Consider the following 72,089-nt stretch of genomic DNA (forward strand, 5'->3'; position numbering starts at 1 on the left):
GAAAAGAGCAATAAGGACAATAAACAAAACAGGATACAGAGATCACACAAACCCACTATTCATAAAATCACACATGTTGAAATTTATGGATCTGGTCAAATTCAGAACAGCACAAATAATGTACAAAGCAAGAAATAATCTATTGCCAAAAAATATACAAGGAATGTTTAGTGAGAGAGAGGGGGGATATAATCTAAGGGGAGACCTAAATTTTAAAAAACCAAAGGTTCGAACAAATATGAAAAGCATGTGCGTATCGAGCTGTGGGGTGACTTTATGGAACAGACTGGAGACAGAAATAAAACAAAGTGCAAATATAATTCTGTTTAAAAAAAGGTACAAAAAAATATTTTTAAACAAGTATATTGCAGAGGAAATATGTTAATGGAGGATGATGAGGGATAAATAGAATAGGGTTGATTGTTATATTAGAACTAGCTTAGTATATGGTATATATTTATTTATGGGGATAGATATCTTCATATTTACAGGGATAAGTATGTAGTAGATTTTTTTTTTTTTTTTTTTGTAATTATATATTTATATAGATAGTTATGTGTATATGTATATATATGTATATGGATATGGTATGTAGTATATATTTATTTTTGTAATTATATATTTATATGGATAATCATGAAGTGTATATGTGGTATATATTTTTATAAGTGTATTAATGTAGTTTGGATTTCGGGGTAGTTAAAAAGGGGTGGGAAATTAAAAAAAAGTATTGTACTTCTTCCCACTCCTTTTTCGAACAATGTGCGGTGTATTGTAATGTATTAGCTCTTTATATTATTTTATTTATTCTTTTTTTGTCACTTTTTTCATTTTCTTTCTTTTGTATGTATAAATAGTTACATACATTTTTATACATGTTCGAAATAAATAAATTCATTCATTCATTTTGATGAACTGGGTACACTGCTTGTCGCGACAGAGTTGGGCTGGAAAAAGAGAGTGTAGCCATTGGCAGCAGTCTCTGCAGACTATTAGGGAAATCCATGCAGGGGGGAGATGGAGATGGTACAATAAAATCAGAAGAGCAAGACTTTGGTGAGGTCTTTGTAAGTGTCTCCATGACTGTCTCTGTGGTGACTGTCTCCCTGATAGTCTCTGTGATACTTGCATGGGGTCGAGATGTGGATGATACAGCCTTGAAATGATTATCTTTAGTCAGGTCCTCAATCTGGATAGAATCGCATGATAAAATCGCATGCTCACATTCTCTGTCTGATTGTTGATGTCCTTGGCAGTCTGCCCCAAATGGTTCTTGGCAGTCTGCCCCAGATGGTTCTTGGCAGTCTGCACCAGATGGCTGTGTGTCCTTGGTGAAGACTTGCATAGATGATTGTTTTGGCTTTGCAGAGGTAACTAGGTCAGTCTGCGACATCTTATCAACTGTTTTCCTCAATGTTGGCTGAGAGAAAATTGCAAGTCTATAATGATCTGCTAAGACTTTGGTCCCAATCCAGCTGAGTTCAGTGCTATTTGGCTTGAAGAATTCTCTGCAATTCCAGAAAAAGTTAAAATTGTCTATGAAGTTCATACCAGATGAAAAACAAGTTTTTCCAAGCCAGGTGTTAAGACTGAAGAGTCGAGTAAATGCAAAGCTTCCCCTTGCAGGAAGTGGGCCACTGATAAAAGATTGTATTCCAGTCTTATAGAGATCAGAAAAAAGTTTTCTGAAATCATCTTGGACAAACAGCTGTTCTCTGAAAACATCATTTGCTCCCACATGCACAACAATACGTTTGATAGTTTTATGCTTGGACATGAGCTTCAAAATGCTGTCTTTGGTGTCAGAGATGGATGCATTTGGAAGGCAGCAAATAATCATCCCATGTCCTTTTAAATGTCTTACAGTGGAATCACCAAGAACAAGGGTTGTGGGATCCGGTGGTGTTATGAGCTGCTTTTTGCCTCTTCCCACAGCTCTTCGGTTTTGGTGCGATCTCTTTTTATGATGTGTTTGTCCGCCTGAAAATTCCACTTCCACATCCCTGAGGCATTCAAATTTGTTCTGAAGCCTTATGGGCGGTGGATTTTCCATAGGATCGTAAATCCTATTGTAATTTGTAGACCTAGCTCTATTTCTAATAGCATGGCTGTGGAGCATGGGTTGCATAGTATCAGAACGAGCTGGTGTTGAGGTAATTACTCTTTTGTTTTTATTTTTGGGCCTGCCACCCATCATGTGCCAGTTTTCTGTACTCACATTTTGCACAGTTAGATCGATGAATTCATCCACTCAATCTGCAATGCCATCGGCCTGTCGGGGTGCATTCTCTGCATTCTCAGCCACTGTTTCTGTACTCCTTTCCTGAGATATCGCTCTTAATTCGTCCGTCTTTAGCAGAGCATCAATCTTTGATTCCAGGATAGAAATCCTCTGTTCTAGTTCTGTGCATTTTCTGCAGGATCTCCTGGATTTTTTGCCCCCTGGCATTTTGTTTTAAAAGCTAACTTATAAAGATGAAAAATAAAATGAAAAATATAGTGGAAATTAAATTAAAATTAAATTAAAAGCTTATAAAGATGAAAAATAAAATGAAAAAATAGTGGAAATTAAATGAGAAGGTAAAATAAAGATCAAGCAGGAGCAAAGCAGGAGCAAAGCAAAGAAGCGTCATGCAACAAAACCTACATTGGGGAGACAGGAAGGAGCTTTAGCACACGAAAAAAGGAACATAAAAAGGAATGTGAAAAAGAAACAGAACAGAGACAAACAAGAGCAATAAAAGATAAAGCCATGCAAGAGAACCTCAAATCAGCAATAACAGACCACTGCAGAAGGGAAAATCATATAATGGACTGGGACAATGCTCAAATCATACAACAAGAGAACAACAGATACCACCATTGGATTAAGGAGTCTAAAGAAATCAGAAAGCATAGCCCAAGAACAATAAACAGGGATGAGGGGGCATACATGCTCTCCCACACCTGGAGCGCCATCCTGAGGGGGCAACACTGACAGCGGGAGGTGTGACTGACCTGTCAATATTGACAGGGAGGTCACACCTCCGTAACATCAGCTGATTATAAAGGCACGTCACACACCAACATCCGGGTGACCCTCTGATGAAGACGGAAGTTACACCATTGACACATGTCAGGTAAAGGAAAAAACTTTTACATGTCTGAAACAAAAGAAAACTAATGATTTGAGCCATCGAGTTGGTGGAGGACCATCTGGAGGCAGTTCTGATGGCAGGCAGACGAGGCATCTCTGCTCGTTTCCTTTCTCACTCTCTGTTTTCTCCTTCTCTCTCTTTCCCTTCCCCACCCTGTTCCCCCACCACGGAGATGGTTTCCGGCCCCTCCCCAGCCGGCCCATTGCACCTGTGGTGTCCTCCCATCTCCCTCTTCCGTGTCTGTGTCTTCTCCCCCTTAGATGAGTGACGCCCGTAACGCCGGTCCAGAGGGAAAGCCTGGGCCAGTGTGCTGGTGCGATGGGGAGCCGGAGCATCTCCAGAGTCAGCACTCCATGATGGAGGTGAGAGCTGTGATCTGGATCCCTGACGCATCAGAGACCACCCCAATCAGGCCAGAATGTATCACATACCAGTAAATGTTCAAGGGGGTACATATCATGCATTGGTGGATTCTGGTTGTAATCAGACCTCAATTCACCAATGCCTGGTGCAAGGTGTGAGGCATGGGGAGAGCACAAGCGGTGAAGGTGTTGTGTGTGCATGGGGATTTTCACATTTATCCTCTAGTGTCTGTCCATATTCTATTCTGGGGCCAAAAGCATAGAATAAAGGCAGCGGTTAATCCTCGTCTCACCCACTCACTGATTTTTGGAACTGATTGGCTGGGGTTTCAAACCTTAATGGAATACGTAGTAGGGAGTGGGTCCTGCAGTAAAATGTCACAGGGGGATACCAGTGTGGCATTGACTGGAGAAGCTGTCACAGAGCCATCCATGTCATCACCACGTCAGGGTGATCCGAGGAGTGAGGAGCACCTCACCCCTCCTCCCACTCTCAGGAATTCCCTAAAGGATTTCTCTTTAGAGCAGTCATGAGACAAGACTCTGTGGCATGCGTTTGACCAAGTGAAAGTAATTGATGGTCAAACTCTCCAGCCAAATGCGGCACCTGTCTTCCTGTACTTTGTGATTATTAAACATAGACTGTATCAAGTGACGCAGGACACTCAAACCGGTGAACAAATAACAGTTCTTAATCCCTAAGAGCCATAGGGAACTCGTATTCCATGAGGCTCACTTTAATCCCATGGCCAGACACTTGGGGCAGGATAAAACACTAGCCCAAATAATGGTCCGGTTCTATTGGCCAGAGATTCTTGGGGATGTCTGTCAGTGGTGTGCGGTGTGCCGTGAATGCCAATTAGTAAATCCCATAGCCACGCCAAAAGCACCTTTGAGCCCTGTCCCTCTAATTGAGATCCCCCTTCAAGAGAATTGGTGTGGATCTCGTCAGGCCATTAGATCGGTCAGCACGAGGATATTGCTTATTTTAGTTCTGGTGGACTATGCAATGCGATATCCGGAAGTGGTGCCTCTCTGCAATATCTCAGCATGCAGTATTGCAGAAGCGTTCTTCTGTATTATCTCCTGGGTTGGGACTCCTAAAGAAATCCTGACAGACCAAGGCGCTTAATTTATGTCACGCACACTGTGCGAACTGTGTGAGTTGTTGGGAATTAAATCTATCCACACCAGTGTTTATCACCCACAAACAGATGGTTTGGTAGAGAGGTTTAATCAAACACTTAAAAATTTAATTCGAAAGTTTGTAAGTGAGGATGCACGTAATTGGGACAGATGTCTCAAGCTCCTGTTATTTGCAGTACAAAAGGTCCCGCAAGCCTCCATGGGATTTTCCCCGTTTGAATTATTATATGGGCAAAAGCCGCATGGCATCTTGGACATGCTGTGGGAAAATTGGGAGGAGGGACCTTCACTTAGTAATAATAATTCAATACATTCTCGACTTGCGCACAAAGCTCCACACCCTCATGCACTTAACCCAGGAGACTTTGTGGCAGGCACAAGAACATCAAGCCTGGCTGTATGACAGAGGCACATGCCTTAGAGAGTTCAGTCTGGGAGACAAAGTACGCATGTTATTGCTGCCCACATCAAGTTCCAAGTTAGTTGCCAAGTGGCAAGGGGCCTTCGAGGTCATATGGCGAGTTGGGGATGTTGACTATGAGGTGAGGTGAACAGATAAGGGTGGGGCTCTACAAATATACCACATCAACATATTAAAGTGTTGGAATGAGGTAGTCCCTGTGGCATTGGCATCGGTAGTTCTGGAGAAGGCGGAGCTGGGGCTGGAGGTAAAAACAACCAAAACCACAACCCGATCCACTCCGGTCCCTTGTGGAGACCACTTCTCACCAGCCCAACTCACAGAGGTGGCCTAGTTGCAGAAGCAATTTTCTGATGTGTTCTTGCCCCTTCCCAGCCACACCCACCTCATAGAACTCCACATTGAAATGCCCTCAGTGGTGGTGGTGCATACCATAGCTGTCCTTACCGCTTACCTGAACACAAAAAAAAGGTGGTTCAGGATGAACTCAAGGCCATGCTTGGCATGGGCAAAATTGAGGAGTCACACAACAATTGGACCAGCCCTGCAGTCCTGGTACCCAAGGCCAATGGGTCAGTCCGGTTCTGTGTGGACTATAGAAAACTCAATGCAGTGTCTAAATTCGATGCGTACCCAATGCCTCGCAGTGATGAGTTGCTTGATCGGTTCAGTGCAGCTAATTTGACACTGGATTTGATGAAGGGATATTGGCAGACAGATTTACAGAAATTCCTGGCAAGATGGTGGCGCATGTAGTTGTAGTGGCTCAGTGCTTTCCTTTTTGGTGCTTTGGATGGCTGTTTCTGTGCATGTTGGTTTTTGTTTTGTTTACATTCTGTTGGGTGAACAACATTTATAGCCGACATGATCTCCTGAAGATTGGAGTTGTCAGTGAGCAGGGTGTTGCAGCTGAGTTTCTCCACTCACATGACATTCCGGCGGACATAGCAAGGAGCCCCGGCTCTCCCTGGATTACCATCCCTGTAGGCAGGAGGCGGAGGCTGCGCAGGGAGAGGAAGCAGAAGCAAGGCTGCAGGGTCAGCATGCTAGGGAGGCTACAGAGGCAGCCACACAAACCACCTCTTCCCAGCATATTCCTCACCAACACCAGATCCCTCGTAAACAAACTGGATGAACTAAGGCTTCAGGTTGCAACAAACAACATCGTCAAGGACAGTTGCATCCTGTTGATTACAGAAACCTGCCTTTGTTCATCCGTTCTGGACTCTGCCATCCAGCTTGCAGGTTACAGAGCACAACATCATGACAGAACCAGTGACTCCGGTAAGAGCAGAGGAGGGGGGCTGTGTGTGTACATAAACAACACCTGGTGCACTAACACAGTGACTGTAGACAGTCATTGCTCCCCAGACTTGGAGTATGTGAATATCAAATGCAGACCCATTTACCTTCCCATGGAGTTTACTGTGGTCATGATCACTGCTGTTGACATCCCACCAGATGCTAATGCTAACTTGGCTCTTCGACATTTGTATGGCAGCATTTGCAGTCAGCAAAGCATTTATCCTGATGCTGTGTGCATCATAGCAAGGGACTTTAACCACATGGACTTAAAAGCAGTGCTCCTCAAATTCCATCAGCATGTTTAGTGTGCTACTAAGGGAGCCAACACTCTGGACAAAGTCTATACTAATATCAAGCTGGGCTACCGGGGTAGACCATTATCACACCTGGGCCAGTCGGATCATATGTCTCTGCTTTTACTCCCCACATACACCCCCATCAGGAAAACTGTTCCCACCACCATTAAGACTGTTAAAACTTGGCCTGATGAAGCCTCTCAGCAGCTGCAGGACTGCTTTGACAGAACCAACTGGGCTATCTTCAAACATGTAGACCTGGAAGTGTTCACTGACCATGTTCTGTGTTACATCAAATACTGCACAGACATTGTCACAGGGGACAAACGCATCCCGGTCTATCCCAGGAAGAAGCCCTGGATGACCAGGGAGGTCCAGCAGCTGCTGAAGGAAAGGGACATCACCTTCAGGACTGGTGATACGGCTCTCTTCAGCACAGCCCATGCCAACCTGAAGAGAAGCATCCGGAAGGCCAAGTCGGACTATAGGAGGAGGATTGAGGACCATCTGGACAGCAGCAACAGCAGGCAGGTGTGGCAGGGAATCCAGCACCTCACCAACAACAGGACCAATATTGGAACAGCTGATGGGGACGCTTCACTGGCGGAGGAACTGAACATCTTCACCCGCTTTGAGGAGGAACCACCAGAGGCAGCCACACCAGACACAGTAGCCCACAGCAACTTCACCCTCACAGTGGAGGAGGGTAAGGTGAGGAGCACACTATGAGCTGTCAACCTGAGGAAGGCTGCTGGACCTGATGGCATCACTGGACGCATTCTGAAGGACTGTGCAGGCCAGCTGGCTGGGGTCCTCACCAGGATCTACAACCAGTCCCTGTCCCAGTCCATTGTCCCACCTTGCCTGAAGGCCTCCACCATAGTCCCCCTACCCAAAAAAACAACCATCTCCAGCCTTAATGACTACTGGCCAGTAGCACTCACTTCTGTGGTGATGAAGTGCTTCGAGAAACTGGTCCGCAGTCATATCATGTCATTTGTCCCTCCCAGCTTTGACGCACACCAGTTTGCATACAGGGCTAATAGATCTACTGAGGGTGCCATAGTCACAGCCCTCCATGCTGCACTGACCCACCTGGAGCAGCAGAGGAGCTACGCACAGTTGCTCTTTGTGGACTTTAGCTCTGTTTTCAACACCATCCTTCCTCACAAACTGGTGTCTAAACTGTCAGCCTGGGGAGTTCCACACCTCACCTGCCTTTGGATAAAGGACTTCCTAACTGACTGCACTCAGAGGGTTAGAGCAGGCCTCCACACCTTCATGGCTATCATTCTCAGCACTGGCTGCCCACAAAGCTGCGTGCTGAGCCCCCTGCTCTATACCCTTTACACTAATGACTGCACCCCCACCCACCACAGCAACATCTTTGTCAAATTTGCAGACGACACCACAGTGGTGGAGCTCATCTCTGGAGGGGATGAGTCCACCTACAGAGACAAAGTGGGGTGGCAGGTGACATTGTGCAGTGACAACAACTTGCTCCTAAACACAACAAAGACCAAGGAGCTAATTGTGGACTTTAGGAAGAAGAAAACAACAATTCAGCCTTTATTCATCAACAGGGACATCTTGGAGGACCTGACTTGGGGCGCCATGACAATGGTACTGGTAAAGAAGGCCCAACAGAGACTTTACTTCCTGAGGATCCTCAGGAAAAACAGCATCTCCCAAATACTGCTGGCGTCTTTCTACCACTGCTCCACTGAGAGCATTCTAACTTACTGTCTCTGTGTGTGGTACACCAACTGCATGATGGCACAGAGAAAGGCGCTCCAGGGGGTCATAAAGGACACCCAGAAAATAGTAGTCTGTCCTCTCCCCCCACTGTAAGAACTACTTCCAAACTATGTGGCAGCCTACTTCAATGATATAATCATATATAGCAGTGACTGGCCACAGCACATAGAACACCTTAAGGCCATCCTGCAGGCCTCACAGCTAACCCGAAAAAGTGTGCGATTGGGCGGGTGGAAGTATGGTATCTGATTTTCCACTTGGGTCATGGGCAGGTGTGTCCCCAAATTGACAAAACAGCAGCGATTGCAGTCTGCCTGCACTGTAAAAAATGTAACTTGCAAAATTGTTGAGTGAAAAAAGGATTCTAAGTTGAATGAACAAATTTCCCTTCTAATTGTTCAAGTAACTAAAAAAAAAAGTTGAGATGCCTTTCCTTCACCACAAGTTCATAGGAATTGGAAAATTAAGTTAAGTGAACTTATATATTCAAGTGCTGATTGACGCCCCTTAACCAATGCCACTGCGCATGTGCACTTAACAAGTTCGAAAGTTTCAATGGTTGGGTGGAGTGAGAAGTCCGTGGAAACTGACACGAGACGTTGTATAGGAGTATAGACTAAGCTTTCCTCAACAGAGGCCAGGGAATTCCCTCCTTGTATGTCGGTATTTGTTTCTGTTTGTGTAATAATAGGCAAAGTGAAGTAGAACTTAAGTGTTGAGATGTTTGTGTTAACTAAAAAATGTAATGCACACTAAATCACTGTAAAAAAAATAGTCAAGCCAACTTAAAAATGTAACGCAACCTGCTGCCAAAGGATTTTGAGTAAACTCAACTTAGAACCATGATGTGCCAACTTGCTCTTCTAAGTTAATTGGCATTATTATTTCAATTTATTTCAACTAAACAATTTGTTGGACTGAACTTCTAAAGGCAAGTCAAGTCAACTCAACATAAAATACTCTTCTATGTGAACTTAAAATAATGCTTTGGGGTGTCGTGGCTCATGTGGATAAGGTGCCATACCATAAATCCGGGGACCTGGGTTTGATTCTGACCTAAGGTCATTTCCCAATCCCTCCCTGTCTCTACACTGTCCTATCCAATAAAGGTGGAAAAGTCCCCTCCAAAAAAGAATAATTTAGGATAACTTTGTGCCAACTTGCTTTTCCAAGTTAATTGGAATGATTATTTCAATTTATTTCAACATCACAATTTGAATGCACTGAACTTGCTAAATAAAGTAAGGTCAACATAAAATACTCATCTGTGTCGACTTAAAAGAGCAAGTCAGCACAGCTATTTGGCCCGGAGTTGTTTACTCAAAATCCTTTGGCAGCAGGTTGCGTTACATTTTTAAGTTGGCTTGGCTAATTTTTTTTTTTTTACAGTGTGAGGCCTAAGACCAAAAAGGGGGTGAGACAGTTCCTGGGGCTGGCTGGCTACTATTGTAGGTTCATGCCTAATTATTCGGATGTCACCAGCCCACTGACTGATCTCACTAAAAAGGGAGCACCAGATCCGGTCCAGTGGACGGAGCAGTGCCAACAGGCTTTCACCAGGGTAAAACCTGCATTGTGTGGGGGGGCACTCTTACACTCCCCTGACTTCTCTCTCCCCTTTATTTTGCAGACAAACACATCGGACAGAGGGTTGGGGCTGTTTGGTCCCAGAAGGTGGAGGGCAAGGAATGCCCCATGCTGTACATAAGCCACAAGCTCTCGATGCGGGAGAGTAAGTACAGCACCATTGAGAAAGAGTGCTTGGCCATTTAGTGGGTGGTCCTCACCCTCCAGTAATACCTGCTGGGGTGCCCTTTTACCCTCTGTTTGGACCACATACCCCTCCAGTGGCTCCACTGCATGAAGGATGCCAGTGCGTGGATCACCTGTTGGTATCTAGCCCTCCAGCCATTTAAATTTGAGGTGGTCCACAGGGCGCAGAAGGTAGTGGCGGACTTCCTGTCCCATCGGGGGGGTCTGCTGCAGGCCAGACGGCTCCCCAGCCTAAGCTGGGTGGTGGGGGCATGTAGCAGTGGGGGCATGGCCTAGCATCAGTTTGTGAATGGAGGGCGGGGCCAGGGAAGGTGAGTGGCAAAGTCAATGCACCTGTAGTTAATTAATGTTGCGTGTCCGTGTTGTTGAAGTGACAGAGGATAGAAAAGGAGGGAGAGAGCAGAGAGAGGGGTCTCTCCCAACCAGAACACATGTTTGTGTTGCGTGTGTGACAGTGTGTGAGCAGCAAAGCTGAAAAGCAAGAAAATAAGTAAAATAAAATGTGTGTGAACATCAACTCCCACTTGCTATGCTTCTGTACTCCACCCACATCAGGGACGCACAAAAATAAACACCTTTGTGTTTAATTCAATTCGGAATGATGGCACTGCTAAATACCGTACATCCCTCAGACATGGCAGCTTCAACAGTTTTCCAACAAATGACCCGAAGATGTCACTGTGGCAATATATGTCTGTCTAATTCATACATTTCACCCCATTATACAACCCTGATTCCAAAAAAGTTGGGACAAAGTACAAATCGTAAATAAAAACGGAATGAAATTATGTGGAAGTTTCAAAATTCCATATTTTATTCAGAATAGAACATAGATTACATATCAAATGTTTAAACTGAGAAATTGTATCATTTAAAGAGAAAAATTAGGTGATTTTAAATTTCATGACAACAACACATCTCATAAAAGTTGGGACAAGGCCATGTTCATCACTGTGAGACATTTCCTTTTCTCTTTACAACAGTCTGTAAACGTCTGGGGACTGAGGAGACAAGTTGCTCAAGTTTAGGGATAGGAATGTTAACCCATTCTTGTCTAATGTAGGATTCTAGTTGCTCAACTGACTTAGGTCTTTTTTGTTGTATCTTCCATTTTATGATACACCAAATGTTTTCTATGGGTGAAAGATCTGGACTTCAGGCTGGCCAGTTCAGTACCCGGACCTGTCTTCTACGCAGCCATGATGCTGTAATTGATGCAATATGTGGTTTGGCATTGTCATGTTGGAAAATGCAAGGTCTTCCCTGAAAGAAACGTCGTCTGGATGGGAGCATATGTTGCTCTAGAACCTGGATATACCTTTCAGCATTGATGGTGTCTTTCCAGATGTGTAAGCTACTCATGTCACACGCACTAATGCAACCCCATACCATCAGAGATGCAGTCTTCTGAACTGAGCACTGATAACAACTTGGGTCGTCCTTCTCCTCTTTAGTCCAAATGACACGGTGTCCCTGATTTCCATAAAGAACTTCAAATTTTGATTCGTCTGACCACAGAACAGTTTTCCACTTTGCCACAGTCCATTTTAAATGAGCCTTGGCCCAGAGAAGACGTCTGCACTTCTGGATCATGTTTAGATACAGCTTCTTCTTTGAACTATAGAGTTTTAGCTGGCAACAGCAGATGGCACGGTGAATTGTGTTCAAAGATAATGTTCTCTGGAAATATTCCTGAGCCCATTTTGTGATTTCCAATACAGAAGCATGCCTGTATGTGATGCAGTGCCGTCTAAGGGCCCGAAGCTCACAGGCACCCAGTATGGTTTTCCGGTCTTGACCTTAAAGCACAGAGATTCTTCCAGATTCTCTGAATCTTTTGATGATATTATGCACTGTAGATGATGATATGTTCAAACTCTTTGCAATTTTACACTGTCAAACTCCTTTCTGATATTCCGCCACTATTTGTCGGCGCAGAATTAGGGGATTGGTGATCCCCTTCCCATCTTTACTTGTGAGAGCCGCTGCCACTCCAAGATGCTCTTTTAATGCCCAGTCATGTTAATGACCTATTGCCAATTGACCTAATGAGTTGCAATTTGGTCCTCCAGCTGTTCCTTTTTTGTACCTTTAACTTTTCCAGCCTCTTATTGCCCCGTCCCAACTTTTTTGAGATGTGTTGCTGTCATGAAATTTCAAATGAGCCAATATTTGGCATGAAATTTCAAAATGTCTCACTTTCGACATTTGATATGTTGTCTATGTTCTATTGTGAATACAATATCAGTTTTTGAGATTTGTAAATTATTGCATTCCATTTTTATTTACAATTTGTAGTTTGTCCCAACTTTTTTGGAATTGGGGTTGTATACCGAAGTGCTCCTTTTTGATGTAATTTATCTATAGAATCATGAATGTAATGAACTTTGAACTATATAAAATATTGACAAATTGAATATAACTTGCATACAAAAACATTGCCTTGTTAAATGAACTTTATACACACAAAACAGTATGTCCAATACATATGTAAAGTAGAGACGGAGTGTGGGAATTATATTTTCTCTCATGTATACCTTTCAGTTGTGTAAGTAGTTTGTTGTTGCTGTGTGATGTATGTATGTTAACATGGGCTGGCAAGGTATATACATCATATACAAGTGTGTACATAACTGATAGTTAAGTGTGTATAAGCAAGTTGTTAGTTTTGTAAATAAGACGATGCAGTGGGGGCGGCACGGTGGTGTAGTGGTTAGCGCTGTCGCCTCACAGCAAGAAGGTCCTGGGTTCGAGCCCCAGGGCTGGCGAGGGCCTTTCTGTGTGGAGTTTGCATGTTCTCCCCGTGTCCGCGTGGGTTTTCTCCGGGTGCTCCGGTTTCCCCCACAGTCCAAAGACATGCAGGTTAGGTTAACTGGCAACTCTAAATTGACCGTAGGTGTGAATGTGAGTGTGAATGGTTGTCTGTGTCTATGTGTCAGCCCTGTGATGACCTGGCGACTTGTCCAGGGTGTACCCCGCCTTTCGCCTGTAGTCAGCTGGGATAGGCTCCAGCTTGCCTGCGACCCTGTAGAAGGATAAAGCGGCTAGAGATAATGAGATGAGAGATGAGACTATGCAGTGTGTAATGTCTAGAACAAGATTTAAAAGAAGTTAAGTTAATGTTGTGTTTAGTCCTTTTTTTAATTTGAAAAGAAGTGTAAATCAGGCACTCTAAAGTGGGAAGTACCTAATCATTTGTTTCATGTCACTGTGACAAGAGGCACCATCTATGTATTATGTCAAGGTTCAACTAGGCTATTTTCATGTTGCTGTGGATAAAACAATATATATTTATATGTAGGACAAGATTTAAAAAAAATCAACTTAATGGTGTAGTTAGTAGGATTTTTTTATGTCACTGCTATAAGAGGCACAATTTATGTATTATGTCAAGGTTCAATGAGGCTATTTTCATGTTGCTGTGGACAGAACACCAAGCAACTGTTAATGTCTATCAATGGTTTAACAAGGATCCAGGTACATAATGAAGATACATGCCATGATCCTTGCCTTAATCACCAACTTGATAGACCTGATTACATGCAACACAAAAACACTGTCTCATTCTAAAAGTACAGAAACTAACAGAGGCAGACTACATTGTTTATTCTAGGTGGAAAGGCTGTACAATATTAAAAATACAGAAATAATCAGATGTGGATGTAAGACTTTGAGTGGGTGGGTGGAACACAGAAGTATGGCAGGACAGAACTGAGTTGTCAAAACTCTTTATTGTGTTACTTTTCAGTCTAACGCACACACACCCCCAGTCACCCAGACACACCCACACATTAGTCCTCTGGTTCGGGAGAGAGCTCCCTTCCTCCTCTCTCTCCCTCCTTATATAGGGCGCAATCACTGGGGAAGACACACAAACACAGTTTAATTGACCTCAGGTGTAGTGATTCTGCCACTTACCTTCCCTGACTCCGTCCTCCGGTCACAGACCGACGCTTGACCACACCCCCGCTGCCACATACCCCCACCGGCTGACTCAGGCCGGGCAGCTGTCCGGCCTGCAGCAGACTCCCCCCCCCGCCTTGATGGAAGAGGAAGTCTGCCACAACCATCTGCACCCCCGGCCTGTGGATCACCTTGAAGTTAAAGGGCTGGAGTGCCAGATACCAACGGGTGATCCATGCATTGGCATCCTTCATGCGGTGGAGCCACTGGAGGGGCGCGTGGTCTGAACAGAGGGTGAAAGGGTGTCCCAGCAGGTAGTAGCGGAGGGCAAGGACTGCCCACCTGATGGTGAGGCACTCCTTCTCTATTGTGCTGTAGCGCCCCTCACACACTGACAGCTTCCTGCTGATGTACAGCACAGGGCGATCCTCCCCCTCCACCTCCTGGGACAAAACAGCCCCCAGTCCTCTGTCCGACGTGTCCGTCTGCAACATAAAGGGGAGAGAAAAGTCAGGGGAGTGTAACAGTGGCCCCCCACACAGTGCAGCCTTTACCTCAGAGAAAGCCCACTGGCATTGCTCCATCCACTGGACCAGATCTGATGCCCCCTTTTTAGTGAGATCAGTCAGCGAGCTGGAGACGTCCGAATAATTAGGTATAAACCTACGATAATAGCCAGCCAGCCCCAGGAACTGTCTCACCCCCTTTTTGGTCTTGGGCCTTGGGCAGGCCGCAATCGCTGCCGTCTTATTAATTTGGGGACACACCTGCCCATTGCCCAAGTGGAAGCCCAGATACCGTACTTCCACCCGCCCAATCGCACACTTCTTTGGGTTGGCCGTGAGACCCACTCACCTCAGCGACCCAAGGACGGCCGTCAGGAGTTGTCGATGCCGCGGACAGTCATTACTATAGATCATAATATCGTCCAAGTACGCAGCCGCATAGGTGGCGTGGGGGCGGAGGACCCTGTCCATAAGCCGCTGAAACGTAGCAGGCGCCCCAAACAGCCCAAAAGGAAGTGTGACGAATTGGTGTAAGCCAAACAGTGTGGAAAAGGCCATTTTTTTCTCGGGATAGTGGAGTCAAGGGGATCTGCCAATAACCCTTTGTCAAATCCAGTGTCGAATAAAAGCGAACCATGCCTAGTTGATCCAGCAACTCGTCAATACAAGGCATTGGTTACACATGGAATTTAGACACCGCGTTGACTTTTCTATAGTCCACACAGAACCGGACCGACCCGTCGGCCTTGGGAACCAAAACCACCGGGCTGCTCCAGTCACTGTGGGACTCCTCAATGATGCCCATTTCGAGCATGGCCTCGAGTTCTTCCCGAACCACCTTTTTTTTGTGTTCGGGTAGCCTGTAAGGGAGGCTGCACACTACCACCCCCAGGGGCATCTCAATGTGGTGTTCTATGAGGCAGGTGCGGCTGGGCAGGGGTGAGAACACATCCAAAAATTCGGTCTGCAACTGGGCAACCTCCGTGAGTTGGGTCAGGGAGAGGTGGTCTCCACAGGGGACCGGAGAGGTACGCGATGTCAATGTTCCCTTTTGAACCTCTGGCCCCAGCTCTGCCTTCTCCGGAACCAACGACACCAACACCACGGGGACCTCCTCATTCCAGAGTTTGAGCAGATTGAGGTGGTAAATCTGTAGCACCCCACCTCTGTCTGTTTGCCTCACCTCATAGTCAATGTCCCCGACTCGCCGTGTGACCTCAAAGGGTCCTTGCCACTTGGCGATCAATTTGGAGCTCGACATGGGCAACAGTACGAGTACTCTATCTCCCAGTGCAAATTCCCTAAGGAGCGTACCCCTGTTGTACAGGTGGATTTGTCATTCTTGGGCCTGCCGCAAATTATCCTGGGTAAGGTGTGTGAGTGTGTGGAGTTTTGTGCGCAGGTCAATAACGTATTGGATTTCATTTTTGCTTGGTGAAGGTCCCTCCTCCCAATTTTCCCACAGTACATCTAGGATGCCGTGTGGCTTATGCCCATATAATAATTCGAACAGGGAGAACCCCGTGGAGGCTTGGGGGACCTCTCGCACTGCGAATAACAGGGGATCGAGCCATTTATCCCAATTATGTGCGTCCTCGCTTACGAATTTTTAAATTATATTCTTGAGCGTGCGGTTGAACCTTTCAACTAAACTGTTTGTTTGTGGGTGATAAACGCTGGTACGGATCGGCTTAATTCCCAATAACCCATACAGTTCGCTCAGTGTGCGTGACATAAACTAAGTGCCTTGATCAGTCAGAATCTCTTTGGGGATTCCGACTCGGGAGATGATGTGGAAGAGTATTTCCACAATACTGCGTGCTGAGATATTGTGAAGAGGCACTGCTTCCGGGTATCACATTGCATAGTCCACCAGGACTAAAATAAAGCGATACCCTCGTGTTGACCACTCTAATGGCCCAACGAGATCCATCCCAATTCTTTCAAACAGGGTCTCGATTAATGGTAGGGGGCGCAAAGGCACTTTTGGAATGGCTGCTGGATTTACTAACTGGCATTCGCGGCATGCCGTACACCACCTACGGACATCGCCGCGAATCCCTGGCCAATAGAACCGGGCCATTATTCGGGCTAGTGTCTTTTCCTGCCCCAAGTGTCCAGTCATGGAATTTAAGTGAGCCACCTGAAATACCAATTCCCAGTGGCTCTTTGGGATCAAAAGCTGTGTGATCTGCTCTTTAGTCTGAGTGTCCTGCATCACTCGGTATAAACTATCTTTCATAATAGAGAAATAGGGGAAGGATGGTGTGGCGTTTGGCTGGAGCATTTGACCATCGATTACTCTCACTTGGTCAAACGCATGCTGCAGAGTCTCGTCTCACGACTGTTCTAACAGGAAATCCACAAGGGATTCCCCGAGAGAGGGAGCCTGCTGCTCCTCACTCTGATGCAGAGATGACGTAGACAGCTCTGTGACAGCTGCTCCCACCAATGCCACATCAGGACCTCCCCCTCCTGAACTACGGCAGGACCCACTATTCACTAAATGAGTCATTAACTCCCCAAATCCCGGCCAATCAGTCCCCAAAATTATCGAGTGGGTAAGGCGAGGATTAACCACCGCCTTTACACTAAATTTCTCCCCTCGAAATAGAATGTGGACCGACACTAAAGGGTAGTTGTGAACATCCCTGTGCACACACAACACCTTCACCAATTGTGCTCTCCCCAATGCCTTGTCTTGCACCAGGCTTTGGTGGATTGAGGTCTGATTACAGCCAGAGTCCACCAAAGCCTGATACGTATCCTCTTGGACACTCACCGGTATGCGATATGCTCCGGCCCGATCGAGGGCGGTTCCTGGTGCATCAGGGATCCGGACCATCGCACCCACCTCCTTCGCCGAGCACTGATGCCGGAGGTGCCCCGGCTCCCCGCAGCGCCAGCAAACCGGCCCGGGCTCTCTCTCTGCACCAGTGCTCTGGGGCTCACTCACCTGAGGGGGGAGAGAGACAGACACAGAAGTGGGAAACAGAAGGGCACCATGGGTGCGGCGGGCCGGCTGTGAGGGAGCCAGCCCCCGCCTCCACGGTGGGGGAACGGGGCAAGGACGAGACGCAGAAGGGGGGGAAGAGAGAGAGGAGAGAAGCGAAGAGGGGATCTGTGATCCTGCCGTGGGAACAGCCACCAAATGATCCTCCACCAACTCGATGGCCTGATCCAGCGAGGCTAGGCGATGGCACTGGACCCACTCCGCGGTCCCTTTGGGAAGTTGTGCGATGAACTGCTCCAGTAACACCAGATCGACGACTCCCTTGGCATCGTGGTTGTCAGCCCTCAGCCACCACCGGCAGGTGTCCTGGAGTTGCTGGCCAAATGCGAATGGGCGGCCGACCTCCTCTACGCGCAGAGCGCGGAAGCTCTGTTGATGTTGTTTGGGGGTGCACCCCACACGCTGGAGGATGACCCGGCGCAGGTCTGCGTAGACCAGCCAGCTGTCGGCGGGGAGCTGTAGCATGGCCAGCTGCACCTCTCCCATTAGCAGGGGGAGGAGGCGCGCCATGCGCTGTTCCACCGGTCAGCCCGAGGCCTCTGGTGCTTGTTCGAATAGCGCAAGGAAGGCCTCGGGGTCATCGTGCAGGCCCATCTTCGTTAGGGTGAGGTGGGGAGGGCCCGCGGCGGTGGAGGTGGTGGACCCCCTGACATGAGGAGGTGCCAGAATGCCTGACGATCTTCCTATTGCACCAGCACCAGGTCCTCAAACCTTTGCTCTAGCTCCTTTTGGAGGGCGACCAACACCTGGTGCTGGCTCTGTTGGGCCATGGCGAGGGCGTGGACCAGATCTGCGAAGGGGGGGGACTCCATGGGGCTGTTCTCCTCTGTGCTCCGTCCCGGGTTTCAGCACCACTATAAGACTTTGAGCAGGTGGGTGGAGCACAGAAGTACGGCAGGCCAGAACTGAGTCCTCAAAACTCTTTGTGTTACTTTTCAGTCTAACACACAGTCACCCAGACACACCCACACATTAGTCGTCTGGTTCGGGAGAGAGCTCCCTTCCTCCTCTCTCTCCATCCTTATATAGGGCGCGGTCACTGGGGAAGACACACAAGCACAGGTTAATTGACCTCAGGTGTAGTGATTCTGCCACTTACCTTCCCTAACTCCGCCCTCCGGTCACAGACTGATGGTTGACCATGCCCCCACTGCCACAGTGTATTACAGGAACTGTCCAATGACATGAAACAAAATGAACAGCAAGTTGATAAATTCAAGCCCTTAAACTGATGTGTAGCAGTGAACAATGCAATCAAGACATACTGTAAACATGCAGAGTATGGCCTCATGGGTCCTGAAGTACACTAGCAAGACTGTTGCCTGTAAACAGTCGCAGCATGTTGTTTTCACATGTACATGATCAATTAATGTTCCTGCTTCTATAGTGGACTTTGAAACTTCTTGTTCATAACCCTCTGGTATAGTGCCACCATTCGGACCTGGACAGTAATAACTCCATTGCCTAAAAACTCATCACTGGTGGTGCACACATCAGATACACAGGCTTTTGTCACATATGCAAATTATGTCACTGAAGTGCCCAAGAGTGGCGGCACACATGTATACAGTGGCTTTGCTCTTCTATGATGAACTAAATTTTGTTGTACATTTGTGAAGTGACAATAAAGGCATTCTATTCTATATATATCTCAGATGCATGTGCATTGTATGATGACCACATGTGAAGGGTCGTGGCACCAGAGGTGCAAGGGCCCCTCATTGCCGCTTGCAGCTATATTTATTTTTATGCCTCCGCCACCGTAAGGTGCAGGAGGCATTATGTTTTGGGGTTATCCATCTGTCCATGCTTCCGTCCGTCCATCCATGCGTGCGTCCGTCCATCCTTAAACCTTGTGAACGCGATATCTCAAAGGCTGATGAAAGGAATTTCACCAAACTTTCAACATTTGTGCGCTTTGGGACAAACATGAACTGATTAGATTTTGAGATCAAAAGGTCTAAGGTCAAGGTCACTGTGAGGTCAAATGTCTGTCCGAGAACCTTGTGAACACAAGATCTCCAAGGCAAATCAAAGGAATTTCACCAAACTTTCACCATTTGTGCATTTGGAGACAAAGATAAACTGATTAGATTTTGAGATCAAAAGGTCTAAGGTGAAGGTCACTGTGAGGTCAAATGTCTGTCTGAAAACCTTGTGAACACAGTATCTTCAAGGCTAATACAAGTAATTTCACCAGGTCATGATTATTATTATTACTATTATTGACAATTATTTTGTGTGCATTTGTATCTTGCTCACTGTTATGTGATTTATTTCATGCTTCAGTTAACTAAATAACTAACTCTAATCATTAAGCAATTCTACCATCCAGTCAGCCACATCATGACCAATTAAGCTTGTATGATGGTTGTTTAAAAAAATCAATATGGGTAGACAGATGATGATGATGATGATGATGATGACGACAATACACCAGTAGTGGAGATGGGGCTTATCTATTGACTACAGTGCTCATGGGGTGTATAAAATGGAGCCATTTGTCTTCATGCTACTGCTCCACTAAACCCTCTCAGTGATGGTGTGTTTAGCAATAGCATGTTCATCTTTTGAATCATGATGTAGTGAAGGGGTATGCAGCAGGAGCACTGTAAAGGATGGTATCATCCCATGGCATCATGGCAAGGGATTGCAAGAAGCTACATCATACAAAGTCATCTTATACAATTATGTGCTTCCAACTTTGTGGCAATAGTTTAGGAAATAACCACAAATGTGTCCACATGCTACTGTGTATATTTCATTAAGATTGTAAACATTTTACTGGGCTAAAGAACTTCATACACAACCACATCAACCCTACCTCCACCAGTTGATATATGCAAAGCAGGTCATGAGCAGTTTGAACCACCTTCTTCCCTATCCCCCTACTCTCATTCTACATCAAACTCTGTGATATTACTTTTAACCTGGAATGTTGTGCTTTTCTGCTCCCAGTCTCTGATAGCATTGCTCTACTGACATTAATGAGTTCTTCACAGGGAAAGATTAATTAAGATGAACTCTTCCCTGCCCACCCTTTCACCATCTGCTTCTTTTAAGCAGCATGTCCTCAGCCAATTCAGTGCTACTATCAAGTCACAGAATTTCAATGTATTATTACAGGTTATTTTAGGTGTTTCTATATGGGATCAGGGAGAAAGAATTGAGGGTATAATCACATGGAATAGCACATATGGTCCATCCATTATCCATAACTGCTTATCCTGTGCAGGGTCGTGGACAAGCTGGATCCTATCCCAGCTGACTATGGACGAGAGACAGGGTACACCCTGGACAAGTTGCCAGATCATCACAGGGCTGACACATAGAGACAAACAACCATTCACACTCACACCTATGGTCAATTTAGAGCCAACAATTAGCCTAACCTGCATGTCTTTGGGGTAAACTGGAGAACCTAGGGGGAATGTGCAAACTCCACATAGAAAGGACCCTGTTGGCCACTGGGCTCAAACACAGAACCTTCTTGCTGTGAGGCAACAGTGCTAACCACTACAGCACCATGCAACCCCAGCGCATGTGGTTCTCAAGAGTAACTTTTATTTACATCCAGGTGTGGACACATTATTAATTCATTAGGTAGCCTTCCTAGTGGGTTTATTTTCCCCCATATTTTTTTCCACGTCAAGGTGACTACATGTTTGGCTAAATCACAGCACTGCACTGTATTTTGCTCAACTTCATCAATATTTTGTGATTGCATTAAAAATTGGGCCTCCCCTAAAATGTAATTAAAATGTGGCAGTGAAATGTCTGTATTATGCATTACTCTTGCAGAAATTCAATATTTTAACAAGTCAAATTATCAAATATCTAACTGCAGTATTGTACTGTTTCTTCAAGAAATGCAACTTTTTTAAAGCCCTGATACACAGCCAAAAGGAATCTATTTAAGCATGGGCTTCTATAGCAGATTCAAATAGACTGTGTTTTGATGGGAGGAAAGATAAATACTCATTGGTCAATGAGTTATTAATACATTTTGAGTCCTGCCTAGATGCTGTGTATTTCTGGGGGTGTATAGGAATGTGTGAAGATGGGTTTTGCATAGAAAAATATCTTAATGTTTATTGGACAGTGTGTCCCACCTTTATGTATACATTGTAGCTTCTCTATATGATAATTAGGAGGACTCTCCAAGGGGCCAAACCATGAAAGAAAATCCTAGTCATTGAAAACACTAATGCCCTTAGCAAAAAGAAGTTTATTCAAGTGTATTATGAGTATACTTATTTTTTATTAAAACTGAGGAAGTATACTTGAAGTTGACTTTTCATAAACTATATTTTATATACTTAAGAATAGTATAGTGAAGTATACTTGGCTTATACTGAAAAGTATAAACAAAAGTCTAAGACTAAGTGCATTCATACTTAGACTTACACTTGTACTTTAATACTAAAACTTATACTTTAGTATACTTATGTCTTTCTACCACAAAGTACTAATACTTAGTATATCTTGCTGCAAGTGCATAATAAGGTCAAGTCATTGACTCATGATTAACATTTAATTTATATATTAATATAATATAATACTGGAGTTTAAAACTTTACAGTATATAGTATGTGTGCTCAATTGCATTATCTTTATGTACCTTAAAATCATACACAAAAACAGAAAAAAACTTTTGACTTGACTTTATTGATCAAGAGACCATTATGTTTACATTTTTACATGCAAATGTGCACTTTTTCATTAAATTTTCTCCACTAAGGAAGGACTTGATTTCATTGGTCTTTGTTTTTGAAATGTTTGAAAATATATCAAACTTGTTTTCAACATTCTGTCTTGTGATTTTGTAAATGTATCACACTCTTGTGTACATACAGTATGAGTAAACTTTAAGAATACTTTAAGGAGTATATTTCCAGTATATAAATAGTAAGCTACAAGTAATATGCCAAGCAAACTTAAAGTATAACAAGTAAACTAGTGAAATAATCAACGTTTATAACAGTATACTTAAAGCATACAATAATAAACTAAAAATAGGGACTCGAAGTATATAACTAGTACAATGGCAGTATATCGATAAGTGTACTTGTGGTATACTTTCAGCATACGAGAGGGATATATAGTATTGCCACCTGTCCCGGTTTTTCCTGATTGTCCTGGATTTTCATGGTCTGTCCCGGAAAAAAAAAATAAAAATCCGGGACACTGAATGTCCCGTTTTTTTGTACATGATGGGCAAAATGTGTATTTCAACTTGCGAGCCAGCTGAGAACCAGTTTGCTTTTCCATGGCTCGCCGTGCTAAGCGGAGCCACATCATTACGTCGCTGAATACGTCTTTACGTCGCTGTATATGTCACTTATGTAGCTGTATACGTCAGTTACGGCGCTATGTTTACATAAACCTTGGCGCGAATATCAAAGCAAAAACAACACAGAAGAAGCAGCAGCAGCTGCAACAACAACAATAATAATAATGTATGACTTCGCGTTTGTACAGCTGCTGCTTCTCGTCACTTAAAAATGGCGACCTTTCGTGGTCTTGTTATTGTTGTTGGTCTTAACAACTCCGCCCCCCCGCTGACATAAGTGATTCTTTCCTCTGGCCCAGCAGAGAGTTGGTGCTAGCCTGGAACCGTTTTTTCTGGCCCCAGAGCCAGTTCTTTGTGAGTGGAAACAGAAAACCCGGTTCCAAACTAAGCACTGGCCCCGAACCAGCCCTGGAACTGCTTTGGTGGAAAAGGGGCAATGGAGGATGCTTGGACTGATAAAAGAAACAGACTCTCTGTTGCAATGGTGAAGGCTGAGCTTCAAGTCAGGCTAAACTTTCAGTTGTCCTGTACTGAGTTCAAGACATTCATTGAAAATCAGCCAGGACTCATAGCAGCAGCAAAGAAAAACACCAAATATAAATGGAAGATTAGGTAAGGTTTTGGTGAATTAAATGAAATAGTGTAGTGTAGTACATGCTCCTGTATGTACTGTATGTGCCCAGTTATATCAGTTACATGTCCTCCTATGTATTTGTTTAGCCAAGAGCAGCAAGCAGCAGAGGCACAGGCAAGCACAAGCAAAGCACACACCACACTCTAAGCAATCAGGTAAGCTGTTTGACACTACACCTTAGATTGTTACATTCAGGTATTCTTAGATACAATGAAAAATTAGATTATTTATTTTTATTCCACATAAGCAAACAAACAGAACTTAATTATTTATTCCCCTTTTACCTGTGCCCACTACTGCCCCCAGGTGTCCACAACCAAAAACTGTTGGAAATTAATGAAGACCTGCTATATTATGTAAAGCAATTAACTAAACAAATAACTAGCAAAAGTGTTATTTTTACTAATTAGAGCAATACAATTTCAGCATAGAAGGGCGATTTTTGTCTTGGGTTAGATGTACGAAGGGCACCGTTGCTTACAAGCAAAAAGGTCGATTGGATGGTCGAAATGTCCAGGATTTTTGTCAGACACAGGTGGCAACCCTAGGGATATATCAAGTACATTGATAGTATATACATGAGTGTACTTGTTGTATACTTTAAAGTGTACTTTTGCAAACTTAAAATGCACTTTAAAGTATACTTTTATAAACTTGAAATGTTCCGATTTAGTCCGAAAAAGTATTAAATTTGTATACTTTCTAGTACACTAAAAGTACATGGTCTGTAGTATATTTGCTATACTTACTGTATACTTATACTGAAGCATACTTAATAAAATGAACTTTAAGTATACTACTTTTTGCTAAGGGTGCTGTTGACCTTAGCTGATTTTTGGCACGACATGGCAGACATTGCTACTTTTGTTGAGCTGATTTTTTTTTTTTTAAACTCATGAGGAGAGACTCATCTCCTCAATCCCACCGTCATGTCTTCCACTGAGGAGACTGAGGCTGATGACTCAGAGGTGGACTCGTCCATTACCCAAGCCGAAGTCACTGAGGTAGTTTGCAAGCTCCTCGGTGGCAAGGCACCGGGGGTGGATGAGATCCGCCCTGAGTATCTCAAGTCTCTGGATGTTGTGGGGCTGTCTTGGTTGACACGCCTCTGCAACATCGCGTGGCGGTCGGGGACAGTGCCTCTGGAGTGGCAGACTGGGGTGGTGGTCCCTCTTTTTAAGAAAGGGGACCGGAGAGTGTGCTCCAATTACAGGGGAATCACACTTCTCAGCCTCCCAGGGAAAGTTTACTCCAGGGTACTGGAGAGGAGAATTCGACCAATAGTCGAACCTCAGATCCAGGAGGAACAATGCGGTTTTCGTCCTGGTCGCGGAACACTGGACCAGCTCTATACCCTTCATAGGGTGCTCGAGGGTTCATGGGAGTTTGCCCAACCAGTCCACATGTGCTTTGTGGATCTGGAGAAGGCATTCGACCGTGTCCCCCGTGGTATTCTGTGGGGGGTGCTTCGGGAGTATGGGGTTCGGGGCTCTTTGCTAAGGGCTGTCCGGTCCCTGTATGAACAGAGCAGGAGTCTGGTTCGCATTGCCGGCAGTAAGTCAGACCTGTTCCCAGTGCATGTTGGACTCCGTCAGGGCTGCCCGTTGTCACCGGTTCTGTTCATAATTTTTATGGACAGAATTTCTAGGCGCAGCCAGGGGCCGGAAGGAATCCTGTTTGGGAACCACAGGATTTCATCTCTGCTTTTTGCGGATGATGTTGTCCTGTTGGCTTCTTCAAACCAGGACCTTCAGCATGCACTGGGGCGGTTTGCAGTCGAGTGTGAAGCGGCTGGGATGAGAATCAGCACCTCCAAGTCCGAGGCCATGGTTCTCGACCGGAAAAGGGTGGCTTGCCCTCTCCAGGTTGGTGGAGAAGTCCTGCCTCAAGTGGAGGAGTTTAAGTATCTTGGGATCTTGTTCACGAGTGAGGGAAGGATGGAGCGTGAGATCGACAGGCGGATCGGTGCAGCCTCCGCAGTGATGCGGTCGCTTTACCGGTCCGTCGTGGTGAAGAAGGAGCTGAGCCAAAAGGCGAAGCTCTCAATTTACCAGTCGATCTACGTTCCGACTCTCACCTATGGTCATGAGCTTTGGGTAATGACAGAAAGAACAAGATCGCGGATACAAGCGGCTGAAATGAGTTTCCTTCGCAGGGTGGCTGGGCGCTCCCTTAGAGATAGGGTGAGAAGCACAGTCACTCGGGAGGAGCTCAGAGTAGAGCCGCTGCTCCTCCACATCGAGAGGAACCAGCTGAGGTGGCTCGGGCATCTTTTTCGGATGCCTCCTGGACGCCTCCCTGGGGAGGTGTTCCAGGCATGTCCCCCCGGGAGGAGGCCCCGGGGAAGACCCAGGACACGCTGGAGGGACTATGTCTCTCGGCTGGCCTGGGAACGCCTCGGTGTTCTTCCCGAGGAGCTGGCCGAGGTGTCTGGGGAAAGGGAAGTTTGGGCTTCCATGCTTAGACTGCTGCCTCCGCGACCCGGTCCTGGATAAGCGGAAGAAGACGAGACGAGACGAGATGAGGAGAGACTGAGTGCCATGGACATGGTGCCTGATGGACAGGTAAAGCAGATAAAACAGAAACACACACACACATATGAATAGATGTATATTTAAATGAAACATTGGTGCTTGCCCTGTATTAAAAATCAGCCACCACTTGTTTCCACATACCTACATGGTGCTGATTCTGAGAAGATTGTGCTGAGGCAGATTGTGCCTCAGCCATTGCAGGAAGTGGGATTCAGAATGAGTAGTGCATGCTATGGTTACAATATTTATGTGTATCACACTACCATAAATTCAATTACTGCCATAAATTATTATTAATAAAAACATAGCAACACAGCTTCCTTCCTTATCTTCCTTAATTATCTAAATTACTCCTTGTTGGCTGGCATTGCTGACACAGAACTATGTAGAGTAGAGTGGGGGAAAAAGCCCCCCTTAAGGAACATTCAGTTTTTCTCCAAGTTGAAATGAACCATGTGTTTAGTTTTATCATAGTTTTTGACAACAGTGACATGAACAATAATGCCACCTAAAGTTTGCCTAAAGTTAATACTTAATTTTTTTTTTAACAAAAACAAACATTGTGCCAAGGGGGCCTTTTACCCCCCCCCCCCCCCCCCAGTGGGGTAAAAGGCCCCCTGAGGTGGGGCAATAGGCCCCCTCACTCAAAAAAAGCTGTTTGGATAGCAAAAGTGTTTACTTAAGCCTATAAAGTGAAAGAAACAAGAAAATATCTCTGAATTAATGAATAGATGCATTATTTTATTATATTTCACATTTTAATTTAAATATAATTTTGTGTGGATTGAACATGAATTAACAAAGAACAAGTGCATCAATAAATAATGCTAATATTATTTTTTTTAATATTAAGTTCAAATTACTTGCTTTACTCAATCAGGTAAGCAAGATGTTATTAAAAACTATGTATCTGCTATTCAGAAATGTATGAAATACAGTAATTATGATAAAAGGAAACGATGCCCCCTGGGGGCCATTTACCTCGCCATTAAGGGGGCGTTTTACCCCACAGACTACACTTTTACAAAAAAGGGTCTTACTTTCAAAATGTGATTCAACTTTTTATACCTAATGTATTTTTTTAACGTACTGACTTGTCTACTCATACCACATACACAGCTGTGATATCTGACGAAATAGCAGCTATCTAAATACAGTTTTACTGATATCTGAAAATTATATCACTTACCATGAAATTTGATCTCTCTCCCCTGCGTTGCTGATATGCGATCCACAGTGGATATTTGTATATCCCCGTTGTCAAGCCAGTCCATATCAACAATAGAAATGTAACTTTGCGCCATCTGGTGGTTATTTTGGGTAAAACAGGCCGGGGGCGTATTACCCCACGGGGGCTTTTCCCCCCACTCTACTCTATATGTGTGATTAGCAGCTTGGTTAATTGTTAGTTCAATTCAAAACATACACTTTTATCATGAAATGAATCAGTTGTATTGTTGGAAGGGAGAAGCCATATAAGAACTGTCATAGCTTCACAAACACTACAAATAGTGATGGTTATTGAGTGACTGAACAATTGTGAGTACAAATCCCAGGGCTAGCAGATAGATACTGTACTCCTGGATCATGAGTCAGGTCAGTTTATTTGTATAGTGCTTTTAACAACAGACATTTTCACAAAGCAGCTTTACAGAAAAATAAAGAATTGAAACATATGAACTAATTTTATCCCTAAAAAATGATTTATCCCCAGTGAGCAAGCCTGAGGCAGTGGTGGCAAGGAAAAACTCACTCAGCCAGCATGAGGAAGAAACTTTAGAGGAACCAGATTCAAAAGGGAACCCATGCTCATTTGGGTGATAACAGATAGCATGTTTATAAATAACTTGCTTCAATAATTGTGTCCTATATGGTCAAACGGTACAACTGTGTAACCAAGAAATTCACTATCATCCCAACATGAAGTCTATTTTATTAAAGCCACAAACTGTTCATTGATGGAAACCCAAGCACACAACCATTTATGACAACCACAGTCCCAAAATCATCATGACAATTGCAGTCCCAAACCATTGTAGCAAAACTGTAAGTGTGCAGAGCCATCTTCTAAGTGTATCTTTTGACTGTCCATATGGGGCTATCCTCCACAGGAGCAATGTGATCAGGACTCCAGCCAGAAGAAGGGCATCAGGATGGTCAAGCAGGTCTGAAGAACAGGAGAGGCCAGCATCAGTGGTATCTCAGGATTGATGTGTAACTTGACAGAGCGAGAGAGAGAGAGAGAGAGAGAGAACACAGGTTGTTAGGTATGCCCATTGTCACTTAATGGCTAAGAATGGTTAAGTATATATTGTGTGTTGAGTGCAAGCAGGGACTCCGGCAAGACAGCATAACTAAAAGGGAGAGCCAGAAGGTAACACAGACCTGAGGGAGCATTGGGACGTAGCAGCCAGTCACTCCACCATTAACACACCTGAGTGAACATGTGTATGTGTGTGGGGGGGGGGGGCAAGAGGAAGATCTTCATAATTTACCTTTGAAAAACAATTTGCAATAGAGGATACAAGGTTTAAAATCTATTAATATTGTATTTCCTTTTCATCTCATCTCATTATCTCTAGCCGCTTTATCCTTCTACAGGGTCGCAGGCAAGCTGGAGCCTATCCCAGCTGACTACGGGCGAAAGGCGGGGTACACCCTGGACAAGTCGCCAGGTCATCACAGGGCTGACACATAGACACAGACAACCATTCACACTCACATTCACACCTACGGTCAATTTAGAGTCACCAGTTAACCTAACCTGCATGTCTTTGGACTGTGGGGGAAACCGGAGCACCTGGAGGAAACCCACGTGGACATGGGGAGAACATGCAAACTCCGCACAGAAAGGCCCTCGCCGGCCATGGGGCTCGAACCCAGGACCTTCTTGCTGTGAGGCAACAGCGCTAACCACTACACCACCGTGCCGCCCGTATTTCCTTTTGTTATTATTAATTTATTCTTCAGAGGGGTGGCACAGTGGTGTAATGGTTAGCACTGTTGCCTCACAGCAAGAAGGCCCGGGTTCGAGCCCCGTGGCCAGCAAGGGCCTTTCTGTGCGGAGTTTGCATGTTCTCCCCGTGGGTTTCCTCAGGGTGCTCCGGTTTCCCCACAGTCCAAAAACATGCAGGTTAGGCTAAATGGTGGCTCTAAATTGACTGTAGGTGTGAATGTGAGTGTGAATGGTTGTCTGTGTCTATGTGTCAGCCCTGTGATGACCTGGTGACTTGTCCAGGGTGTACCCCGCCTCTCACCCATAGTCAGCTGGGATAGGCTCCAGCTTGCCTGCGACCCTGTAGAACAGGATAAAGCAGCTAGAGAAAATGAGATAAGACAATGTAAATTTATGGGTTATTATTTTGAGATTCATAGTTATTCATGGTTGTAGACAGTAGTTAGAACATTTTGTGGGGATATTTACATTTTTTTTCTCTGTGCTTTCACGGAGGGTGGTCGCATTTCTCTGCTCTCCTTTCCCTTATTTTCCCTGCTTGTGCTCCTCTGTCTCGTCTTGTCTGTCTATACTTTTGAGAAACTCTCTCCGCACTGCTCTCCAAACTTAAAAATCATGGAATTGATAAACTGGTCTCCTAACGAAATTGACACAGTTTTCTTGATGAGAAGCCTGGGTTCGGGGGAACCCACCTGTCCTGCCGGAACGTTCGTGGCTGGCTACACAATGGATGTGTGGGAGCAGTGGCGGGTCGTGTGCCTGGCGATTCTTTCTGTGGAGGACATTGAAGACATCTACCTATTCAGAACCATGATTACAGGACTTTTGCTGATTGGATTAGGCATTACTCTGGTTTATCGAGGAAATCAGAAAACGGTGACAGCTGTTCAAAGCCCCATAAAGCTGCCCAACATGATTGAAGTGGTGGGCAGAGCTGTCGGCACTCAGACTGTGGCTATTCAGAACTTAAACTGCAACATGGATGACGACATCATGGAGACGCTTTCGGCTTTGCAAAGGAAATGGATTGATTCAGAGACCAGGATGGACAGACAGAGTGGTCGTGTAAAAGTATGCGTCTACTCACCCCAAGACCAAACAATCCCAATCTTATCTGCTTTTGGCTCCCTCAGACAGCACTGGCCTCGGCCAAGGCCATTGCTGGGACAACATCTCCCCCTGAAGGTCACTGCTGTGAGACACTCTTGCATTCCTTCCCCCACTTCCCACGGTTGCTGTTTTTACCCCCAGTGTGACAAGCGGGTGCGTGGCCAGTGCCATCATGGCTGCAGGAGCAGATGGCTGCTTGCTTGCACTGGGTTACCTCTACCTCCCCCCACCCCTGATCGCCCCCCTCCCACCTCAAGTCCCATGTTTTCATATTGTAAAGTGTACTTGTGTTATTTTGTGCTTATGTGCTGAGGTGTTTTTTTTTTTTTTTTAATGTTCCCACACTGTACTCCTCACAGGAGCATAGTGTGGGGGTTGCTTTTTTTCTCCTCCCCTCTCCTCATGTTACTCTGTATTTTTTCTTTTCATCCCTGTCTTCCTGTCCTGTATACTCCCCCTCTGTCAATTGTGTGTATGTGTGTATGTAAGGACAGGTTGATGGTCAATTTCACTGGTACTTGTGACTAGTGATAATAAAGGGTTCATTCATTCATTCAAAATACTAAGAAGAATAATTAGAGTCAAATACTTAGTTCCTGAACTCAGTCCAAGAGATCATGGCAGTAAAACCTGCTAGGGATAAGCTGTTTTGAGTGAATACTGAGCTGAGTACTTCAAAGGCAGGTTATACCACTTACCCTATGTGGCAGCAAAGGTTTTGCAAAGGTCAAGCATTGGCTGTGAACAGTGAGGAGTCAGGTTGAACCAGCAGGTAACATGGGATGAGTTACACCTGTGTCTAATTACTGGCTGTCTATGAATATGTTTCTCTGTATGTATTTCAGGCAGCCAGTTACTAGAGAGAGGTGAACTTTGCAGTGCTTTGTTTGTGTTTGTGTGCTTGAGGCAGTGGTCACCAAAAAGTGAAAGTTAAAAATTAAAACACACCTGTTCTTGAAGCCTGCCTCCCAGTTCCTCATTGTCCCAATAATGAAAGTTGATACACTGGGGCTGAAACCTGGGACTGAGGAACAAACGCTGGCATGGAGTCCAAACCAGGTGAAGAGCTCCTTCAAGCACTTTTCAGCAATCTCCAAAGTCAGCATCAAGACCTCTTTGCACCATGCATGGACCAGGGGCAGCTCTTCCAGGCTCTGCTCAAAACCCAGGCACAGGACCAACAGGTGATCAGTAGCCTGGTCCAGTCAGTCCACTCCAGCGGTCATTCCTGCAGCCAACTTCCCCATCCAGCCAGTCAAGATGGGGTTGCAGGATGACCCAGAAGCATTCACTGAGCTGTTTGAGTGTGTTATGGAGGCATGCTCATGGCCAAACTCGCAGTGGGAGGCCTGCCTATTGCCGCTCCTGTTGGGGGAAATCCAACTCATGGCTCAGCAGCTCCCTGTCACCAGCATGCTGGAGTACCCAGACCTGAAGTGGCTATACTGCACTGGAGGAACTTTGCCAGCATTTCTGTGCCCTAACATATGGTAAAACTGGCCAGCCATTTGCTTTTGCCCAATGGCTCTGAGACACCTGCTGACAGTGATTGCTGACTAGTGCGTCTGCCACTGAGGACATCCTAGATCGAGTTGCACTGGAGTAGTTCATCACACAACTGCAGAGTGAGATATTGGAGTGGGTCCAGTGTCACCATGCAGCATCACTGGAGGAAATGGTCCAGCTGGCAGAGGATCACCTGATGGCATTTCCAGGAACAGGTGCTCCTGCAACATCTCTCTCTCTCTCTCTCTCTCTCTCTCCTCAGCCCTCCCCTACTCTGGCCCCATGGAAGTGAGTGCCACCTCCCCCAAAACCCGCTCCCAAACTGTCCATGTGTCTCCTCAACCCCTTCTCCTTCTGTGTCTGTGCTGCCACTAACCCCCTCTCTCTCCACAGGTGGACTTATTTGTGCCCACCAAAATTGGAAGTAAGTCTGGGCAGGTCTGTTGGTGTGATATGTAGCCTGGGATTTCCTGGAATCAACACTTCCACAAAGAAGCGGGGATTCTGATTCACATTCCTCATGTGCCATGGGCTTCCTCTGATTGAGCAATAATGTACCATGTCTCTCTGAGTATTCAAGGGGGTACACATTGGGCTTTGATGGATTCTGGTTGTAATCAGACCATGTATCAAAGCTGGATTCGATGAGAGGCACTTGGAAATGCACAATTGGTTCATACATGGGAATGCTCACAAAAATCTGCCAATACCTGTCACTATTTGGTACTGTAGTGGTTAGCACTGTCGCCTCAGTGCAAGAAGGTTCTGGGTTCAAACCCAGTGGCCAACAGGCACCTTTCTATGTGAAGTTAGCATGTTCTCCCTACGCCTGCATGGGTTTCCTGTAGGTGCTCCAGTTTCCCCTACAGTTCAAAGACATGTAGTTAGGTTAACGTGGGGTGGCCTTGGGCTGAAATTCATTTAATTTGTTTATTATATAGGAAATGATTAAAAGTAATATTTCAGTTGCAGTTAAACAAGCCTGACTCAATTAAAACTGGTTTATAGCAGGCTCCTGTTCTGCAGCACATATAGTAAAAATCACATCACAATACAATCATGACAAAAATCACATTGACAATACAAACAAAACAAAATTAAGGATGTCAACAAAAATAAAAACAATGCAAACAGCTACATACATAGAAATTGAAAAGGAGAGGATTGAAGCAATGTTTATATATATATATATATATATATATATATATATATATATATATATATATATATATATATAAAGTTACTTTAAGCAAGGCATCTAACCCTCAACTGCTCCCTGGGCACTTTGGCCACTGCTCTGGGTATGTGTGTGTGCTCATTGCTCACTTGTGTGTGTGTGCATGCATGTGTTCATTGCTTCAGATGGGTTAAATGCAGAGGACAAATTTCACTGTACTTGAGTGTGCATGTGACAAATAAAGGCTTCTACTTCTATTCATTTCCAGGGTGAAAACGATAGTGTGGAGGTGGCAGTTAGGCTGAGCCTCACCCATCCACTTATCCTGGGGACAGACTGGCCAGGATTTAGAACTTAAATAACACAGTTAGTAGTGGATTGTTCCTGCAGTAGCACGTCACAGGGTAATCCTGTGGCAATGTTGGCTGGGGAGGCAGTCCCAGGGCCATTCTGTATCAGCTCTGTGTCATGATGACATGGTGAGGGGGGGAAGGCACTGCCCCTCCTCACACTTTGGGAAATCCTTCATGTGATTATCCACTGGAGCAGAATTGAGATGAGACTCTGAGTCACTTTTGACCAACTGAGAGTAATAAACGGTCAAACCCTCCAGCCTAATGTTGCATTATCTTACCCATATTTCTCCATTATTAAGAAAAGATGATATCAAGTGATGCAGGATACTCAGACCAAAGAAGAGACAACACAATTGTTAGTCCCAAAGAGCCACAGGGAGCTTTTATTCCACGTGGCATATCAAAATTCTGTGGCTGGGCATTTAGGTCAGGATAAGACACAAAATCGTCTCATGGCCTGCTTTGATTGCCCAAGGATTCTCACAGATGTCTGCAGGTGGTGTGGCTTCTTGTGAATGCCAGCTGGTAACTCCAGCAGCCACTCCAAAAGCGCCTTTGGGCCCATTACCATTAATTGAGATCCCCATCAAAAGAATTGGGACTGATCTTGTTAATAGGGTAACCACACTAGAGGCGGAATGAGCCGGAATGCCGTCGGAATGAAAATTCTTCGTATATTCCGGGATATTAGAAGTGCATTCTAAAAATTCTGACTGTTTTCTGAGTGCATTCCAAACATTCGGGCCCATTCTTGTGGCTGGCCCGAATGTTTTGCTCATGCTCAAAACATTTGCGGTGCATTTGAAGAGGAGAAATATCGAACGGCATTCGAAGTGTATTCTAACTGCATTCTGAATGTATTCTAAATATTCTTATGGCATTCCAACAGCATTCAAAACATTCTGATCATGTTCAAGGAAAAAATCAAAATGGCAAGCCACTTCAAATCCTGCCAGAATGTCCCGAATGTGCCTCGAATGAGCCGGAATGCCGCCGGAATGCCATCAGAATGAAAATTCTTCATATATTCTGGGATATTCAAAGTACATTCTAAGTATTCAAGCTGCATTCTCTTTGAATTCTTAGACATTCAAAACATATTCGGCGGCTATTCCGGGAGCATTCTGACTGCATTTGAGGTGAATTCATACAGCATTCGAGGCACCTTCTGACCAGACTTCGGGTGATATTCGGGCAGCAATCGAACCACACTTGTATGGCATTCGAAGTGCATTCTTAATATTCTTACTGCATTCTAACAGCATTCTAGGTATTCCTACTGTGTTCCAACTACATTTGAACTGCATTCAAAAGCTAATACACCCGGAATGTGCAAGAATCATTCGAGGCGGGTTCGAAGCGCATTCTAAGTATTCGAACGGCATTCTGACAAATCTGTAAGAATGTTGGTAAGTTTGAAATTCCAGCCCGAATGTGGCATGAATTTTGAAAAATTTTTCATTCCGTCTGGTTCTGCTTGATTCCTGCTAATTCTGAATGAGTGTGATGGGGGCCTAAGCCATTAGACCAATCTGCATGAGGGTATCACTTTATGTTAGTCATCATGGATAATACAATGCAATAACCAGAAGCAGTACCTCTTCACAGTATCTCTGCATGTAGTCTTGCAGAGGCACTCTTTTGCATTATCTTCAGAGTTAGGATTCCAAAAGAAATCCTTCTTGATTAAGGCACTACTTTCATGTCACATACACTGAGTGAACTGTATGGATTAGTCAAGTCAAGTTTATTTGTATAGTAGTTTTAACAATAGACGTTGCTGCAAAGCAGCTTTACAGAATTTGAATGACTTAAAACATGAGCTAATTTTATCCCTAATCTATCCCCAATGAGCAAGCCTGTAGCGGCAGTGGCAAGGAAAAACTCCCTCAGATGACATGATGAAGAAACCTCGAGAGGAACCAGACTCAAAAGGGAACCCATCCTCATTTGGGCAACAACAGACAACATGACTATAACATTAACAGTTTTAACATGAAGTTAGTTTCGTTGATGTTATAACTCTTCATTGATGGAAACTTGAGTGAAAAACTGTTCATGACAACTGCAGTCCTAAAGTTAGCAAGTCAACCGTAGTTCTCAGCCATAAAAGCATTCCTGTAAGTGTCCAGAGCATCTTCCAAGTGTGACTTTCAACTGTCCATATGGGGTCATCCTCCACAGGAGCGATGTGATGAGACTCCAACCAGACATTGGGCATCAGGATGGATCAAGCAGGTCTGAGGAGCAGAAGAGGTCAGCATCTCAATCTCAGGATTGACATGTAACTCAGAGGGACAGACTGGGGGGGGGGGAGAAAACACAGGTTGTTAGGTATGCCCAGTGTCACCTGAATAAGTAGGAACAGTACACATTTTGCACTGAGTACAAGCTGGGACTCGGGCACAACTAATTATGACAGCATAACTAAAAGGGGAGAGCCAGAAGGTAACACAGGCATGAGGGAGCCCCAGGACATAAAGCAGCCAGTCACTATACCGTCAACAAACTCGAGTGAGCAAGCAAGTGGGGGACTGACAGCATCCATATATCCCAGTTTACCAAAACACTCTATGTCTGAGGACCCTCCAGATCTACTCCTTTACCTCATAAACAACATTAACAAAAAGCTTGACTAAACAGATATGTTTTCAGCCTGGACTTAAACGCTGAGACTGTGCCTGATTCCCAAACAGTACTTGGAAGGCTGTTCCATAACTGTGGGGCTTTGTAAGAAAAGGCTCTGCCCCCTGATGTAGCCTTCACTATACGAGGTACCAGCAGATAGCCTGCCCTTTTTACCATCTACTGTACAACCAGACAGGCTAGTTGAATGATTTAATCAAACACTAAAAAACAATTTGTAAGTTCATCCATTGTAAGTTCATCATTCTCAAAACAAAAATGAAATTCAGTATAGTCTTGACATGGGAGTAAAACTCCATGCACCAAGTCACATAATTTGCTTCAGGTGCAAGAATGTCAATCCCACCTGTACCTTACATTACATTACATGGCATTTAGCAGGTGCTTTTTTCCACAGCAATGTACAACAAATGCAAAAGTCAGGAACATGAAGGGCTGAACTTCTAGACAAGAAAGTTCTAGTGCCAAATGAACAACTGACAACATTAACTAGTGTAATATGCTGTTGACAGAGCCGGCCCCTGGCATAAGCAATATAGGCAAATGCTAAGGGTGCTGCGTCCATCCAGGGGCGCAGAAACGGGGGGAGAAAAATTATGACTTCCACTATTCTGAAAACGAGTCAGCATTTTAATGTCTTAGCCTAATTTAATTGTACAGCAAAGCATGTAGTCAGGGTGCGATTTGTCAAAAAAAGTGGGGCGGGGTGGGGTGTGGTGGTGGTTGTTAATCATGAAACAATAAGCACTCAACAGTGGTTCGCCCTGTCTATAGTGTGTCTTCGGGCGCACAAGTGTGCATCCGCGGCTATTCTCTGTTTTGGCCTAAGTGTTGTTGGCTAAGGAGTGTTTTTGCATAATGTAGATAACTGGCATAGATCTGTTGCTTGTTTTGAATATGGCTGCACTTGGAGCAGTCTGTCGGTGTCGTTGAGCAGTCTGGGCTGAAGTAAAGGTCTTTTATGCACCGAACATGTTTCTCAGCGAGATATTCCAATGGTGCCTGGCACGTTTTTTTTTTAATAAAACAAAGTTGCTTTGTTGATCTGTGTTCTCATTAAAATGACAGTTTAGCAGCTCATTCAAGCAACCATGTTGCGAAGAGCTTCCTGGAGGAAAATATAATAAACGCGTTGAAAACAAGAAACAATCTCAGTGCGTCAAGACTACAGGGAAACGAAACAAGCACTCAGATGTGTTCTCTTTACAAATAGCATAAATGGCACACTTTCTCTCCTGTAAAGGAAGAAGACACAAAAGCAACTCACCGAGCGGGTGGTGAGGAATTCAGTAAATAATAATAATAATAATAATAATAATAATAATTATTATTATTATTATTAATAGACCTGTTACTTTCCCAAGGCGCCCCCTCTCGTCCGACCAGGCTTTACATATGCTAGACATCAAAGTGCTGAGAAAAAAAAATAGGAAAGCAGCACAACATATCAACATATAGTAAACTAGTATTTCCCTTGTACTATATTCAATATCAACATATACACATATAGTTACATATCAACAGTTTTTTTTCCCCCGTTCTACATTTAGGTTTTCAATAGTTGAAGTTGAAGGCAGTACCAAAAAACACCACTAGAGGTCTTTTTAATATCACAATTTTATATATTTTTATTTTTATTTAAATCCTTGTATTTTTCATGCACACTGGTTTCTTTAATATCTTATTTTGTGCAATGCCTTATTTATATTGCATTTACAAATTACAACACTTGTTTACATTTTTTTTATTTTGGGAGTACTGTAAATGTAATACTTTATGTAAGCCATTTATATTATGTTTCATATATTCAGTTCATATGTTGTATTTGTTTCTTTAATTCAGTATTAAATATTTTGAATGTGCAATTTCTTTATTTAATGCCTTTAAGTATTTTGAACGTGCAATTTTTTTTGTTTAAATAAAAGAATGTTTTAAGACAAAGCTATTCCATTTCTTGTTAGTATAGATACACTATCAGTGGCTTTAACTGGTGTTGGGGAGGGGGCACCACCTAAAATCTTGCCTAGGGTGTCAAATTGGTAAGGGCCGGACCTGGCTGTTGAAATACCAATGCTCAACCAGCCAAGTGAACAAACCAATCATATAAAGTATAAGAAAATAGAGAACTCAAAACAGACCATACACAGCCTGGGTTGGTCAAGATTGAAATGCAGTTATACACTGGGCAGGGAACAAGGGGAGAGATGCAGCCTGAAGAGGATTGTCTTCAGTCTATGCTTGAAGGTGATCAGGGAGTCAGCAGTTCTGACCTCAATGGGAAGATCATTCCACCAACGGGGAACCAGGACAAACAGTAGTCTTGATCAGGCTAGGCAGGAGCGGAGAGGAGGAGGGGCCAGGTGACCAGTATTTGCAGAGCATAGGGATCTGGCTGGTGTGTCGGAGGGGATCAGACTCTGGAGGTATGCTGGCCCTAACCCCTTAAGATCCTGGTAAGCTTGCACCAATGTCTTAAATTTGATGCGAGCTGCAATAGGTGGCCAGTGCAGGTCGGCAAGCAGGGGGTGACATGGGAAGAACAAGGGAATTTATAGACCAGGCAAGCTGCAGCATTCTGGATGAGCTGCAGGGGTCTGATGGCAGAAGCTGGAAGGCCAGAAAGGAGGGAGTTGCAATAGTCCATGCAGGAGAGGCTCAGCACTTGGACCAGGAGCTGAGTAGAGTAGATGGTAAGAAAAGGGTAGATCCTTTGGATGTTGTAGACCGGGTCATTGTCCGGGTTATTGCAGCGATGTTTGGTGAGGAGGAGAGTTTGTCATCGAATTCAACCCCTAGGTTCTTCACACTGGATGAGCTGATAAGGATGACAGGAGGATAGAGTGATCAATAATGTCAAATGCAGCAGAAAGATCAAGGAGAATACAGCTAAGGGCATTTGCACTGGGAGATAAAGTGCTCATTTTACTGCCCATGTCAAGCTCAAAGTTACTCACCAAGTGGCAAGGGCCATTTGAGGTCACACAGTGAATTGGGGAAGTCAACTATGAGGTCAGGCACACAGATAGAGGCAATCTGTGGTTGGTAGAAGAGAGCAACTGGACTTGCTTGAAAAGAACGTCTTCAAGACTTTTCAAGCAAGTCCAGTTGCTCTCTTCTACCAACCACAGATTACTATGTACCTGGATGACTGAGTATCTTCACAGATATGTTTCTACGCACTTTGGGATGAGTTCCCTTCGACTGGTGCGGGAGTATGAGAAGACTTCCAGAAAACTGGCAGACATCTTAGCCAGAGAGGATCGTTCATTTTTGTCAACCTGGAACGACCATCACTGAACAGAGGTGGGTGTCTATGACATCTATCAGCCACCTACAATGCAGCCATCAGCATTCTGATTTGGATTCTATGATGATCCATGAGAGGATAAATACTTGATACTCCCTATTAGACAGACAGAACTGAGGATGCCTTTCGGATGAGAGGCGAAACGTCTTCAAGACTTTTCAAGCAAGTCCAGTTGCTCTCTTCTACCAACCACAGATTACTATGTACCTGGATGACTGAGTATCTTCACAGATAAGATAGAGGCAATGCATGTCAAATTTACCATTTAAATCTCCTGAAACCGTGAAGAGAGGAGCTTTCTGTGGCTCTGGCCCTGGCAGTTCCTGAGATGGCGGTACTGGGACCAGAGGTAAGTCCAAAAAGTGTGGTCCAATTCACCCCAGTCCCCTGTGGAGACCACCGCTCAGCGATATGTTTCTGTGATACATTTTGGTCCCTTCCCAGTCACACCAACCTCATAGAGCACCAAGTAGAGACTCACCCAGGGATGGTGGTGCACAGCCGCCCATATCGGCTCCCCAAACACAAGAAAAATTTGTCTCAGGATGAACTCAAGGCAATTCTTGACATGGGCATAATTGAGGAGTCGCAAAGCAACTGGAGCAGCCAGTGGTCTTAGTTTCCAAGGCCAATGAGCCAGTCCAGTTCTGTGTAGAGTATAAAAAAGTAAACATGGTGTTTGAATTTGGCACATATCTGATGCCTCGGTGGTGTAGTGGTTAGTGCTGTCGCCTCACAGCAAGAAGGTCTGGGTTCAAGCCCCGTGGCCGGTGAGGGCCTTTCTGTGCAGAGTTTGCATGTTCTCCCCATGTCCACGTGGGTTTCCTCCAGGCGCTCTGGTTTCCCCCACAGTCGAAAGACATGCAGGTTAGGTTAACTGGTGACTCTAAATTGACCGTAGGCGTGAATGTGAGTGTGAATGGTTGTCTGTGTCTATGCGTCAGCCCTGTGATGACCTGGCAACTTGTCCAGGGTGTACCCCGCCTTTCGCCCGTAGTCAGCTGGGATAGGCTTCAGCTTGCCTGCGAACCTGTAGAACAGGATAAAGCGGCTAGAGATAATGAGATGAGATGAGATCTGATGCCTTGCATTGATGAACTGCTCAATCATTTAGGTGTGGCTTGCTTTTATTCACCACTGGATCTAACAAAGGGATATTGGCAGATTCCCTGGACTCCTATTATCCTGTGGAAAAAAAGGTATTTTCCACTCTGTTTGGGAAGCACCAATTTATCACCCTTTTGTTTGGGTTGTTTGGGGCCCCAGTGATGTTTCAGCACCTCATGGACAGAATCGTCCATGACTACAGTGCATATGCCACTGTCTATTTAGATGACATCATTATTTATAGTAATGACTGGCAGCAGCATTTAGAACATCTAAGGGCTGTCCTGAGAGGCATGCAGGACTCATGGCAAACCCAATGAAGTGTGTAATTGGGACTTTTCTCTCCCTTTTGTTTTGCAGACCGATGATTTGGACAGAATGCTAGGGGTACTTTTGTCCCAGGTGGGGGAGGGGAAGGAGCGCCCAGTACTGTACATTAACTGCAAGCTCTCAATGTGAGAGAGTAAGTCCATCACCATCGAGAAGGAGTGTCTGGCCATCAAGTGAGTGGTCCTCACTCTCTAGTACTATCTGTTAGGATTCCCTTTCACCCTCTGTTCCAACCATGCCCCACTCCAGTGGCTCCACCACATGAAGGATGCCAATGCATTGCTCACCCATTGGTATCTGGCCCTTTAGCCCTTCAAGTTTGAGGTGGTCCACAGGCCAGGGGCACAGATGGTGGTGGTGGTGGATTACTTCTCCTACTGGGGGAGGGGGGGGAGTCAGCTGCAGGCTGGATGGCTCCCTGGCTTGAGTTGGGCAGTGGGGGTATGTGGTAGCAAGGGCATGGTTGAGCGTCGGCTGTGAATGGTGAGGAGTCAGGTTGAACCAGTAGATAACATGGGATGAGTTACAACTGTATCTAATTATGAGCTGTCTATGAATGTGTGTCTCTGTGTGCCTTTCAGACAACCAGTTACCAGAGATGGAGAGCTTCCCTTCACAGTGCCTTGTTTGTGTTTGTATGTGCCTGAGTCGGTTGTCATGTATTGTTAAAATGAATGTGTGTGTGTGTGTGCGAATATGTTTCTTGTTATGGTGTATGTTCTGTATCTTGTTATGTGAGTGTATCTTCCTGACAAAATTAAGTTTTGAAGTCATTCATCCATCCATTTTCTATACTGCTTATTCATCAGGGTCACATGGGAAGCTGGAGCTGACTTTCAACAAGAGGTGGGGTACACCCTGGGCAGGTTACCAATCTATCATGGGGCTAATACAGACGTGAACAACCATTCACACTTGCAGGCAATTTAGAGTGGCTAGTTGACCAAATCCATGTCTTTGGGCTGTGATAGAAAACTGGATCACCCAGAAGAAACCCACACAGACACTGAGAAAACATGCAGACTCCACACAGAAAGGCCTCAGTCAGCCACAAGGTTCAAACCCAGAACCTTCTTGCTGTCAAGTGACAGTGCTAATGACTGCACCACCATGCCACCCAACCCAATACTCAAAGAGCAAAAATTGCTTTTATTGTGAGTTAGTTTATAATTTAATACCATTTTAATGAATATGTTTTTTTTTATGAGATGGCATGGTGGTGTAGTGGTTAGCACTTTCACCTCACAGCAAGCAGGTTCTGGGTTCGAACCCAGTGGCTGATGGGGGCCTTTCTGTTTGGAGTTTGCATGTTCTCCCTGTGTCTGCATGGGTTTCTTCCAGGTACTCTGGTTTCTGCCACAGTCCAAAGACATGCAGGTTAGGCTAATTGGTGGCTTTAAATTGGCCATGGTTGTTTGTCTCTATATGTCAGCCCTGCAATGATTTGGTGACTTATCCAGGGTGTACCCTGCCTCTTGCCCATAGTCAGCTGGGATAGACTCCAGCTTGCCTGTGACCCTGCACAGGATAAGCGGTAATGGATGGATGAATGTTTTGTAAATGTCTTCTGTACTCAATCATTGATTTTGTCTTTTAGAATGTCTATCATTTCGATTTCTAACTGTTCTACGAAAAGTTCTTTATAGTCAAGAGTGAGATCATCAGGCTGTACACAATGTATTTACTTCCTTTTTTCAACTTCTGATTTCTTTTAACTGATGTGTTCTAACATTTTTAATCAATTTGAGTCTATACTGTAGCTATAATCTACTGTAGCCTTGCAACACTGTTACTCCACACCTGTGAAAAGAAAGGGTTCCCATAACAGGTCCTATTGTGATGTTGATATTAAATGCTTGTTTATTCTCTTGTTGATTAAAGAGGTACCTTCTTGTTTTATGCACACACTTGTGAAAGTGCTTCTTAAAAATAATGAGAGAGTTTCAGAGATTTCAACTTTTGGACGATTTCAAAACTGCAATTTTCTGAGTACTCACCTGATTAAAATGACATTCAAGGAAAATTCTGGGATTTTCCAAGAATAACACAGCACCCCAATCAGTGCCTGTTGTTGATTATTGTGCAGGGACTGTTTTCTCATGTTTACAAAAGGGATCCTTTTCATGTTGTCAGACACTCATTCCTATTGTCGTAATCAAATTAATATTCAGACATTACTTTGGAAATAGATTTCCACCATCACAATGGATTTGAAATATAACAGTCAAGATTTAATGTGATTGAAAAATAGTCTTTCAGTTAGAGGTTTAACAAAAATACTGCATTTGCCATTTACAACCCCGATTCCAAAAAAGTTGGGACAAAGTACAAATTGTACATAAAAACGGAATGCAATGATGTGGAAGTTTCAAAATTCCATATTTTATTCAGAATAGAACATAGATGACATATCAAATGTTTAAACTGAGAAAATGTATCATTTAAAGAGAAAAATTAGGTGATTTTAAATTTCATGACGACAACACGTCTCAAAAAAGTTGGGACAAGGCCATGTTTACCACTGTGAGACATCCCCTTTTCTCTTTACAACAGTCTGTAAACATCTGGGGACTGAGGAGACAAGTTGCTCAAGTTTAGGGATAGGAATGTTAACCCATTCTTGTCTAATGTAGGATTCTAGTTGCTCAACTGTCTTAGGTCTTTTTTGTCGTATCTTCCGTTTTATGATGCACCAGATGTTTTCTATGGGTGAAAGATCTGGACTGCAGGCTGGCCAGTTCAGTACCCGGACCCTTCTTCTACACAGCCATGATGCTGTAATTGATGCAGTATGTGGTTTGGCATTGTCATGTTGGAAAATGCAAGGTCTTTCCTGAAAGAGATGTCATCTGGATGGGAGCATATGTTGCTCTAGAACCTGGATATACCTTTCAGCATTGATGGTGTCTTTCCAGATGTGTAAGCTGCCCATGCCACACGCACTAATGCAACCCCATACCATCAGAGATGCAGGCTTCTGAACTGAGCGCTGATAACTACTTGGGTCGTCATTCTCCTCTTTAGTCCGAATGACACGGCGTCCCTGATTTCCATAAAGAACTTCAAATTTTGATTCGTCTGACCACAGAACAGTCTTCCACTTTGCCACAGTCCATTTTAAATGAGCCTTGGCCCAGAGAAGACGCCTGCGCTTCTGGATCGTGTTTAGATACGGCTTCTTCTTTGAACTATAGAGTTTTAGCTGGCAACGGCAGATGGCACGGTGAATTGTGTTCACAGATAATGTTCTCTGGAAATATTCCTGAGCCCATTTTGTGATTTCCAATACAGAAGCATGCCTGTATGTGATGCAGTGCCGTCTAAGGGCCCAAAGATCACGGGCACCCAGTATGGTTTTCCGGCCTTGACCCTTACGCACAGAGATTCTTCCAGATTCTCTGAATCTTTTGATGATATTATGCACTGTAGATGATGAGATGTTCAAACTCTTTGCAATTTTACACTGTCGAACTCCTTTCTGATATTGCTCCACTATTTGTCGGCGCAGAATTAGGGGGATTGGTGATCCTCTTCCCATCTTTACTTCTGAGAGCCGCTGCCACTCCAAGATGCTCTTTTTATACCCAGTCATGTTAATGACCTATTGCCAATTGATCTAATGAGTTGCAATTTGGTCCTCCAGCTGTTCCTTTTTTGTACCTTTAACTTTTCCAGCCTCTTATTGCCCCTGTCCCAACTTTTTTGAGATGTGTTGCTGTCATGAAATTTCAAATGAGCCAATATTTGGCATGAAATTTCAAAATGTCTCACTTTCGACATTTGATATGTTGTCTATGTTCTATTGTGAATACAATATCAGTTTTTGAGATTTGTAAATTATTGCATTCCGTTTTTATTTACAATTTGTACTTTGTCCCAACTTTTTTGGAATCGGGGTTGTAAAATAATTATAAAGTTAAAGCATCATTTTTAATACAACCCCAAATTTGGGACAGTAGAGAAAATGTAAATTGAAGCACTCTTGTTAGGGAATGAGAAATGGGGAGACAGGCTTGACAACTCAAGGTGTGTTTTTATTTTCCTGGACGTTCACTTTTCAGTGATTTTAGTTTATGCACACACACACACACACACACACACACACACACACACACACACACAACATGGTGCTGGGGAGCTCATCTCTCTCTCTCTCTCTCTCTCTCTGATTCTCTGCTTCTCCCTGAAAGAAAACAGAAAACACACAAAAGTAAATTGCCAATAATCAAACACAGGTGAAACTCGTCACGGTACCTACCATTTCTACCTGACTCCTCAATGCTGACAGCTGATGATTGACCATGCCCCCACTGGCACACAAATTAAAAAAGAAAGCAGTGATTTCTAAATCTACTTTGACTTGTATTTCTTTGCAGATCGTTTGAACCCAATATTTCATATTTTGTTTGGTCAACTTCATTTCATTTTTTAAAAAAATATACATCCATTTCTGCATTTCAGGCCTGCAACACATTCCAAAAAAGCTGGGATGGGCAATTTAGGGGTAGTAATGAAGTAAATCAGTTAAATAATAATGTGATTTGAAACAGGTGATGTCAGCAGATGATGGTAAACATGATTTGGTACAAAAGCAGAAAGGCAAAGTCTTTGTGGAGCATAGATGGGCTGAGGATCTCCAGATTGTCAACAAATGGCAAAGGGAATTATTGAATTGTTTATAACCAATGTTCTTCAAAGAAAGATAGGAAGGAATTTGGATATCACCTACTCTGGTGCATAGAATCATTAAAAAAATCAAGTGTATCATGCTCAGATGAATTAGTATTCCAGGTCTTTTTTTTGAAAAAAAAAAAAAAACACCATATGCTCTGGACCAAAGACCCAAAGGACCATCCAAACTGTTACCAGCAACATCTCCAAAAGCCAGGGTCTGTCATAGGAATTACAATATCACTGATCGCAAGTCCTTGCAGAGGATTGTGAGAATGGCTGAGAGGATCCCTCAGGGTCCCTCTCCCATCACTTATAGAACTGTACAATAACACTATGCTGTGCAACCAGCATTGTGGCAGACTGCTCCCACCTCTCCCATGGATTCTTCACCCTTCTGTTGTCTGACAAAAGGTTTTGGAGCATCCAAACCACCACTAATACTACAACCACCACTGATACTACAAGATACTACAACAGCTTCTTCCACCAGGCAGTGAGGCTCCTCAACACCTCAGTGCCCCCTTCCTGCACCAAGAGCCTGAAAACAGACTGACTTACTTCTGGACTGTTTACATTGCAATGATACTTTAAGCTAGCACAAAATCACATTACAGTCTCCATGGCATAATTTGAAGAAGAAGCCTATATTTGTCACATGCACACTTCAAGCACAGTGAAATTCATCCTCTGCATTTAACCCATTTGAAACAGTGAACACATGCACACACACTCAGAGCAGTGGGCAGCCACACCAGAGCACCCGGGGAGCAGTCAGGGGTCAGGTACCTTGCTCAAGGGCACCTCAGCCCAAGGCCACCCCACATCAACCTAACTGCATGTCTTTGGATTGTGGGGGAAACTGGAGCATCCGGAGGAAACCCACGCAGACATGGGGAGAACATGCAAACTCCACACAGAAAGGCCCTCGCTGGCTGCTGGGTTCGAACCCGGAAACTTCTTGCTGTGAGGTGACCGTGCTAACCACTACACTACCATACCATGCAATGGCAATGTACATTGCCATTGCATTAATCATTGCTCAGTTTTTAATATTTGTTTGTCCTTTTGACTTGTACCAGTTTGTTTGTTTTTTGTCTTGTATTTTGTCTTTTATGTAACACCATGTGTCTTAAAGTGCTGATGACACGTTTTTGACATCTTTGGCGATGTTTTATAACATAAAAAGTAATTCCTGATGATCCATATATTAATTCACGAAGGCACCTATTTTACAAGTTATGATAAAAAACACGGCTATTTGGGCAAATTTGATGGGGCTGCAGCACCCAGGAGACGAAAGAGGAGGAGGAGGAGCTATATGACGTCAGCGAAAGAACCTTCCTCCTAACTTACCAGTTTGTTGTTGATGCGGCAGGTGTTCAGTTTATCATTATTAGTATTTTTATTATACATTATTATACATTATTATATATAGTTATTATGCCTTCGCGTTGTGTTGCCGGCTTTTGCTCCAAAACCCACAAGGATGGGGTAAGTTTATTCAAGTTTCCCAGAGATCCCGAGCTGCATGCGAAGTGGGTGAAGCAAGTCAGGTGCACTCGTGACAAGTGGGAGCCCTCACCAACATCCGTCCTGTGCTCTGAACACTTCGATTTGGATTGTTTTGACACCCTTCCCAGCTTAAAAGAATCTCTTGGGTGTTCAGTTCAGCACAAACGTGTGCTGCTACCATCAGCAGTGCCTACAGTATTCCGGAGGGGGTCTACTAGTAGCTATGCCAGATCCAGCAGTCGCCTGGGACAAGGCGACTCCTCCAAAGACAGTCCAACTGTCAGAACATGTGTTGAGAAATGACATAAGATAAAGGTACATAGAGCTATAGAGTGTTCCGTCATGATGCTAAAAATAGTAACCTTGCGGTCTGCATGGCCATCTTGGAAGTGACTCGCTCCAGAGCACTCATAGAGTACACATCATAGAGTACACATTCATCTCATCTCATCTCATTATCTCTAGCCGCTTTATCCTTCTACAGGGTCGCAGGCAAGCTGGAGCCTATCCCAGCTGACTACGGGCGAAAGGCGGGGTACACCCCAGACAAGTTGCCAGGTCATCACAGGACTGACACATAGACACAGACAACCATTCACACTCACATTCACACCTACGGTCAATTTAGAGTCACCAGTTAACCTAACCTGCATGTCTTTGGACTGTGGGGGAAACCGGAGCACCCGGAGGAAACCCACGCGGACACGGGGAGAACATGCAAACTCCGCACAGAAAGGCCCTCACCGGCCACGGGGCTCGAACCCAGGACCTTCTTGCTGTGAGGCGACAGCGCTAACCACTACACCACCGTGCCGCCGAGTACACATTCATGATAATCATAAATGTAATCATAAAGTCGGCATGATATCAGTCATGTATTTGCTTGTGAAAGCTTGCGGCTTTCATGTAACTGCCGCCTAGCAACGAGAGGCAAAGGGTAAAGAGGGTAGGCTATCATAGATTCTATTCGGAAGAGATCAATACATGATTGCTTAAAAATTAGGCATTTTAACAATTTGCATCTGTTTTGTGATTATCGTGACACTTGTGTGTTATATAGAACTGTATGTCTTATCAGCACATCGAGGATCTTCCACCGGAGGCTTTAGCAGGTACTCGTAGCAACACTACACTTTACCCTTTGCCATGCGTTGTTAGGGAACGGTAGCAAGTACCCCCATGACCGACTTCAAGAATATGTAGAAAAAATTTAGAAATTATACTTTCCAAAAGTCATTTGAGCTTAGTGTATTGCAATTCCATTTATATTGTAGGTTCTTGCTGATGTTTCTGCGGAGTATGACGCAGCTGCTGAATCAGAAGCTGCAGAGTTTGTATGTACTAGTTGTGAACATTCACATTATTATCAATCTCATTTATTTAAAATCAGATAAAATCATGCCATCATGATCACTGCTTAAAGTACCAGTATTTGGTTGTTGAAAAGCTACAAACGCTCACCGGCGTTTTCATGCGCCATTTCCATTGAGTAGAACAGCCAGTGAACCACAGCGTGTTCTTCCACTGACGTCACAGCATGGCCGCGAGCCACGGACCCAGTTTTCTTGCACTGTGCAATTAAAAGTTGGATATTCGAGTAACAACAGCTTCTTTTCACGTAATTATAACAGAAATCTAACATGTTTGCCATGTTGTATAGTTTATTTAAGAAATTGCATAGAGTCATGTTCGTGTCATCAGCACTTTAAAGAAGCATTATTTCAACCTCACTATGTACTTGTATATGGACAGCTGCCAATAAACATCTCTTGAATATTAAATCATGTATTGGATTGTCTCATTGCCCTTGGCAAAGGTATATCACACCCCTATTATGGCAGCATTAATGCAGAAAGGTACAATGAGATTTTGGAGCAACATATTCTGCCTTCAAGATGACATCTTTTTCCAGGGATATTTCAACAGTATGCCAGTGAAGTCAAGAGGAGGAGGGATGTCATCTGAAACAGCAGGGAGCAGAGCAATGACTTTGCTGAAGCCAGGTGGTGGAGCAATATCCTCAGCAAAGCCAGAGGGGAGAGCAACATCCTCAGTGTTGGCCTCATGCAGGGTTCAAGAGCCTTCTGCGTTGGCCTTGTACAGAGCTGGAGAGGCCTTGCTGCTGGATTTGAGGAGAATAGCCTCACCCCCTCCCACACATGCACAGAATATTTTTAGGGGAGGCTCCATTTAGCTAGTGGAAATTTTGCTCTCAGGAGGATGGAGAACCCCTGAAATGTAGTCAGGTTTGAGTGTTCTTGCACAACTGGACATTTCCCCCATACATGAGCTTGACTGGTAAGCTATGAGTGCATCCTCTCTCATCAGGCTTGGGATCCTCCAGGATTTGAAAGTATATATCATCTTGCAGAATTAGTCCATTTGGGAGAAGTTGATGCATTGTAAGGAGCCTCCCCTAGAATGTATCATGCACATGATGAAACAGGGGTGGAGACAGGATGAGGAAGTGAAAAACAATGTCACCAAATGAATCTAATGGCTTGTCATGTTGAAGGGTATTTGTGAAATCTATACATATGTAACGGTTATTATGTGATTGAGTGGAGGATAGCCAGGGTGGTTTCCTTTAGAATTAGTAGGACAGAGGGTTTATTTTAGGAGTTTGTGGCAGTGGGGGCGTGGTCAAGCGCCGGTCTGTGACAGGAGGGCGGAGCCAGGGAAGGTGAGTGGCAGAATCACTACACCTGATGGTAATTAACCTGTGTTTGTGTGTCTTCCCAGTAACCGCGCCCTATTTAAGGAGGCAGAGGGAGAGCAGAGGAGAGCTCTTCCCGGGACAAGAACACAGCGTGTGTGTGTATTTATCTAATAAGAATGATTGTTATACTGAAAAGTCTGGCAATAAAAGCCTGTTGGTCCCTGAAGCTTTGTCCTGCCGTCCTCTGTGCTCCACCCACACCTAAGAGAGCTCTACAGTGGTGCCGAAACCCGGGAACAAGGTGGAGCACCAACCCAGCAGCCCCATGGAATCCTCCCCATTCACAGACCTGGTCCACGCCCTCGCCACGGCTCAGCAAAGACAGCACCAGGCGCTCATCACGCTCCGAAAGGAACAAGAGCGGCGCTTCGAAGCCCTGGTGCTGGCCCAGCAGGAAGATTGCGAGGCGTTCCGGCATCTCCTCGTGTCGGCGGGGTCCACCAACATCCCGGCCGTGGGCCCGTCTCCCCTTACCGTGACCAAGATGGGCCCGCAGGACGACCCCGAGACGACCCCGAGGCGTTCCTCGCATTGTTCGAACAGGTCGCCGAAGCCTCAGGGTGGCCGATGGAGCAGTGCGTGGCGCGCCTCCTCCCCCTCCTGACGGGAGAGGTGCAGCTGGCCATGCTACAGCTCCCCGCCGACCACCGGCTGGCCTACGCAGACCTTCGCCAGGCCATCCTCCAGCGCGTGGGGCGCACACCAGAACAACAGCGCCAGCGCTTCCGCGCGCTGCGGTTGGAGGAAGTCGGCCGGCCGTTCGCGTTCGGCCAGCAGCTCCAGGACGCCTGCTGGCGGTGGCTGAGGGCCGACGATCGCGACGCCGAGGGAATCATCGATCAGGTGGTGCTGGAGCAGTTCATCGCCCGCTTACCAGACGGAACCGCGGAATGGGTCCAGTGCCACCACCCGGCGTCACTGGATCAGGCAGTAGGACTGGTGGAGGATCATTTGGTGGCTGTTCCGGCAGCAGGACAGCCGACGACGTCTTCTCTTCTCTTCTCTCTCTCTTTCTCCCCTCCCTTCTGTGTCCCGTCCTCACCCTGTTCCCCCACCACGGAGACGGGGGCTGGCTCCACCCCAGCCGGCCCGCCGCACCCGTGGTGCCCTCTCGTTTCTCCCTTCTGTGTCTGTCTCTCCCCCCCCTCAGGTGAGTGAGCCCCAGAGCACTGGTGCAGAGGGAACGCCGGGTCGGTTTGCTGGCGCTGCGGGGAGCCGGGCCACCTGCAACAACAGTGCGCAGCAATGGAGGTGGGAGTGGTGGTATGGCTCCCCGATGTGCCAGAGGCTGCCCTCAATCGGGCCGGAGTGTATCGCATACCGGTGAGTGTCCAAGGGGCTACATATCAGGCGTTGGTGGATTCTGGTTGCAATCAGACCTCGATCCGCCAAAGCCTGATGCAAGACGAGGCATTGGGGGGAGCACAGGGGGTGAAGGTGTTGTGTGTGCACGGGGATGTTCACAGCTACCCTTTGTTGTCGGTCCACATATTTTTCAGAGGGGAAAAATCTATAGTGAAGGTGGCGGTTAATCCTCGCCTTACCCACTCTTTAATTTTGGGGACAGATTGGCCGGGATTTCGGGGTTTAATGACGCGCCTAGTAAAGAGTGCGTCCTGCCATTTGACAGGGGGAGGTCCCGGTGTTGCTTTGGCTGGAGTTGCTGTCGCAGAGCCGTCTACATCATCTCTGCGACAGAGTGAGGAGCCGCCGGCTCCTCCTCTTTCTGTTGGGGAATCTCTCGCGGATTTCCCATTAGAACAATCGTGAGACGAGACTCTGCGACATGCATTTGACCAAGTGAGAGTAATCGATGGTCAAACGCTCCAGCCGAACGCCACCCCGTCCTTCCCCTATTTTTCTATTATGAAGGATAGATTATACCGAGTGACGCAGGACACTCAGACGAAAGAGCGAGTCACACAGCTGTTAATTCCAAAGAGCCACCGGGAATTAGTATTTCAGGCGGCTCACTTTAATCCCATGGCTGGACACCTAGGGCAGGATAAGACACTAACCCGAATAATGGCCCGATTCTATTGGCCGGGGATTCGCGGCGATGTCCGTAGGTGGTGTACGGCGTGCCGCGAATGGCAGTTAGTAAATCCAGCGGCCATTCCAAAAACGCCTTTGCGCCCCCTACCATTAATCGAGACCCCATTCGAAAGAATTGGGATGGATCTCGTTGGGCCATTAGATCGGTCAACACGAGGGTAGCGCTTTATATTAGTTCTGGTGGACTATGCAATGTGATACCTGGAAGCGGTGCCTCTTTGCAATATCTCAGCACACAGTATTGCGGAGGCCCTCTTCCACATCATCTCCCGAGTTGGAATCCCGAAAGAGATTCTGACTGACCAAGGCACCTCATTTATGTCACGAACACTGAGCGAACTATATGGGCTATTAGGTATTAAGCCGATCCGCACCAGCGTTTATCACCCACAAACGGATGGTTTAGTTGAACGGTTCAATCGCACCCTCAAGAAGATAATTAAAAAATTCATAAGTGAGGACACACGTAACTGGGATAAATGGCTCGAACCCTTGTTATTTGCAGTGCGAGAGGTTCCCCAAGCCTCCACAGGGTTCTCCCCATTTGAATTGTTATATGGGCGTAAGCCATGCGGCATTTTAGATGTGCTGCGAGAAAATTGGGAGGAGGGACCTTCACAGAGTAAAAACGAAATTCAGTACGTTATGGACCTGCGTGCAAAACTCCACACGCTCACCCACCTAACTCAGGAGAATTTGCAGCAGGCCCAGGAACGGCAAGCCCGCCTGTACAACAAGGGCACGCGCCTTAGAGAGTTCACTCCGGGAGATAAGGTACTCGTACTGTTGCCCACGTCGAGCTCCAAATTAATCGCCAAGTGGCAAGGACCCTTTGAGGTCACACGGCGAGTCGGGGATATTGACTATGAGGTGAGGCGAACGGACGGGGTGGCGCGCTACAGATCTACCACCTCAATCTGCTTAAACTCTGGAACGAAGAGGTCCCCGTGGCGTTGGTGTCGGTAGTTCCAGAGAAGGCGGAGCTGGGGCCGGAGGTTCAAAAGGGACATTGGCATCACATACCTCTCCAGTCCCCTGTGGAGACCACCTCTCCCCAACCCAACTCACGGAGGTCACCCAGTTGCAGGCCGAGTTTTCGGATGTGTTCTCACCCCTGCCCGGTTGCACTAACCTCATAGAACACCACATAGAGACGCCCCCGGGGGTGGTAGTGCGTAGCCGCCCTTACAGGCTACCCGAACAGAAAAAAAGGTGGTTCGGGAAGAACTTCAGACTATGCTCGAAATGGGCATCGTCGAGGAGTCCCACAGTGACTGGAGCAGCCCGGTGGTCTTGGTACCCAAGGCCGACGGGTCGGTCCGGTTCTGTGTGGACTATAGAAAAGTCAACGCGGTGTCTAAATTCGACGCATACCCAATGCCTCGTATTGACGAGCTGCTCGATCGACTAGGCATGGCTCGCTTTTACTCGACACTGGATTTGACGAAGGGATATTGGCAGATCCCCTTGACTCCATTATCCCGGGAGAAAACGGCCTTTTCCACACTGTTCGGCTTACACCAATTTGTCACACTTCCTTTTGGGCTGTTTGGGGTGCCTGCTACGTTTCAGCGGCTGATGGACAGGGTCCTCCGGCCCCACGCCACCTATGCGGCCGCATATCTTGATGATATTATCATTTATAGTAACGACTGGCAGCGGCACCTGCAACACCTGAGGGCCATCCTTAGGTCGCTGAGGCGGGCGGGTCTCACTGCCAATCCGAAGAAGTGTGCGATTGGGTGGGTGGAAGTACGGTATCTGGGCTTCCACTTGGGCAACGGGCAGGTGCGTCCCCAAATTAATAAGACAGCAGCGATTGCGGCCTGCCCGAGGCCCAAGACCCAAAAGGGGGTGAGACAGTTTCTGGGGCTGGCTGGCTACTATCGTAGGTTTATACCTAATTATTCGGACGTTACCAGCCCGCTGACTGACCTCACTAAAATGGGGGCGCCAGATCCGGTCCAGTGGACGGAGCAGTGCCAGCGGGCTTTCTCTGAGGTAAAGGCTGCACTGTGTGGGGGGCCACTATTACACTCCCCTGACTTTTCTCTCCCTTTTGTGTTGCAGACCGATGCATCGGACAGAGGGCTGGGGGCAGTGTTGTCCCAGGAGGTGGAGGGGGAGGACCACCCCATCCTGTACATCAGCAGGAAGCTGTCAGTGCATGAGGGGCGCTACAGCACTATTGAGAAGGAATGCCTGGTGATCAAGCGGGCGGTCCTCGGCCTCCGTTACTACCTGCTGGGGCGCCCTTTCACCCTCTGTTCGGACCACGCGCCCCTCCAGTGGCTCCACCGCATGAAAGATGCCAACGCGCGGATCACCCGTTGGTATCTGGCACTCCAACCCTTCAATTTCAAGGTGGTCCACAGGCCGGGGGCGCAGATGGTCGTGGCGGACTTCCTCTCCCGTCATGGGGGGGGGAGTCGGCTGCGGGCTGGATGGGCGCCCGGCCTGAGTCTGGCGGTGGGGGTATGTGGCAGCGGGGGCGTGGCCAAGCGCTGGTCTGTGACAGGAGGGCGGAGCCAGGGAAGGTGAGTGGCAGAATCACTACACCTGATGGTAATTAACCTGTGTTTGTGTGTCTTCCCAGTAACCGCACCCTATTTAAGGAGGCAGAGGGAGAGCAGAGGAGAGCTCTTCCCGGGACAAGAACACAGCGTGTGTGTGAGTGTATTTATCTAATAAGAACGATTGTTATACTGAAAAGTCTGGCAATAAAAGCCTGTTGGTCCCTGAAGCTGTGTCCTGCCGTCCTCTGTGCTCCACCCACACCTAAGAGAGCTCTACAGAGTTCTAGTAGAGTTTTCCCATCTGCACTTTTACTGCAGGGAGGAAATACAGCACCATGATCCCCATGGGTAAACTATGATTGTATGCCAACACATTCTAGTTCAAAGCCTCTGTCTACCCTTTCCATGAATCACACCTGTCTGTCTACAAAAACAAGAAGGCTTTTGCTCTGCCATAGGTGTTCCAAATTAACTGAATGACCATTTTGTAGCTTTGCTAATAACCAGGCATAGAAATGCATCTCAAAATAAGCCTGAATGTATCGAACCAGCTGGTATGCAGTTCTCAAAAACAGAAGGTGTGCATTTGCACACATCCAGAGTTTGTTCAGCCACCTCCTCATTGCTTGTGATTGTGGGCTCCTCTAGTCTCATCTCATCTCATTATCTCTAGCCGCTTTATCCTTCTACAGGGTCGCAGGCAAGCTGGAGCCTATCCCAGCTGACTACGGGCGAAAGGCGGGGTACACCCTGGACAAGTCGCCAGGTCATCACAGGGCTGACACATAGACACAGACAACCATTCACACTCACATTCACACCTACGGTCAATTTAGAGTCACCAGTTAACCTAACCTGCATGTCTTTGGACTGTGGGGGAAACCGGAGCACCCGGAGGAAACCCACATGGACACGGGGAGAACATGCAAACTCCACACAGAAAGGACCTCGCCGGCCCCGGGGCTCGAACCCAGGACCTTCTCGCTAACCACTACACCACCGTGCCGCCGGCTCCTCTAGTACTTGATGTAAAATACCACTTGTATTCCTTGCAGCCTGCACTAATACTTACAGCCCTTTTAAGCCTTCCTGAAAATGTTGCACTACTAGCAAAGCGGCCTTGTTTTTTTCCATTTTTCTTTCCCTTTCAGATTTTTCCACATCATCTCTCATTACTATTTCCCTTTTTGAAAGGAGAACAACTAAGGGCATACATCAAATGGGGAAAACATATACTCAGCCAGTGCCTCATATTACATATTCTTTTCACCACTATTGGCATAGTTGTTGAGCATTCAAGACAATATTGAAATTGTCAGATGTATATCATTCCAGTAGGCTTGCTACCAGTCAACATCCCTGCCAATCATAGAAAGTCTATATATGGGCTGTGTGTGGACACTTGTGATATTCTGACTTCCTTTATGATCAGGACAACTTTGTTTCCATTGAAAAGGCTCACATGGTCTGTGAGTTGAGCTTCATCCCTGTGAACTGCAGTATGTGCAGCTGTCAAATTACTCTTTTGTCAACTGACTTTCACTCCTAGAGCTACCATATGTGACCCCTCACCGAATCCAGGGACACATGTCGGCCAAAATGAATCCGAGATAATCGCAAAAGAAGCATTTTTTTTCGAAATTTGTGATTTTTGTTTTTTTCCATCATGTGCAAGTTGAGATCTTGAAGAATGCAATCAGTATTTCAGATAATAGATTGTTTTGTTGGAAAAGCATACATTTTTTGTTGCAAATTGTCTCATTTTTGTCAGGACTGTAGCCTGCTGGGGGGTGTGGGTAAATTACCATATGGGACATTCACATGATGATTTAAGTCATTTGTTTGTTTGTTTTTTTCCGCGAATCAGCTGTATGATCCAAGTTGAGCGCATGGCTACTTAACTGCATACAGGCGTGTGATTTCACTATGGAATGAGTTACTAAACAGAGCGCAGAGGAGGTGACACACCGCGAAGCAAATAGACACTTGGTATTTACATCGGAGATAACCATTTCTAGCAAAAAAAAAAACGCAACCTCGTTTTCCAGATTGAATGGAATACTTGAATGATTGGATGATACATGGACCGTTCTAGGATTACATTCCATCAGAGGCATTGGTGTGTGCAAGGCGCCGTTTCTCTTTCTGATGGGGTAAGTTTATTAATCTAAGGCTGTGTGGTTATTTTTGCATGTAACGGAGAGTGTTGTGGTTTGGTTAAGCCTAGGTCACAACCGGACGTATGATTTTTGGCCGTGTGATTTTTGGCATTTCCCAAATCGCTGCGGGTTTTTTTTTTGCTCACGGAGAAAGACGCGCGTTGGCCGTAAGTTTGTCTTGCAACCTGAAAAAAACGTAAGCTCCCGTAGAGTTTGTTTGACATGACAAAGAACCTCTGCGGCCGGTCTGCGGCTCGAAAATCAGCACATCACATGCGCGCTCTCGTGCTTTTCACACGCCCGCTCTCATGCGTTCCATGCGCGCTCTCGTGCGTTTCTTGCGTTTTTTGCATGTAGACCGGCTGTAGGAGCACATACGGCCGGTTGTGACCGAGGCTTTACATGAAACTAGTGTTGTGTTAGTTGTGTCATCATCGTGCTATCTTTCTTTCTTACGGTGTGAGTAATTTTTCAACCACAAAACGTTAAAGTATACTTTAGGACTTATTTTTGTACTTCATAATTGTTTTGGGCATACTTTGCATGGAAGGAAAATTGACATGGTGATCTTTGTTTACATGAAAGTAGTATTGTGCTAGCTCGTAGGGGGTAGGGCTTTCCTTAATGTCATGCAAATCAGCACCATTATGTGCCCGCCCTACACCCAGAGTAGCTGAGATGGAAAACTTTGAGGGCGATTTTCTCCCTTTTCTGTTTTAAGAAGTATACACTTTCAAAAGGCCACACATTCTTCAAATATTGTCAGATCTCCACATGGAAGGCATCATTGGAAAGCTTAGAAACTGTACTTTCTGAATCTGTCAATAACTCAAAATGCCCCCGGGCCGACATGTGTCCCTGGATTCTGTGATCTGCCACATATGTGAAGAGAAGAACACTAGCTTGCAAATTAACTGCGGTTAATGTCCACACAGCAGCCAGTTATCCAGATAGTGGCTGTTGCACATACACCAGGAAGTGCACTAGGGTAACTCTCACACATTTTTCAACACTAAACTCAGATATGTAATAGATAGATTTCACTTCCTTTATTTGGAATCAGAAAATACCTTGAAGGCTCAATGGTCTGTGGATTATTCTCTTGGCTGTTTTTGTTACAGTGACTGTGCATTTCCACAGGTCACTCTAACCCTGTGGATAGTGTGTTTAGTAGCCACTGGGCTGTTATAATGTTCCTATATTACAGTACAGCCATCAATCCCATGGATGGAGAACTACCCCACTATCAGCTGAACTATTTGTTTTGTACTGATTAGATAAATTAGGGGGAAAAATATATATGCCAATGAATTATTGTTATCTTTGTTGTAATAGGAAACATGACTATATTCAGTATATTTTTCCCTCATACTAAGATGTCTTTTTTAAAGAGAATTTACACCCTTAAATGCTTAACAAGATGACAGCAGGAAAGAGGATGAGCATGATAAGGATGAGCAGATCTTTTATAGGCTTCCTGCGAGGTGATGACTTGGTATTGGTCAAGGAATTGAGAAAACAGGAAAACTATACTAGTTCCAAAGGAAAATGTCCTAGTCATGAACAAAGTATTTTTTAAATTTGTTCCTTCAAGACAAACTAAGTGAATTTTAAAATTTAATATTGTTTTTGCTTTATTAGGCTAGATGAGAATAAATGTCTCTACTTATTTGGCATACACGTTTAGCCAAAACAGTTTACAAATGAAGAGTGTACAAGTACAAACCAAGTATATTGGTTACACATGGAGGGCTACCTAAGTGCCTTGCTCAAGGGCAAAGATTAATTTCCTGGGAGACTTCTTGGAAGTTGGACTGACAACTTTCTGACCACTAATGGAAAACTTTAACTACTGAGCTGCTTCCAGACAAAATGGCTCATCAATACACATTTGAGCTTAAGCCTTGACCAATTCCACCAGGATCAGATCCCCACTGTTGAAAATAAGAGTAGTTGAGTCTCAAACATGAACATGGGAAAATCCATGAGCATAAGATGGTTTGTGCAAGTGAGTGTGACAAGTCAGTGTCAAGCTTGATGTAGCCTCAGTGGCTGTGGAGACAATAGCCCCTACACCTTAGTCTGAATAGGCCAAACCCTCCTTATCATCTATTACTACTGTCATCTCACAGCTTAACTGTCTTTCCTTATAATATCTATTTCCACCTATTCTCCCTCAACCCTCTCTCTCTTTCACTTTCACATACACTGTCATCCACACACAGAAACACATACCCTCCCTCCTCTCTCATGCCATCTCTCTTTATCATGATGGATGGTTCAGCCATTTTCAATTTCTACTTTTCAAAAATGGTCTTCAGAGAGTGAGGAGGAGCCTAGAGAGAAGAGACATGTCACACAGATCCCTCGCTATGAAGAAGGCTGTATAATTATAAACTGGGAATTGTAAATATTCAATGTTCAACAGAATAGCAAAATGTACTGACAGGAAAATTTACCAAAGAGAGGAAAAAAAACACATTCTGTGCAGATGCACAACTCATTGTGAATCATTATTTAATTATATTCTGTTAGTAATTGAAGCAGAGAGCATATTGATATACTCAGACAATTTGAGAGAGGCAGATTTAACATCAGTTCTCTTTCATCACTTGTGTGCTAGTTTCTTGAAATCCAATTGCATCTTTACTGTACTACACTTACTGGTTTGATGCATTTGCATTTCTCTCTGGAAATGAGTTGATCTAGGGAAATAGGCCTAAATAACAGCAAAAAAGAAAATAAGCAGAAGATATATTTGTTTACTACAAGGTGTTGAGTGTATGCATTGTAAAAGAATAGTTTGTGTTCTAGATCCATATACAAACCAACACAACACTTGCAAGTTCAGATAAAGTAAATCATAAATAGCATAAAAAAGACCAGTGTCAACCCCTGCCACAGTGGGTCATACAAGGACAAGTTTATGTACTAATCCCATTTCCAGAAAAGTTGGGATATTTTCCAAAATGCAACAAAAACTAAAATCTATGATGTTGATTCACGCAAACCTTTAGTTAACTGATAAAAGTAGAAAGAAATGATTTTAAATAGTTTTGCTGACCAACTTAATTGTATTTTGTAAATATAAACAAAGTTAGAATTTGATGCCTGCAACACACTCAAAAAAGTTGGAACAGAAGCAAAATAAAACTGTTTAACATAAATAAGTTTATAGGATATTCAAGGAACACCATCTTGGAAGATTCCACAATAAGCAGGTTAATTGCCAACATGATTGAGTATAAAAAGAGCATGCACCAAAGGATCAGTCTTTGCAAGAAACAATGGGTCATGGCTCACTCCTTTGTGCCAAAATTCATGAGAGAATTGTTAGTCAATTCAAAAAGAACATTCATTCATTCATTATCTCTAGCCACTTTATCCTTCTACAGGGTCGCAGGCAAGCTGGAGCCTATCCCAGCTGACTACGGGCGAAAGGCAGGGTACACCCTGGACAAGTCGCCAGGTCATCACAGGGCTGACACATAGACACAGACAACCATTCACACTCACATTCACACCTACGGTCAATTTAGAGTCACCAGTTAACCTAACCTGCATGTCTTTGGACTGTGGGGGAAACCGGAGCACCCGGAGGAAACCCACGCAGACACGGGGAGAACATGCAAACTCCACACAGAAAGGCCCTCGCCGGCCCCGGGGCTTGAACCCAGGACCTTCTTGCTGTGAGGCGACAGCGCTAACCACTACACCACCATGCCACCCCTCAAAAAGAACATTTCTTAACAAAAGATTTTAGGTCTTTCTAAATCAGCAGTACATAATATAGTGAAAAGATTCATGGAATAGGTGGGTTGCATCCGACGCTGTATCTGCCTCACGAAATATGAAAGACATGAAGTGGAGGTCAGCTAAGCTCACTGTTCACAAAGCATTACTATCACTGAGGTGCCTTGCTAGTCATTAAAATGCCCTACGCTTGTGTTGTTTTGGGCTGTTTGAATCAAACAAACCATGAAACTGATAAAAGTTTCTTCCAGGTTCCTTGTGAAGTTATAAAAAGGGTGAAAGAGCAAAGGATTTTACCAAAAGATGAGAAAAGTGGCTCTTGAACTGTTCACTGTGATCGAAGAGAGCCAAGTTGAAGAATGCTTGAGTTTGCGGTGATCACTTCATGAAAGGTTTGTACATTCCTCTGATTTATTTCATTTGGATTTAAAAATGACTTTTCTTACCATTTTCTGGTATTCCATGATATTTTGAAGTTCAAGAGATGCTTAAGTCCTCAGATGTGTTTTTGTATACTTTTTGATCGTGTTTGCCATATTGTAAACTAATGCGTATGTTTTCACTTTATTTATCAGGATGTCCTAGCAATGTTTACATGGATAATGATGTAGATTGGGCTCCTACACTGTACTAGATAGATAAGATAATTGAAACAATCCATGTAAAACACAAAGGCAGAGCTCACGAGTTAACAACACAAACACCTGGCCATGCAGTTATAATGAGCCGTGATAACTTCTCCACCCTGTTTCACCAATACCCAAGTCTTTAAAAGGGTTTCTGTGGCCATTTGTAAATGATTTACCTGGAAGTGATGGGCAGGGAGGATTGAGAATTGAGCTGCTGTGGTTTGTTTACACCTGATATTAAAACTTGTGTTCTAGCAACCATCGCAAACGTGTACAAAAAGCCCAAAAATGCCTGCTTACCCAGGCATAAACAATACAGGATTTATCTTGTAGTGTCTTGGTCCCCAGATCTTTAACCGAGCAACATACGGTATAAAAAGTTGTATGCCTCCATACTCTTCCAGGTTTTCATCTGTTTATCCATGTAGAATGATGTCTGCAGCACCAGGTAGTTTGGGATGTTGGGGAACTGAATGGATGGATAATTTTCCAACTCCTAGGAAAAAAAACCCTCCTTTGCTAACATGTAAGGATCTATCCCATTGCAAAGAGCAACTTTCTGAAGGTATCTTGGCTGTGCATTGGCCTCTAATCTGTGAAAATAGTCAGAGATGGTTTCACTAGCTCTTTGCATAACCGCTGCCAAATTGGTTTGCCTGACCACCACTTCATTCACCACTTCATTTGGTGTCACATGACTGAATACAACCTATTCTGAGACATCTCAGCGCATAAACAGCAAGGCTGAAACCACTGTTGAATGTGTGTGACCTTCAAGCCCTCAGGCAGCACTGCCTAAGAAACCATCATACTAAAGTGACAAATATAGCGACATGGGCTCAGGGGTATTTCAGAAAACTGTTGTCACTTAAAATAGTCTGCTGCTGCATCTAGAAATGCAACCTGAAACTGTATTATGCAAGGAGGAAGACATTCGTCAGTTCTGTGGAGAAATGAAGTCAAATTTTGCTGGGCCCAAACTCATCTAAAATAGACCAAAAGACAGTGGAAATGTATGCTGTGCTCAGAAGAGTCCACATTTCAGCTTGTTTTCAAGAAAACTGGACATCAGGTTTTCAGTGCCAAAGGTGAACACAGCCATCCAGTTTGCTATCAAGAAAGATGCAAAAGCCAGCATCTGTGATGGTATGGGGGTGCATCAGTGCCCACGACATGGATAAGTTGTATGTGTGTGAATTTACCATTGACACAGAAGCATATATTGGGATTTTAGAGAGACATATTCATTAAGGCAACGTCTCTTCCTGGGAAGTCCATACTTATTTCATCAGGACAATGCCAGGCCTCATTCTGCATGGGCTACAACAGTGTGGCTTCATAGACACAGAGTGTGTGTACTTGAATGTCCTACCAACAGTCCTGGGGTGGGTTTCCAAAAAGCCTCTTAAGGCTAAGAGCATCTTTAATTACCTCTTAAGATCCATTGTTAAACTAATGTAGTTTTCTCGAACAATGTCACAGCCACAGTAGTCCTTTAGTTTGCTAATAACTTATGAGGGACCTGGACCACTCTTTCACAACAAAGAGCGTCTCCTCACAGTTGAATACACAGAATGTGTATGTGCCGCCGAGGGACTCTCACAATCAATGGGTGGAAACTGGCATTGAATTTGCTGCCAGTGTTAAATTATTTTTCTTGTACATTGCAAGTACATAGAGTTAATTATTAAATAAATATATGAAAAACATGAATATATTTCAATATGTTATGGGATTATGTATGGGTATTGTAATGTCACTTTGATATTGCCACAGTTTAATTAAATTTAATTCCATTAGGCAAGTGATTATCTAATTTAGTGTCATAAATGAGACATTTCTGAGTCTTGAGGAGATGGGTTCTCCTTCAAGACTCAGAGCCTGGTGTTCCTGGATGAGAGCATTCTCAACAAGTGGACCTTGAATAGTGGGTTTCAGACATGACACATGGAATGTAGGAGCAATGTGACTGTGCAATGGGAGCTCTAGTCTGTAGAAGACCTCATTGATGCAATGTAGCACCCTGTATGGGCCGATGTAGTGTGCCTGAAGTTTCTTGCATGAATTGCATTCCCTTAGCTCAGGTGTGGACACCCATACTCTGTCACCTAGTTGAAAATTCCAGATTGTTACCTCTGTGTTTGTCAGCATACTCCCTGTGCTTGGCATTCACTGCCTCAATATGCTGGTGAACCTCCTCCCATACTGCTTGGCTTCTGGAGAACCAGTCCTCCACCACCAATATCTGTGCTGGTGAGTCATCCCATGGGAACAAGGGTAGTTGGTAGCCGAGTATGCACTGGAAAGGTATTAACTGTGCAACTGAGTTCTTGAGTAAATTTTGTGCATACTTCGCCCAAGGGATGAAACAAGACCAGTCCCCCTGATTCCTCATGCAGAAGATTCTCAAAAAACAACCAGCCAATCTCCTGGTTGTCCCATTCCACCTGGCCATTGGACTGTGGATGATATCCAGACGTGAGGCTTACTGAGACTCCAAGACGTTCCATGAAACAAGTCCATAGCCATGATATGAACTGGGGACCACAGTCACTGACAATATCCTCAGGGATACCAAAGTACCTGAATACCTTCTGAAACAGCAGTTCTGCTGTCTGAAATGCAGTAGGAATGCTTGGTAAGGGTTAAGTCTCAGAGCCTTCAAAAATTGGTCCACAGTAACCATGATGGCTGTGTTACCCTGAGATGGTGGTAGGTCTGTGATGAAGTCAATGGCCAGGTGGGACCATGGTGTCTGAGGTACAGGGAGGGGACACAGCTTACCAGAGCAGGAGCAGGAAGCGATGAAGTGGTTAATTTCAGTCTGCATCTTCTCCCACCAGTACTTACTCCTTAGCATTTGGTAAGTTCTTTGACTATTAGGGTGACCTGTGGCAGGAGATGCATGTGCCCATGTGATGAGTTTACTTTGAATTGGCTTAGGGATGTATAGCAAGTCAGGTGGGCACTCCTCTGGGCACCTTCAGGGTTGGGAGGCTCTTATCTCCTTATCCAATTCCTAAGTGATTGACTGAACAAAGCATTTTGGTGCAAGAATGGGATGAGGTTTAGGGTTACAAGGTGGTGGACTGAAGGTTTGGGACAGAGCATCAGACTTAGTGTTCTTATGCCCAGGACGGAAGGAGATCGTGAAATCAAACCTCGTGAAGAAGAGAGCCCATTGGGCCTGATGTGGGTTCAATCTCTTTGCTTTCTTGAGATACTCTAAATTTTTGTGGTCGGTTAGTATCACGAAGGGGTGTGTAGGTCCCTCTAACCAGTGCCTCCATTCCTCGAGGGCGAGCTTAATGGCTAGTAGTTCACAATTCCCGACATCATAGTTCCTCTCAGCTGACGGGAGCTTCTTAGAAAAGAAAGCCACAGGGTGAAGCTATTGTTTCCTGCTGGGATAACACCCCTCCCACTCTAGTCTCTGATGCATCTCGACTGTGAAAGACTTAGTTGGGTCAGGATACTACAGGATGGGGGCTGAGGTGAATGCAGTTTTGAGTCAGCTGAAGACTTCCTCAGCTGCAGGGTTCCAGAGAAGATGTTTGGGACCTTTCTTTAGCAGGGTGGTTAAGGGAGCCACAATGGTGCTGAAACCTCTGATAAAAGTGTCAGTAGAAGTTAATGAAACCTAGAAAATATTGAAGCTCCTTCACAGATGTGGGTGTCAGCCAAGACATGATGGCAGACACCTTGAAGGAATCCATGCTGACTCCTTCTGCATTGATGTAACCCAGAAACAAAATCTGATGTAAATGGAATTCACACTTCTCAGCTTTAATGTAGAGTTGATTTTTGAATAGATGCTTAAGAACTGACTTGATGTGTTCCAGGTGACTTGCTTCATCAGGGGAGTAGATCAGAATGTCGATGTATGGGATTACAAACTTCCCCAGCGTGTCTCAGAGCACATCATTTCTGGGACATTGGAAATGCTTGGTGCTGAAGAAGGGCCATATGGCATGACCCAGTACTCAAAATGGTTGGCAGTGGTGCTAAACACTGTCTTCCATTCGTCATCCTCTCAGATTCTGATGAGGTTGTATGCACTGCACAGGTCAAGCTTAGAGAAGATTTTAGCAGAACATAGTTATTCTAAAGCAGAGGGAACCAGTGGAAGTGGATATGGGTACTTTACAGATATTTGGTTTAGTCTTCTGAAGTCTATACAAGGTCAAAGGTGTAGGTGCAATGGGCTTACCAAATCAGTCTCATGTAAAAAGGTATCAGTCTCGTAAATTCATTAATCAGTAAATCAAATCAGTCTCATAAATTCATTAACAAAATGGGTGAAGGCAATTAGAGTTCTTTTCTTGGCAGAGGTTGGCACTTCAGTGAATATTGTGACAATAGACAGGACACAGTTTATTCCAAAGATACCATTTATTGAAATAGCTGACAGGAATTAGCAAACTAATACTGATCAGATATAGCAACAATAGCAGTCAAGGAATAATTCAATAGAAATGATGGTACAATATATACATATAAGAATCAGTAGTGTGTATGATAATTGAGTCACTAATGGTGATCAGAAGTAATAGGGCGAGTGGATGTTAAAATGTGACAGGGAAAAATCACGTGGTTGTGTGTGCGCGCATGTGTGGAATGCGAATGGAATGCACGAGCCATGTCAGGCCGCGCCTACAAGGAGAGCACATGAAAATTAAGACAAAGGAATCTGGAGTTTGAACTAGCCTCGGTTAACAAGCGAGAAAGAGAGAGCACATGCACAATCTAACTAAACAGATAGTAAACAAAGTAAATCAACAACACACGGTCTAAGACCGACTTTCATGTGAATCAAAATGCGTACATTTAAATCATAAATGAATTCAAATAAACAACACTCTCTTCACATTAACTAGCTACAAGTAAAACTAACAAACTTTGCCCAGATGCCAGCCTTACTTATTAGCGATTGGAAGTGTGCCTTCTCAATTCGGGAAGAAGATGGTTTTGTCCCTTACTCGGGGTGATCACTCTTATTAGCAGTTGGAAGTGCCTTCTGTTATCCATGAGAAGACGGTACTGAAAGTGAGCCTTCTGATCCGAGATAGCATGGAACGCAGATCTGGAGTGAAGACGGTTTTGCTCTTTCTGCAGCTCGTCAGCTGGAGACCCTCGGCATCTTGTCAGGCGCCTGATGATCTAGAAAGAGTCTTGCTTATAATTTCATTGACGTAGGAGAAAAGGGGCAGAGGGAGCTGGTCGCCTCTTTCCCTTTCTGAAGTATTGCATAGGCTGCAGTAACTATAACTGGTTCAATTATTATTACAACTCTGCGAAGGTCAAGCACATTGAACTTTGGCTAAAGTCTGGTATCAATAGCTGGTTCTTTGTTCTCTGTCCTTCTGTAGCACCAAATGCATCGGCTTCTCTCTTTCACGCATGGAATCCACCAGAGAGGACATCCATGGTCAGAGAGAGGGAGATTTAATTTCCCTTGCTGATTTAAAGCAGTCATGACATCACTGTACCTGGTATCAGGTATCCTCCCTGTCCAATACCATTACAGGAAGTCAGAGGAAGGGGAGAAGGTAAAGCATGGCATCGAGTACAGAGATGGGTGTGTTTCAAATTGGTTGTGAAAGGGTTACCATGGTTATGGGCATGGCCACTGTCCCTACAAAGGCCTCCCCTCTTCTTCTCCACAAAGAAAAATCCTGTGGAGGCAGGTGACTTGGAGGGATGAATGTAACCCTGTTTGAGCACTTCCTGAATGTACTTCTCCATTGCAGCCTGTTCCTTCTGGGAAAGCAGGTAGATGCAGCAGTGTGCAGGTGACGTGCCTGGGAGGAGATCAATAGCCCATTCATAAGGGCGATGTGGTGGTAGGCCACAAGCCTTACCCTTACTAAAAACCTCCTTCAGGTCAGAATAACATTCTGGTACATTGTTCAATGAATCCAGTTGAGGACTTTCAACAGAAGTACACAAACTGTATAGCTGGGGACACAAACAGTTCTGAAAGCATGTAGGGGACCATTGGAGGATTTCCTTGTTTTGCCAAGATAGAGGGTTGTGGAGCTGTAACCAAGGGAAACCCAGGATGATGTCATGGTTAACCATAGAAGTCACAAAAAGTGAAATGAGTTCAGAATGGAGAGCTCCTACTTGGATAAGAACAGGAGTGGTTCTAGTTGTGATGAGACCATCTCCTATAGGTCCTCTGTCGATGTTCCTGATGCTGAGTGGACTCTGCAGAGGAGTTGTGGACAAGTTGAACTCCTGGATGATCATACCGTCAATGAAGTTCCCCTCCACCCCTGAGTCAACAAATGCAGATAACACGTGGGTCGAGACTGGCAGTTTCAACGACAGGTATTTTCAATGATTGTGAGTTAAATTTTCTCACCAGACTCATTGAATCAGGAGCAGGCTCAGAGTTGTTGTTGTGAGTAGGGCAGACTGTACACTGTGTTATATAATGGTTGGAACTCCCACAATAGAAGCATAGCCCCTCGCATCGCCTTCTCTTGTTTCGAGCATTTCAGCCTAGTTTGAGAAACCTCCATGGGTGTGGACACATCAGCTGACTGAGCTGGTTTGGTGTCCTCCTTGAGAGAGGGTTGGCTGGAAAGTAGATGATCCAGTTGAATAGCGAGGTACTGTATATAAGGGAGTCCAAAGTGTTCATCTAGTTATACAAAGTGTTCAAAGTGTTGTAGTTCATCTCTACAAGCCAGTTCACTCAATATTTCAGGACGAAGAACTTGGCAAAGCACTGCTTTCAAAGCCAGCTCATTCTATCCACTAGTGGCTGCAAGAGTTCGGAAATCCAGCACATACTTGGCTACTCCTCTTGCCCCTTGGGTTATGGTGAGTAGGCTTTTGCCAACTTCTATCCCTTCAGGTTCATGATCAAACACTCATTTGAATAGTTCTGGAAAATGCTCATATGAGGTGGTATGCTCCTCTCCACTCTTGCATACCACACTAGCCCACTGTAACACCTTACCGGTGAGAAAAGAGAGAAACTTTGCAATCTGACATTCATCAGAGAGGTTTGGCATGGTAGTGAAGTACACGGAGCACTGAAGCAGAAATCCCCTACAGTTAAGGGCATCATCGGCATATTTCTCAGGAGTTGGGAGAAGCTGCACGGGAGTTGAAGAGGCATCAGAGCTCATTAGGAGGGCCTGCAACATCACAGCAATTAACTGTGCCATCCTGGTGTTGAGGTCAGCAAGCATCTGCTGATTTTCTCCCAAGAGGCATCCCTGAGTGTTTAAAGTTGTTTGCTTCACCTCCTCCAATACATCCATAATGAGTCGAAGTATCCTGTCAGAATGCAGGCACTCATGGATTTAAGTGCAGGGGAGAGTGGGGATGTGTAGGTATCATGCCGCCATCTTGTGTCAGAACTACAATTCCCAGTCCACTTCCGTGTGACCTACGTCACGCGTGGGCGGGATCATCTACGTCATCATACAAGGAAACATAAAACAATGGGACAACGCTTCCATCTTGGTCTCTCACGTCTGGCTTCCGATGAATCTGGATGTATAAAGAGGCGTGCTCTCCACCCAGAAAGACGTCTTCTTTCTTGCAAGATCCATCACTCAGCGCGATTTTCTTACTTACCCTTGGCAAAGGTAAACTCTAGAGTCGCGCGATCTTTAAACTCAACCTGAGTTACAACCGGTTTACTTGCATTAGAAGTGACGTCACGACTGTAGCCCAGGCAGTCAAAAGTTAAGAAGCGATTGAATCCTTTTTAACTCAAAAGCGCTGTGCCTCTTATTCTGATCAGAGACTTTTCCTCACGAACGCTGAGGTTCGGACCAAGCATCCTCTGCTTTCCACGGGAACCACCCAAGTGCTCCGCTGGACCCGAAAGTTTTCTCCGCCTCCATCACGAGCGGCTCACGTGCTCCCATGGCGAGGCCTGAAGCTACACCGGCGAATAGTTCTTCATATCTTGCTAAAGGCAGGATTAAGTAAGATTTTGGCATTTGGGCATAATTAGGATAGTCTTAGGAATTTGCTTTTATTTGAAATAGTGTGAATTTAAACCCAGGTTTATCTGTTACACTGTTAGACACGCAGCGTGTTGATTTATTTTGTTCTGTGTTCTCTCAATTGTTTAATAGATAGGCTGCGCATGCTTCTCTTTTATTCTTACTAACATTATAATTTCATTATTATACATCTTGATCTCATTAAGATTTCAGTGGATTCAGTATGGTTATGAGCTAGTGGGTTAGCTACAGCTTCCCTTTTGTCTGCTTAGCAACACAAAGCTAATCAAGGCCTACCATGTGCTCAGCAGGCCATCAGGCCTGATAAACCACACCTCAGCTAGAAATCCACAAGCTAGCTTTTAGGTAGCTACGGCTAATACCCTTGTCTTTAGCAACACGTGCTCAGTAGGCCTCACCAGGCCTAACAAACACACTTTAGCTAGGCCATAGGGCCTTTAGCAAACTCACACTAGCAACACAAGGCTAAACACAGAGCTAATCCTTTGTTCTGTTTAGATAACATTCTTTTGTTTAGCTACCAACAAGCTAGGCCTCCACCACGTGTAGTTAGCTACACGAGGCTAAACACATGGTCAAGTCCTACACACACACACACACACACACACACACACCTCACTGCTTGTATATATTGATTTATTATTTTTCTTTTTATCTTTGTATAATAAATTCATTTATTAAACAAACTGTGTTTGTTTGTGTGAACAACAATATATACATGAAGTCCCCAATCTTCTCAGAATTCAAAAAGGGTGCATATAAAAGTTATGTAATATGGTAAGTGATTGTAATAATTTGGAAATATACCATAATCTAGCTGTTTGGTAATTTATCCAGGATTCATGGTATGATTCATTGAACGATTCCCTAAATGATTCATTGAACGATTCACTGAACGATTCACTTCAAATGAGAGTGATTCTATGGTATGATTCAATTCAAACGAGTCAAATTAAACGATTCAATGGGATTGATTCATTTTAATTATTGACCTTCAAAATTTAATGAGACTGATTTAACAAGATTGATCACTTAATATCAATAATTAACTGATTGCACCCACAGTTAAATTGGTGCCTCGTGTGAGGAAGATCGGTTTGTTGACTTCTGGAATATTGTTCAACAACAAATAAACTATCAGTTGATTCAGCAACTGCTAAGGTATATCCCCAGGTGTGTTAAAACGGTTAACAGTAGTGTGATAACCATATCACAAATACTCATAACCTATTTAACTTAGAATAAGAGAGCCTTTCTAAATAAACCTTATTAATTAACTACATAGTTAATTAATAATGATTAAATTAATAATTAACTCATTTATTAATTATCTAGTATCCAGCCTAAGTAAATTGGCATCCCTTCGTGTCTCAAAAATGGAAGACAACGCTCAAGACGTGTCTTTCCTTGAGGTCATCGCAGACCTCATTCACTGCTCTGCTTCCGAAAAGGCAAACATTAAGAGCACGAGTGAGAGTGAATGCCAAAACAACCTAGACAATTCAAACAAACATATGAGAGATCCAAAAAGAACAACTATTAGTGTCCAAGCGGCACTAGGTAAGCTATTCCTATCATACTTCCAAAATGCTGATTCAGAAATCAGATGCCTCCGTGGAGAGGTTGAAAGGCTGACCACCAGCAATGCCAAGCTGACAGCCGATAATAATGATTTACATAGGGAGCTTGAGCTCTTGAAGACCTCCCTTGATGATTGCACCAAACGGCTAGAAAAAGCCGAAATGGTTGCTAAGAGGGCTGCCCAGGAGCAGACCCCCCAAGAGCAGCGCGAGGGGCGTGAAAGACCCTCAACAATGCGCCAAAGCTCAGAGCAGGAAGAGGCGTCCGAACCGGACACCGTAAAGGATCTGGTCGAGAACCAGACATCCTGCCAAACTCCATCAACTCGCTACTCGACTCCGTTGTCGTCTAGCCAGGATGGAGCCGCCCTGCGCTCATCCCGAGCCCAGGCCTGTAGCACACCTAGGTCAGTGCGCTTCAGTCTCCCTGATCCATCTTCAGATGAATCAGACTATGAATCTAGTGCGAAACGGGAACAACACCAGAGTAGCTTAGATAGTGAGTGCTCAGAAGAGCCGAGAAGGTCGCACAAGGACGTGCACCAAACCCTTCGCTTACGGCAAATTGACCTACTTGCCAAAGATGTCGAACAATTCGATCCCGACAATCAAAGAACTAATGTAAATAACTATTTACGAGAAATTGATCGATGCCTGATGGACCTGCCGAACGCCACAACACGTGAAAAACTTAGACTAATTTGGAAGACCTCCAGTAGTAGCGTTCGTGCCTTTTTAGAGACACTACCCACAAACATTCGCGATAGTTATTTGAAACTTCGCAATTACATGAGGGAAGAATATGCGCCATACACGGACGAAACCTCCGCGATATTGTGTGCATTACAAGTCAAACAAAAACGGTCTGAGGCGCCTCGTGAATATTACAGACGGCTACGTACTGCCTATTTCCAAGGTAGTAGCGCACCAGGGTTGGAAGAAGATAGAGGTTTCATATCTCTCTTCTTACATAACCTCCACCCAAGCGTGCGGACCCATGTCACACTGACGTGTCGACAAGGTCGCTATTCGATGAGGGAAATTAGGCGACTAGCCCAAATGACCTGGGAGACCATCGTCAAAACCGCAAACGGAAACGATGATGACCCCAGAGTCCTTAGGCTCCAGGATGCAAATGGGCCCCCGCTAACCTTAGAAGGAGGCGAAGCTCCAAAAGGGGGACCCACCTGGAAAAATTCCGGTCCAGCCCGATCCTTGCCGAGCCATCACAAGGATGAGTGGAAAAATCGACAAGGTCAGGCCAGGAGGGACCGAGGGCGAGTCCACAGTGACTATGGCAATCGCCCATCAAATGAAAAGGGTCATAGGGAACAAAACGGTTGGCAGCAAAACCGTCATCCCCGCTCTGACCAGAAACGGCAGAAGCGTTCCGCCCGTAGCTCTAAACGTAAGGGTAGAGACGACCAACACAGTGACTCAGACCAACCTGGTGAGTTCCACTCAGAGCTGGACTCTTTAAAAGCCCAGTTGGCTGAGATTAAAGAACTGTTACAGGAGACGTCAGACCCCTCAACAGAGAAAACAAAAGAGCCCAAGAAAAATGGCAAAAAGCTATTTGCTGGCATGACTAGGCCAGGAACCACAGGTATATCTCGTGAAAGGGGGAGGAGATCCCTCTGAAACAGCAGGCGAGGGTCAGGATGTAGGGCCCCCCCTGATGGCGAAGGCAAACACACAAGACGCACCTCTCATGTGCGCTAAAGTCTTCACCACCATTTCTCAGACACATGGCTCTCACAAGGCGACCCAATCCCAACCAAGCCCTGCGACATAAACTTAGTCAGCTTCACACAAAACCCCACAGTCGTTGGATCCCACAAAATATGCACAAAACCGTTGTGATGAGATTAGTGCGAACACTGATCAACCAAGCGCCACGCAAGATCAAATTTCGTATGAAC

Source organism: Neoarius graeffei, chromosome 2 (assembly GCF_027579695.1).
Source record: "Neoarius graeffei isolate fNeoGra1 chromosome 2, fNeoGra1.pri, whole genome shotgun sequence".
In the NCBI taxonomy this organism is placed as follows: domain Eukaryota; kingdom Metazoa; phylum Chordata; class Actinopteri; order Siluriformes; family Ariidae; genus Neoarius; species Neoarius graeffei.